The sequence below is a fragment of the Rhinichthys klamathensis genome, unplaced genomic scaffold (genome assembly GCF_029890125.1).
Source record: "Rhinichthys klamathensis goyatoka isolate OS25496 unplaced genomic scaffold, OSU_Roscu_1.1 h1tg000372l_1, whole genome shotgun sequence".
Classification (NCBI taxonomy): Eukaryota; Metazoa; Chordata; class Actinopteri; order Cypriniformes; family Leuciscidae; genus Rhinichthys; species Rhinichthys klamathensis.
This window is the reverse complement of record NW_026606879.1, coordinates 449,762-521,850: the sequence shown is the minus strand read 5'-3', so window position 1 is coordinate 521,850 and position 72,089 is coordinate 449,762. Positions and strand designations below refer to the sequence as shown.

General features: G+C 39.5%; 3 protein-coding genes across 3 annotated transcripts in view; all 3 read right to left on the bottom strand.

The window, feature by feature from the left end:
* Positions 1-32,011: 32,011 nt before the first annotated feature.
* ecrg4b (ECRG4 augurin precursor b) lies at positions 32,012-40,466 on the bottom strand. The gene is made up of 4 exons (XM_056233608.1): positions 40,364-40,466; positions 38,805-38,852; positions 34,808-34,974; positions 32,012-32,305 (listed from the first exon to the last, which is right to left on the bottom strand). The coding sequence occupies exons 1-4, from the start codon at positions 40,431-40,433 to the stop codon at positions 32,156-32,158; spliced, it is 435 nt and encodes a 144-aa protein (XP_056089583.1). The 5' UTR covers positions 40,434-40,466; the 3' UTR covers positions 32,012-32,155.
* A 10,405-nt stretch (positions 40,467-50,871) lies between these two features.
* Positions 50,872-54,125, bottom strand: otos2 (otospiralin 2). Its single transcript, XM_056233611.1, has 4 exons — positions 53,980-54,125; positions 53,751-53,820; positions 51,836-51,853; positions 50,872-51,060 (listed from the first exon to the last, which is right to left on the bottom strand). The coding sequence occupies exons 2-4, from the start codon at positions 53,812-53,814 to the stop codon at positions 50,876-50,878; spliced, it is 267 nt and encodes an 88-aa protein (XP_056089586.1). The 5' UTR covers positions 53,815-53,820; positions 53,980-54,125; the 3' UTR covers positions 50,872-50,875.
* A 4,373-nt stretch (positions 54,126-58,498) lies between these two features.
* nck2b (NCK adaptor protein 2b) overlaps positions 58,499-72,089 on the bottom strand; it is a 90,515-nt gene continuing 76,924 nt past the window's right edge. Inside the window, exons 3-4 of the mRNA XM_056233605.1 lie at positions 61,135-61,874; positions 58,499-59,658 (exon numbers count right to left, since the gene is read on the bottom strand). Of these exons, the coding sequence (XP_056089580.1) occupies positions 59,464-59,658; positions 61,135-61,874 (935 nt within the window). The 3' untranslated portion in view covers positions 58,499-59,463. The remainder of the gene's footprint in view (positions 59,659-61,134; positions 61,875-72,089) is intronic.

The window sequence follows — 72,089 nt, the reverse complement described above, 5'->3', positions numbered from 1 at the left end:
AATGACCTGAGCAGACTTATGATGTCCGTATAACCAACCCCCCTCTTCTCACTGTTAATGTCTGTAACCTTTCATTTGCAATAGTAAAAAGACCTGAGCAGACATTTTGTCCATTGCCTGGGTATAAAATAAAATATGTAGCTTTCTCTGTCTGAATTTACTTGCACAGAGACAACGGTCACACACACAGTTAATAATTATTCATAAATTGTATGGATAGTGACATTATGAACAACAAAAGTGACACTGTATTGAGTGCAGTGCTTATGGCGGAGGGAGTGTAATAAAGTAAACTGCAACAGAATAGTCTGGGGTGGAAAAAGTTAAGAATTGTTTCTGTTTTTTTGTTTTGTTTTTTGCAGTGAACTGTTACTAGTTTTAGTGCAGTGTTGTTGTTATGGTACTGGGGATATAGAGGAGCAAACTGCAACACTGCAGTTTGGGGTGGGTGGGTGAAGGGAGGATTACAATAGATTTTTATTAAGAAACAGAATTTTTTTCAAGTGTGTTGGGGTTTAGACGATTCCTCCTCTTGGACAAAACCTCTCAAGCCTTGGAAAAGATCCTTTCACAAGGAACAGAGGATGCAGGGGAACATAAACAGGCCAGTGCCAGCTGGTATAAATGAGGATACTGATGCTTCTGTTGAGCCCAGACGGGGGAGGATCTTCTGATTCTTGCTGGCTCCATTATACCAGGAAAAAGGAAGAGTCGCAAAAAGCAAACAAATCCAAAAGGGCAATCCAAAACAAAAATCAGTCCAGTCCAGATCCAAAAATCCAAAGCAATCCAAATAATCTTATCTAATTAATAACAACACTATAATAGCTTCTATAATGAATAATAACAATATACTATAAGTATTAACCTGATATAATGTAATAATATACAGCCCTAACACATACTGTATATGACACAATAACGACAATGACAATGAGATTGATCTAACTCTCTGACTCTCTGACACTTCTACACCTGCTTCTACTGCTCCTGGAACACCCAGAAGGTGGCACGAGTTTCGAACCCCCTTTATGCGGAAGCGACACTCAGACCTAACCGATGACGTATTCACACAAACCGAGGCCTCGTTTGTCATTAGTCACGTGATTTTCACTTTAACAACAGAAGCCCAGAGCCATAGAGAGAAAGAGTTGCGACACTCTTTGATGTCGCCGCGACGGCTGTCACGTGGTTCATGTAAGCCCCAATAGTTCCAAAACGTATGCGGGCTGTCATGTTCTTCTATGGACAGACAGCAGCGATTGCATTATTAAACGGTAAATATAAAATAAAACACACACCCAAGTACTTTTTAAGCTGTTATTGCGTTTTGGTAATGTCAGTTTTGCATTTGGGGAGGCAGGGTGACAACTTAGATAAGTTTTAGGCTATATTTTTGGAGGGAAAAGCTTAGTGTTCATGTTCGCATGGGTAGTAATAGCACCGGCTTTAGCGGCTCTAACTTAACTTTTCCATGTCATTCATCTGATGATGGACGTCTCATGATATTCTGGGCTAGGCTATTGATTCCCGTGATCTTGCTTATAAATTCCGATTCAGCCATTAGCCTTCGTGATCACGCAAAGAGGTCTGCAGTGGCGGTCCGTTCAGAACTCCAACCAACATAAAATATAAATAATTACGCTGTGCATGTACAAATGAATGATTTAGGAGGGAAATAGACTGATCCCATAACGTAGAAAGCAACGACTATATACAGCAATGTTTGGTAAATATTCAACCGAAAAAAATTCTTCATAAAATTAAAACGGAGAGATAGTTAATGAGTGAATTAACTATGTTCCTAAATACATATAAGCACATGCATAGCCCTAACCCATTTAAATAAATGAATTGTGTGTGTGTATGTATATAATATTATATATAGGCTATATATATATATATATATATATACACATATAAAATATTATTAAAAATATTATATATTATATACATCAGGTTACCAGTTAGCTAACGTTAGTGAAGTGTTGGTCACGTAAGCTATCGCTGCAATTAACCTATTATCTTCCAAAAAACCTTTACTAAAACTGGCTACATAAAATATAACTACAGACTAGATTCACGAGAGGTCGGCTAATGTGTGTAAAAGTAAAAAAATACAGTAATTTCATTAATTTACCAGCGAACGTACTTCTGAAGCACTGAAAATGAATGGGGTTCAATGGAGAAACTATCAGTGTTTGGAACTATTGGCCGCTCCACGACACGCGTTACTTCCGCATTCCAAAGTTCCTATGGCGGTCTATGGGAGTGTCGTAACTCTTTCTCTCTATGGCTCTGCAGAAGCCTAGAATCGGGGCTTCATCTGGCACGCCCATTTTTTCTCGACACAAGCTCCAACGCCTCGGTTCAAATTTCACATCACTACTTGTTTGAGTTGTTTGAAAGCTTGTATATTTATATTTATTGTATAGCAATAACTACAGATGTCTGAAATTCAAGAATGACCCAGCTAAAACATTTTTATTAAACCCTTTATTTCAACTTCATAGACCACAGTGCTTATTCTGAAAGAGAGTTTATAATGAATCAACAGCCTTGAAAGAATGCATGCACCAACAAAAATGTAAAAAGAAAATACAAGAGCATGAGATTAGAGTTTATATTTAGCCGTTATTCATCTTTTTATGTAATCGTATTTAGTGTTAATGTGTAACAAGTGCCTTAGGAAAAAACACCTGACAGAGTATTTTCTTATAGAAAACATGCTTTTATGAGAACAGATTTTCCAGACTTTTGAATTTGAGGATTTTATTCCTTTATTTATATATATATATATATATGTGTGTGTGAAGACTTCAGATGCAAAAGCCTCTAAAGTTTTTGTTCAATATTAACATTTTTATCATTTCTGAATGGGCTGAGGCTGGGATTTAGTGAATTTGAAGTGAAAGTATTTGATGAACGTATACTATGTGCGGAGAGCATATATATTTTAAATATAATATATATATATATATATTTAAAAAGATATATATATATATATATATATTACTTTTTAAATAAGAAAATAAGCAATAACTAAGCACATAGTTTTGGGTTAAAATGGCACATGAAATTTTTTATATTTTTCACTCTTCTTTTTAATGGTTGAGTTCATGATCTGCTACGGAAAAAGAGTGAGGGCAGAAATATGTTGGCTAATTCAACTGCTTGGGGGATGCAGCTGGGTGCCGCCCCAGAATGTTACGCTCAGTTGGACTGAACACACACACACGGTCCCTCCTGGTGCTTTAAACCAGCAGATAATACGGAGAGCTCAACGCGCTGCAACTGAAGAAAACACATGCAAATAGAAAAACACCCACAAATTCAGAAAACATCTTCATAAGTTTCACAACACATGTGTGCTCCAAATACTCACAACACAACCAAATACAGAAACATGCTGCAAACGTTCACAACATAACCAAATACAGAAACGTGCTGCGAATAGCACAGATCACAACGGAAATATTTCCAGGTGACCCCAAAAAGTGACGAACCCGGCTGGGACATGCTTATTGCTCGTGAGCATCCCTATGCCCTAAACTCCCTTCAAAGGGCAGACAGCAGAGCCCTTGAAGTGGGACTTTGGAGTGAGCAGGTCATTTGTGTGCCATTATGTAGCCGTTTGGAACGCACTTGCTGAAGGGAGCAAAGAAAGACAACGTAATTTCCTCGATGTTCCCATGACAACGCAGCATCAGTCCATCAGCTGAATAGCTGTTATTACCAGAAATATCATTTTAGTTTTCAGCTCATTGTTCTTTTCTAATTTTGTAAATTGTATACAAAGTTGTATGTCCTAAACATGCCATCTCTGTATGTTTTGCAAAAAAAAAAAAATGTAAAAAAATATTTGAGCTGTAAGCACGTCCCAGTCGGGTTCGTCACTTATTTGGGCTCTCCTGTAAACATTTCCGTTGTGGTCTGTGCCATTTGCAGCGCGTTTCTGTATTTGGTTGTGTTGTGAACTTTTGCAGCATGTTTCTGTATTTGGTTGTGTTGTGAGTATTTGAAGCACACGTGTGTTGTGAAACTGATGAAGATGTTTTCTTAATTTGCAGGTGTTTTTCCTTTTTGCATGTGTTTTCTTCAGTTGCGAACATAATGTCCCAATTGAAACATTCTGAAGTGGGGAAAATTATTTGCTGGTACACAGATATTGCTCAATGCACTAAAATAGATACTGTTTGAGTGCTCTTCCAGATTTCCAGATAGAGGAAGGAATAACTTTCCCTGACAGTTTACATAGTTTAAACACTATTGTAAACTATGTAAAAAAAAAGAAAAAAAGTCAGTTTTAAAATTGTTATTAGTAGTTTGCTGTTATAGAAGAGGTCAGTTTCCACAAGGAATCAGTGAACATCAGACACAAACAATACAAGAAACAGTAGCCCTTATTGGCACACAATGGTGGACGGGGGTGTGAGGTGATGGCATGGTGGAAAGCAATTTTGTGGCTGCTTGCTGAGTCTGAGAGATATTATACAACACAGTGATCCATTCAGCTGATCCCCCGCTCCCACATCCACCTCTGTTCCTCCTGCCCCCACGCTAGCACTTTCGGAGCCATCCAACTGCAGGGAGTAGGATGAGCTTTAATTGAGCTTTGCGTCATCTTTTGCCTCTTATTTTCCTCAAAACACTGCCAAGATGCATCCAGCTTGAAGATATTTATGGGTTCTCACTCTTGTTTTGACAGGGTGACTTTGACAAGTCTCACCATGATCATCTGATAGGAATCCACATTGACAATTATAATGGATTACAAATTCTTCCATTTCATCACGGAGTTGTGTCTGGTGATACATTTTTTAGCACTGCTGTAACGAACATGTGCATCGTATAACTTAGCCTGAAGTGAATGTGGCTCTCCCACATGTGCTATATCTCCTCAGGCAAATATTGGTTTGTTAATAAAATATTAGCTTTCAGTGACTGTGTGATAAATTATTTGCATAATTTATAGGCTTCTGTAAATCCAGTGTCCATATTTGAAAATATAAATCAAAGCTCAACTGAGAAAGCAAACATATCCCATTTTTGATCCCAAATGTTGCTTAATTTTGAACAGTATTGTACAGAAGTTTTTCGGCTTCTTTTACCATATCAAAAGAAGAAGCAGTTCATGCAATGTCATTGCATTGTAAGCATGTAGGCCTACTGTACAGTGTGGCTGTTGCATGTAATGTTGTCAAAGATGGAACGCCTCGAAACCGCATACTCATTAGGTACTTAATTCCAATGAGTACATTAAAGAGCGCTAAAAGAGTATGTAATATATAGCCTGAAAGCATGACGTATAAATCAACCGCCATGTTGACGTTTATCGTGTGACCTACAACTTTGTCACAAGCGCAACAACTTAAAATATATGAGCGACAGGTTTAATTCATCTATCTGTAAATATCTTGATATTGATGAAACTTGAAACTTCTTGTTGAAGAAACATCTGCCCATTTATTTTGTGATTAGTATAACCAATACATTCTGGGTTTAAGTTCTTGTATTTTTAACCCTACTAAATGTGACCCACAGTTTTATCCTTAAAAAATATTATTTTTATTACGAAAACCCAAAATCGTTATCTCTTGAATATGTTGTTAATTTCTTTATTTTATATGCAAAAAATTTCATCCACAAGCAAAAGCAGCTTAAATCTACTTTGTTTTCCTCTTTTTCTTGTTGAATTTAACTCTCGTTTCATCCCTCATGCTTATAAATAACAAAAAAAGCATTTGTTTATGCATTATGTTGAATTATTCAAAAATATTTAACCTTGTCATTTTGCTTTTTATCTGTATATATAATCTCATACTATGATGTACGCAAAACCATGATGTTTGTTGTCTGTTTTTTTGTTTGTTTTTTGTCATTATGATTGTTCACTTTTAAAGATACAAACATGGTAACTTTCACTGATCTTATAAGTTCTGCAATAATAATAATAAAAAGATATGAGCGACAGGTGCACTAACACCTCACAACATCACTAACTCGACAACCCTACCAACGGTTTTCCTCAGCGTTTGTAATGTCTGCACAAAGGAGACGTTGTGCAGCTGCTCAAAGATCTCACCTTTGGAGAAGACTGTTGATTTTACACTCAAAAAATTTAAGTATCACTATACTTAAAAAATAAGATTAACTCAGGATAAATTGCGTTGCTAGCCCACCCCAACACTTACGTACAATAATAATGATAAATACTGAGCAATACTTAATTATATTACTTTTTTTTTGTATGCAGTCAAGATGAATACATCTCAATTTTCAGTCAAGTAACGATGCATAATGCATAAATTAGGCTAAAAAAAGAATAATATTGTATTTACTGACAACAATAGGAAAAATGAATAAATGAGTAAAAGAATTAATAAAAGTAACCATCACAATAAATATATAGCCTACATACATATACAAGTCAACAAAACATGAAACAAAGCTTTATTCAAAATTATTGTTCTAACGATCACGTTTATTTACAGGCGGTGAATCCCACATCCTACTGCCATCTCAACACAGCAGTGCTTTATTTGGATGAATCAGCTGACCAACGGGCCCTCCTTCGCATCTCTTTGCCGTGCTCATTGCTGCAGTCAGACTGGAATCTGATTATGGATGGGAAAGGGACATTGAGGCTATCCTTGCCTGAGAGCACCCATCTGCCTTATCACCCCATACAGAAAGCCTGTACAGAACCCTGTGCAGGCTCATTTCAACAGCAAGCACTCCCATGCACAAAGCATAGTAGAGCGAGCCTTTGGCATGCTGAAAACACACTGGTGCTCTATTTTCTTCACGGCCAGAGGTGAGCCGTGCCTTTGTTTCCTGAGGTTGTAGCGTGCTGCGCTGTGCTTCACAATCACGCTCTTCTCAATGGGGACATCGTTGAGCCAGAGGATGAGGAAGACCATGATGACCATGAACAATTTTTTTGTTATAGCTAATGTTTAATGTTAGCTTAATGTTAGTCTCTCTGTTTATTCCAAGGTTTACTGTGGTATCCAAATCAGATGGAGGACCTGCGCCTAGACACGACCACAATGCCTCCCTGAAGTGTCAGCAGAGATTGTCAACTAGACTCTCCCCTGTGAAGGCCTCATCGACACTACAGCCATCGGCACTGATCCTCAACAAACCCGTCTGTTCCGATCCAATCTGACGTCTGACGTCTCACCTATAATGCTACCTGAATCATAATCATACTCTGTTCGTTCGTTGACCAGAGGAGAACTGGCCCCCCGACAGAGCCTGGTTTCTGTAGGGATACGTGGGATACTCCTATTAGTATAAAAACATACAGGGAATATAATTTTAATAACGAACATGATCGGGGATCACCTACAAATTATAAAATTACCCGTAAAGGGAAAAGTTACCAACGGCCTGTTTGGACAGCCGAACACAACCAATTATGATCAGTACTCCATCCAGGTCGGCAAAAATAGATCAATTGTACTATCAATAATCAATCACAAGAATTATAATTAAATATTAATATGTCAATTGTCTAAAATAGATTGATTGTCAGGATAATCTTTAAGGGGATTAATTCATTATTGAATCATCTGCTTGTCCAGCAAAACTGATGATTCGATCTCTATCAAACCTCACAAAAATTATCCTCCTTTATAGACTTTCAAGAGAAGCTCCTCCTCTGGCCACGAGGATTAACTTTCCTGTTCTATAACAATACTATAAGTATCAATAAATTTGTAAAGCACGTAGCTTGATCGCAACATTAAATGGACTTTGAATTGCGCACGAGACAGTCAATCTAATGAATATAATGTATTTAATAAAGGAAAACTACGTATACAGGTGAAACTAAAGTTACACGGAATACATGTATATACAACAGACTAAAGTAACAAAACACTGACAGAGAATGAAAGTGAAAGAAAAAAAGGGAGAGAGTGAGAGAGAGATCCCGAAGGAGAGTGGCAAATTACAGACCGTAAACCCTTGAGAGACAACAAGGAAACAAATCTTAATGCTTTAAAAGCTCGATAAAACGAATACTTGCATATGGTTCTCATATGTTGCTGAACAAGGAAAGCGCGTGTGGTGTGTCGTTCCGTCAGAGCGTCACGTGGTCTGTAGGCTCGGAGCGCTCACTTCAACGAAGGTTTAAAGGTCCTTGACGTAAAGTTACCAAAGAAATAATTCAGGCTAAGTTCATTCCACTCGTCTGTGGAAATGAACAAAGTAGAATACAGTAGAAAACAAAAGACTAAGACTAAAAGGAAAGGACAAACTGGAGACGTCCAACACAAGAAGAGAGCCGAAGAAGAGAGAGTGAGAGAGAGATCCCGAATGAGAGTGGCAAATTACAGACCGTAAACCCTTGAGAGACAACAAGGAAAACACAATCTTAATGCTCTGAAAGCTCGATAAACAATACTTGCACAATTGCTCTTTGTGGTGCTGAGTCGAGAAAACGCGTGTGTGTGTGTGTGTGTGTGTGTGTGTGTGGCGTTCCGTCGGAGCGTCACGTGGTCTGCGGATGGGTCCGAAGCACGCACTTCAACAAAGGTTTAAAGGTCCTCGACGTAAAGTTACCAAAGAAATAATTCAGTTTACGTTCATTTCACTCGTCTGTGGAAATGAACAAAGTAGACTACGAAAAGGAAAAACAAAACTTAACAAAAGAAAACAAAACACTAAGACTAAAAGGAAAGCTTTCAGAGCAACCTGCCCAATGACATTCAACAAAACCTTGGCGGGAAGAATTTCCTTTGTCTCGTCAGGACGGTCATTTGCATGTTTTATGACCACGTCAGAATTTGGTCAGAATCACTCCAAAGATGGTACCACATAGTAAAATCCATTTTATCACAATCTACTACACAGATTCAGCTAAGACAAACCGAGAGGTTTACATCGATACCAAGAAAGATGTGTTTGGCACATACAACAACAGAGATTTATTCCCATAGCTTGAATATAGGCGTTTAGAGTTCAACTAACGCAACTAGAAAGTCATAATTATACTAAAATGAAAACAGAACACATTGGTATATAAGGATGTATTGTACCTTTTCCAGAATTGTTACTTTATAGATTTCAATGAAGGAATGTCTGTTTGTGTGTGTGCGTTTTTGGAGTGAGCTTTTCTTGGCCACCTGGCATTGCTCTGAGGAGATACTGATCTCTTTGAGGCTCGAACCCATGGCTGAGTGTAAACATTTGCATGCCATAAAGGTGGCAATGGCAATTTTAACGCAGACTCGGTGGTGCCAGAAGAGAGAGTTACGGATGAGAGTCAAAGGGTTAAAAGCCTTTTTACATGTAGAATTGAATGAGACCAAACTGACACAGTCCAGATACACTACATTTCTCCCAAGGTTTTTTCTCCATTCTGCCACCTGATGGAGTTTTGGTTCCTTGCCACTGTTGCCTTTGTCGCCTTTGGCTTTTGGCTTGATTAGTTGGGGACATTTAATATCCAACAATACTACTGATCTGCCTGCATTGACACCATTATATGAGAACTAAACTGAGCTGGACGATGAAATCACGGTTTTCTCCAGAGCGGCTATATATATAAATGGACTAAATTAATAACTTTTTACAACAAAAATGAACCATCACTGAACTTACTTAAAGCTGCAGTAGGGAGTTTTGAGAAAACGTTGACTTAGCCTGAAAATTTGAACAAGCACAACTTACAGGTCCCACCCCCTTGCTCTCTGCTGCGCTACAGCCCTCCCTCCACAGCTCGTCCTCCACAGCGGAGCCTGTCGTGAACGCGCAGGCTTGTAAACAGGGCCACCCATAACGGCGGATAAAAAGTTATATGGCACATTCACTAATAGGGACTAAACATCAATAATATGCTTTACATTGACTATGGCCTGTGTTATATTGTTACTTAATTTTACAAAACAATAAATGATGCGATGGCACAAGAATTCTTAGATGCTCACTCTTTTTAATCCAGATCGAACTCACATGTACATCTCACAGTCTCTCTTGTATCTACACTGATCAATCACCCTTCTCTATCTCCCTCTAGTGTTCAGTTCTTGTATTAACAGTTTATGTAGACACAACAGCCAGCCCATACTTTGACTACAAACTTGGTCATCAAATCATTATGTATTTTGCAATAGCCTACATGTAACTTTATAACGTTGCACTCTTTCTATAAGTTATAAATAGCTAGTAAGATAACGTTAATATAACGGTAACTAACGTTACAGTATGTAAGTAATTATTCTAGCGATATATAATGCTAGATAAGGTGTGCTTGTACATTATTTCAGCAACATGACAAGCCAGTGAATTAGCAGGTTTCAATTGTTGCTTAGCAGAGTGCGTGACATTTTATCTACATGTTATGCGGCTAGAGTTTTGACACCGAGTCAATGGGCTCTGTGTAATTCTTTCTTTTTCGCTTGTTTATCGTCATCAGTCTTTTTCCTTTTACCTCTTTGTTTTATGAGCAGGTGTCACTCCAGAATTGGCAGTTTAGGTTGTTTCTCCGTCATAAGCACAGCTGCAGCACGCCGGCATTCTTGAGTTTGAACGACGGCTCGCGCTCCGGCGCTCGCGCTGTGCAAGAGAGGGGTGTGATCAGCGCGTACACGAGCGTGATTGACACTGCTGAGACACTCCTCTCGGCTCTGATTGGTTGTTTCTGACCGGGAGCGTGTATTTCTTGCAAATGGCAAAAGGACCACTAGGAGGAGCCAGAGGAGCTTGATTTTTACACAGATTATCTGTCTCATATTCTACTGTCAGGACATAATGACAGTTTTAGCAAATACATTTTTTCAAAAGTTACCTACAGCAGCTTTAAGCTGGACTATGAAGCTATTTTCTTCTAAATCTGCTGTACAGCAGAAACAATCTTGGTTGCATTATTTTCCTGTTATCACTATAAATCTGCTTTGAAACAATCTATATTGTAAAAAGCACTATATAAATAAAGGTGACTTGATTTATAAATGTATTAGTTTTGTGGTGTAGTGGGTTAAACCACTGAACTGATACGCAGAAGGTTGCTGGTTCGATCTCCACAGCCCCCACCACTAGTGTGTCCTTGAGAAAGTCACTTGAGGCAATAAGGGCAGGTGGAGTGATGGAGGGCCTCATCCATGGCACAATACCATTTCCAGGATGCTACTGTGATGGCTCTCCATCCAGTCTGCTGACATTTCATATCCTACAAAAATGCACAAACACAATACAAAAGCAGTCATTTTAATAGCACAATGTCATTTGATTAGAAGTAACAAAATGATCTTAATATTTTTGTTTCAGGTTTTGCCTTGCCGCCTTGCAAGCCATAGAAAGCTCAGCAGAAAATGCACAGAAATCCAGAATCTGAGAAGTGCTGTAATAGCTTTGTTTTAAATTACAATAATTAAAATAAATCACAACTTAAGATATAGATTTTTTTTATTTATTTCTGTAGTATACTCACTCAAAGCCTTTAATGGCAGCATTCCGCTTCATTAGCTGCTCTACACCGGATAAGCTCACGTGTGCTCATCTGTCCCTATAACGTCCAAAAAAGATTCACGTTTCCTCTGTGATTTATGTGCTCAATAAACACGTGTGTGCTCATCTGTCACCTAACATCCAAACAAGATTGACCTCTATGATTTATGTGCTCAATACTACATTTAGTTGGTGAGGCAGTTGCTGATGTGTTAACTCGCTTTTTATCCAACACAAATGTTCCTCAATTTATTAACAGTACTAATGGACAAATAAAATAGATAACTTATGTTTAGTTACTTTATGTAGATTTGTTTCTTTACATTAGTTACATTCATGTAATGTAAACAGTGTTGACAACAGTGAATTCTACTACATAATAGCACACATACATCACTCAGATTGTCAGGGTTCTGTCACTTCTGTCTAGTCTATTTCTTGGTTTTGTGACAGAGCCCTGACACTCCTGTTTTGGCTTGTATGTGTGCCTTGTTTCATGTACTTTCATGTCATGTTTTGTCTTGTGCTGTGTAGCACTTAGCTTGTGTTTTCACTAGCTGTGTGCTTTTATGTTGTCATGTTTTGTGTGAACACGTGGCTTATGAGTGTTCTCATTGGCTGCGTGTTCATGTCTTGGTTTGTGTGAGCACATGGCTTGTGATTTGTTTTACTGGCCATGTGCTCGTGTTTTTTGTCATGTTTGGTGTGAGCACATGGCTTGTTATGTCTCCTTGTGCCATGTGCTCTCCTGTTGATTGTCTAGCCCCTCCCATCTTGTTACCTGATTATTGATTTATTTGCCCCACCTGTCCTTCCTCGTTGCCTGCTTTGTTTGCTCTCCCTATTTATTCTCCTTGTGGTTTCAGTCCCGTGCTGGTTTGTCATATATACACTCTGTTTCCCTCCTGTGTGCTTCAGTCAAGTCACTCAAGTCTGTCTTGTTTCCCCCCTCGGGGTAGTGATGGGCAGATCAAGGCTTCGTGAAGCAATGAAACAGTTGAATCAAATGGTTCATATTGTTTCGAGGCTTCGAATCAATCCGACACCCGTCTCCACGGTGACACCTAGTGGTCACTTGCTGGTGTTGATCTGAAACAACCTTGACAAGCCATGAATTTTTTTTTGTTTTTTTTTTGTTTTGTACTTTTCTAATATGTGAATCTTGTAACCTATAGGCTCCTCATTGTGCATAATGTTATTTTGGTCCTGCAAAATTAATATTAATAAAATAAATCAAGCCACAATGTCTCACTTTTTTACATATTTTTATTTACTTAGCCTACTTCTTTTTTTACAGATAATTTCTCCAGCCTTTGAAAAAATCCTCTCACAAGGGACACTTGTTGCTGGCATGCAAATATATTTTTTAGCTAATACATACAAATGAGGAAAGATTACTACTCTCTCTTTCCAGTAAGTTAGTGGATCATGAGTTGTGGGCAAATACGCATCGTTGATGTATTTTTTCACTTCCACTGTGGCATCAGCTGTAGCATTGTGTATCATCTGGGTTTGATGATACGAGTATCAAAAAGTTCCCATAAACTGTCCTGTGTTTCTACTGGATGATGTATTGTTGCAGGCGAGCTGCCGATCACAATACACACATCTCACTTTATTTGGGGTTTCTAAATGGAAATGCTCCCACACCACAGATGTACGGCATCTCTTCTGGGGAGCCTCCATTTTATCTATCTATCCAAATCTATCTAGATATGTATCTCTAATCTATCTATGTAATTAGATATGTATAATATGTATCTATAATCTATCAATGTATTTATATTATGTAGCCTATCTTTAATCTATCTGTATCTATCTATCTATTAATCTAGCTGTCTATATATATGAAGTTCCTAAACGTAAGTTAGGGAGGAGCGAGCCCATCCAATCTTTCAATCAACAAACAGAGTATATAAGCAGTCGCTTACCTCTCCCTAGTATCAGCTGTTCCAGTATCCCTCCACCTCCCCAAACTCCACCTTCATCTTAGGTACCTTGCCCTTTAATTAACAGGTCCTACATTTAGCCACTGGGGGGTATATCAGAGCTCGAGTTGAAGCTGCTTCATCGAGCCCCTCTCCAGCGGACAGCAAGCCAAATAAGTTTAACCTAATATCTTAAAGATTTTATGGGCAAACGAACTCGTTAAATATTTATATCTATGTATCTATTAATGTGTCACTATACTCTGTCTCTAGCCTATCAGTCAATGTGTTGTGTACATTTAAGCCTAAATATAACTAAACAAATCGCACTATAAATGTCACTATCACCAAAAATCCGCTATCTCAAAATCAAACTCCTCTCACAAAAACCCACGAGGTCAATATGCGTTGATTTCACTTTTATACAGATGTGCGATTGTGTGGTCTGTTGTTCCCGACCGTGTCAATCAAACGCTGATTCGGCGGATCACACCTGATGAAACACTTAGTGAAACATTTCGAGGCTTTGTTTGGCCATAGTCACGTGACATGGGTGTTTTGAATCACGCTTCGAATCAGTGTTTCGAAACATCTGCGCTTCGGGATCTCGCAAAGCTTCGGAACGACTGTTTCGCGGCAGCCATCCCTACCTCGGGGTAGTTTTTGTTGTCTGTTTTATTTTATTATCATTAAAAGCCCATCAACTCTGCACCTCTGAGTCCTTGCTGCTTTAACCACCACGCCTGACACAGATGTCTATTTCATTTTGTGATGTGCTCATCTGCTGTAGGCCTACCTATGGAAAATTTTCTTGTCAGATGTTAAATAGACATTTTAGTAAGCATTTATAAGATGTAGCCTATATGGTTTATGTAAATCCACTTTGGAGATGTAGGCCTACGTTTGCTTACTGGAGCTCCCTGTACATAATAAAACAAAATCACAAATATACTATACTTATGATGATGTTTGCTTTGCAGGACAGAATATGTCTATGAATCACAAAATAGTCCTTACATGTTATCTCTCAGAGAACAGGTATGAAAGACTACAGATATACAGTACAAATATGTTGTAAATGACCGCCTAAATATATGTGGGTCACTTTAAATTTTTTCATGCAACATTGCGTACCTAAGTTAAAAGGAAGTAGCGTATGGTAGTCAGTAGTCATGTTGCAGCAGAGGGAAGAGCAAATTGTGTTTCTTTCTCCTCATGGGGTGGAGAAGTGTTTTGTTTAATTTTGCTTAGTACCCCTTTGGCAAGCGGAGTGTTAATATTTGTTGGTCGTTGAGCTCTGTTGGTTAATTGATTCAGGTTTTCTTATCCATGTCATGTCCTTTTTTGTGTATATGTGTAACCCCCCCACCCGGGTCCCACTCGACCCGCTCCGAGCGGGCATCGAACCCGGGTCTCCGGCGTGAGAGTCAGGCTCTCTAACAAGGAGGCTAAAGACTGCAGCCTCTAGCATCTGTCGCTAGAGAGCCTTTTGAGATCAGAGGAGTGAGGTTTACTCGCACAGCAACTACTAGCTGGCCTCCGTTACACTCACCCCCCTAAACCTCACTCCCATCCGGGTCACGGCACCTATAGCCGCTTTCCGACCAAGTAGTTACAGGAACTTAGTTATAGGAACTGTCCACTTCTAAACAGTTCTAAGAACTACTCTCCCCCAAACTCGGTTTTGCTGTTTGCGTTCGCACTGGCCAAGTGGCCATAGGAACTGGTAGGAGGGGTAAGGGAGTGACGCAAGCACGGCGGCGGCGGCGCCACATACAACAACAACAAACCAGCGTGGAGGAGGCTATCGGAATGTTCCTGTTCTGCCTTGCCGGGAGCTTAATAACGAGTACGAACGGCGGCGTTTAAAGACTATGCTTGAGTTCTGTACAGAGAAACAAAGAAGACGAAGGCTCCAGCGTAATATGATCTTAAGTAATATAATGGTAGAAGATAGAAGAGCAGAGCCCAGGAGACAAACAAAACGACGGGTAAGTTTAGCAAGCATAGCAATTAGCTGGTTGAATGCGTTATGTTATGAGTTAGCATAGCATACATAGGCGAATTGCAACAGACAGTGAATAAAATGTGTTGACACTGGGCGTGACTTATAAGTTGAACCAATCAACGTAGACCTAGGGAAAGGGAACTAAAAAAGTCCTCGCTCTAGACTAGGTACTGAAAGAGTTATAGGAACTACGGTCTGAGGAACTAAAAAATCCCCAACTTAGTCCGGTCGGAACACGCGAAAAAAAAGGTTATAGGAACGTTAGGTTCTAGGAACTGCAAAAGTCCCTCCGGTCGGAAAGCGGCTAATGTAACCCCTCCACCCGGGTCCTACTCGCCCCGCTCTGTGCGGGCCTCGAACCCGGGTCTCCGGCGTGAGAGTCAGGCGCTCTAACAAGGAGGCTAAAGACTGCAGCCTCTAGCATCTGTCGCTAGAGCGCCTATTGAGATCAGTGGAGTGAGGTTTACTCGCACAGCAACTACTAGCTGGCCTCCGTTACACTCACCCCCTCATGTATATTCAAGTATGCATTTATTTCATTGTGTGTGTGTTTTTTTTTTGTTGTGTATAACCATTGTATTAATTACTTTTGTTATTTCTTTAGTTTCACGGTGCTTCAACGACTTAGTGATGCTTAATGGTGCTAATGATGAGCTAATAAAAGAGAATGCACCCTGTTAGAAACTGTCACGTTTTTTGGAAACCCAGGGGCAGCAACATATGTGCTATCCTCAGGAGAAATGGGATGCATGGTCTGTTGTAGAAATGACTACAGCCTTTGAAGAAATGGTTGTTGCACTGATAGCCACAATTTTCATTACAGCAATTTCTTAACCTGCACTTTTGGTTAAAGGGGTCATATAATGCCATTTTTGTACAAGCTAATATGATTCTTTAGGGTCTAAATTAAAAGTTTGTAATATACTTTAATTAAAAATTCCCATTAGTATTGTAAAAAACCAGTTATTTTATCTGGTCAAAAACAGCTCTGTTTTCAGCACGCCGTTTCAGTGCATATACCTTTAAATGATCATGAGCTTTGCTCACTCTGCCCCTCTGTTCTGTGCGTACACGTTTGTAACACAATAACCATAACGCGTTGTTCATTATAAACGTGGGATTATGAATTATATTGAGAACGTCGTACATAGAAAACATGCCCTAATGTAACCTGAGTGTAAACCTTAGATAATATTAACCTTAGATAAACCTAAGCATAATATTATAAAGAAAAAGCTTAACGTCAATGCAGTAAGACGGTGATATTTAAACTCAGTAGCCAAACACCTTACTGAACATGCAACGCGCGATTGCACGTTAAGCGTTTTATTGGTTTTCTATGGGTGTTCATAATCTGATGTTATCTGTTTACCTCTATAAAGTATGCTTTATTAATAGGGTAGGCCTATATTATTGTGTACTAAATTTGGTGCTTCAATATCACTCTCATTAAGCGTCTTAAATGCGGAAGAACGCTTGATTATGCTGCCGTTGTCTGTTTTAGCAGAATACTGCCATCTAGTGGTAGCAGGTTTTCTCAGACAGTGTGTGGGGATCGTGCAAGGCGAAACCCGCGAAATGAAAGTCTCAAAATCCAAATGAATCAAATAGGATCGACTCAGAAACGAGTCAATGAATGCACGCGTGTCACCTGATCCACAACTGCACATCTTACTTGTTGCATGCACAAATTCTGGCCTACATTAATACAAAATCGAGGTTTTGCATTTTGCACACACAAGTTGTATTGTATTAGTTTAAATGTAGTGACGCACATTTGTGAATTTGTCAAATAGATGGGTAGTTGTGCACACATTAATAATTAGTACCAGGCCTATTCATTTGTAGTTGTTTGTGTGTGGGTTGTGAAATGCTTAAAAACCGCAAAATCCAAATGAATCAAATGAGATCGACAAAGAAAAGACGTCAATGAATGCACGCGTGTCACCTGATCCACACATGCACATCTTCTGTGTTGCATGTGCAAATTATGATACACTAATACAAAGGAAAACATTTGTATTCACAAAAATGTCTCTATGTGTACAAATTGCTTCACATTCATTCAATTTTGAATTTTGCACACGCAAGTTGAAAGGCATGGATAAAACATTTCTGAAACATCTATCAAGTTCATTGATAAGTGTGCTTGCACGTGTTAAACATTTTGATACTATAATCATCCCATAGATTTGAGGCAGGGGAAAACATATAAGGAGATTAAAACAAAAACACTGGATGGATTTTTATCATTATATGATGGTTGTGTACAGGCACTGCCAACACACATTTCAGTACAATCAACTTGAAAAAGTGCATGTACCATTATATGACCCCTTTAAAATAATGTAAAACAAACATTAAAGAACAGTGTGATTGCAATGAAAGTTTCTTTTCTCAGTTTAAGATTGAGTATCTAGTTACATTATACATCTAGTTATGTTATCTCTAACGTCAACAGATGACCCTAACCATAAGCAAGTCACCACCATTTCACCAAAGAAACCAGCAGCCATATCACCCTGTAGCCCCAGACTGGTTGCCCATGAAGCTAAGCAGGGTTGATCCTGGTCAATACCTGGATGGGAGACTAGGTTGCTGCTGGAAGAGGTTTTAGTGAGGCCAGCAGAAGGTGCTCACCCTGTGGTTTTTGTGGGGTCCTAACACCCCTGTATAGTGACTGGGTCACTGTACTGTCAAAAAGCACCGTCCTTCAGATGAGATGTTAAAGGAGCTGTATGTAAGATTGTGGCCAAAACTAGTACTGCAATCACTGTCAAATTACTGTAGAGTGGTGTATCCCTTCCCCCTCCTCCCTGACTCGAGGTTGCCAGATCGGCAGCAGGATCCAGCAGGAACGTGACGAGCTGCAGCTGTGGTAACTAGAGCAGACCTGGCAACCCGGATGCCGCAACACTACTGACTTCGTGATTGGTAGATAGGTGGAGGGTGGAGCATCAGACCAAAACACAACATGACAACATCAACATCAGTTGAGGGCTGCAACTGCACTTTTTAAATGACAATATTTACATTTTACATTTATTCATTTAGCAGACGCTTTTATCCAAAGCGACTTACAAATGAGAACAATAGAAGCAGTTAAACTAACAGTAGGACAACAATACGTAAGTGCTATAACCCCTCTGTTTAATTTTAGTGCAGTTTTTTTTTTTTTTTTTTTTTTATAGAATAGAAGAGAAGAGAAAGTGTTAATTCTACTGAATCAAGTGCTGCCGAAAAAGATATGTCTTCAGCAGTTTCTTGAAAGTGGCTACTGACTCAGAAGCTCTGGTTGAGTTAGACAGATCATTCCACCAACAGGGAATAGCCATGGTAAAGGTCCGAGAAAGAGATTTTGTGCCTCTTTGAGATGGTACCACAAGACGACATTCGCTAGCAGAGCGCAGGTTTCTGGATGGCACATAAGTCTGAAGTAATGAGTTTAGGTAAGAGGGAGCAGTGCCAGTGGTTGTTCTGTAAGCAAACGTCAGTGCCTTGAATTTAATGCGAGCGGCAACTGGCAACCAGTGCAATTGTGTGAGGAGAGGAGTGACGTGTGCTCTCTTCGGCTCATTGAAGACTACTCTGGCTGCAGCATTCTGGATCAATTGTAGAGGTTTGACAGAGCAAGCTGGAAGACCAGCCAGGAGAGCATTACAATAGTCCAGTCTGGATAAAACAAGTGCTTGGACAAGGAGTTGTGTGGTATGCTCTGTAAGGAAGGGCCTGATCCTCCTAATGTTGTGCAAAGCAAACCTGCAGGACCGGGCAGTTCTAGCAATGTGGTCAGCGAATTTCAACTGATCATCAATTACAACCCCAAGGTTCTTAGCTGACCTTGATGGAGTTATGGATGACGAGCCTAGCTGAATGGAGAAGTTGTGATGAAGTGTTGGGTTGGCCGGGACCACAAGTAGCTCTGTCTTCGCAAGGTTTAGTTGAAGGTGGTGGTCCTTCATCCAGCCAGAGATGTCTGTCAGGCAGGCTGAGATACGAGCAGCTACCGTCGGATCGTCAGGCTGGAATGAGAGGTAGAGTTGCGTGTCATCAGCGTAGCAATGATAGTAAAAGCCATGTTTCTGAATCACAGATCCTAGTGATGTCATGTAGATGGAGAAGAGGAGTGGTCCAAGCACTGAGCCCTGAGGCACCCCAGTAGCTAGATGTTGGGTCTTAGACGCCACACCTCTCCACGACACCCTAAAGGACCTACCTGAGAGGTAAGACTCGAACCATTGGAGTGCAGTTCCCGAGATGCCCTTCATCTTTAGGATTGACAGGAGGATCTGGTGGTTAACTGTGTCAAAAGCAGCAGACAGATCCAGCAGGATGAGGACTGAGGATTTGGAAGCTGCTCTTGCCAGTCTCAGAGCTTCAATTACTGAGAGCAGGGCAGTCTCAGTTGAGTGTCCGCTTTTGAAACCAGACTGATTGTCGTCCAAGAGGTTGTTCTGTGTAAGAAAGGAGGAGATCTGGTTGAAAACAACTCGTTCAAGTGTTTTCGCGACAAATGGAAGAAGAGATACCGGTCTGTAACTTGTTAGATGTGCTGGATTTAGATTGGGTTTCTTAAGCAGTGGGGTTACTCGAGCCTGCTTAAAAGCTGTGGGAAAGGTACCAGTGTGAAGAGAGTTGTTTATGATGTGCGTGAGTGTGGGTACAACTGAGGAAGAAATGGCTTGAAGTAGATTAGTGGGGATAGGATCAAGCGGACAGGTAGTAGGGCGATTGGAAAGGAGGAGTTTAGAGACTTCCGCCTCTGAAAGTAGAGAGAAGGAGGGTAGAATGTGTGCGTTTGTTGGTAAAATGTGTGTGTCAGTTTGTGGATTGGTAAATTGGCCGCTGATGGTGGTTGTTTTTTCTATGAAGAATGTGGCAAAATCGTCAGCTGTTAGGGTTGATGAAGGAGGAGGAGGAGGAGGGTTAAGAAGAGAGGAGAAGGTTTTGAAAAGCATGCGAGAGTCAGAAGAATTGATAATTTTGTTGTGATAGTAAGCCATTTTAGCAGTAGAGATATTAGCAGAGAAGGAAGAGAGAAGGGATTGATAAAGACCCAGGTCTGTCGAATCTTTCGATTTGCGCCACTTCCTCTCTGCACCCCTGAGTTTAGTACGATGTTCGCGAAGAATATCAATTAACCAGGGGGCAGAGGGTGTGGCGCGGGCTGGCCTGGAGGAAAGGGGACAGAAGTTGTCCAAGCAGGTGACCTGTGGAGGAGTGTGTGTTGTGTTCTGAGGCAGGTTGAGGTTGAGAGTGAGGAGGAAGTGATCTGAGGTGTGCAGTGGAGTGACCAGTGTTTTGTCCGTAGAGCAGTAGCGCGTGTAGATGAGGTCCAATTGGTTACCTGATTTGTGAGTACCCACAGTAGATACTCGTTTGAGGTCGAATGATGCAAGCAGGGTGTGGAAATCAGCAGCCTGAGGTTTTTCTAGGTGGATGTTGAAGTCTCCAAGAATTACAAGAGGAGTACCATCTTCTGGGAAGGATGAGAGTAGCACATCAAGCTCCTCCAAAAAACTGCCAAGTTGACCTGGGGGACGATATACAACTACAAAATGGATTTTTATAGGACTAGTGATGGTAATTGAATGTGATTCAAATGAGCTGTTGTCAAATAGAGGTGGTAAAGGATCAAATTTCCAGTCATTTGAGATGAGCAGACCAGTATCCAATATCCTGGCCAGACTACTGTTGTCAGTGATATAAGTATTTGAAATGTACATGATTTCTTAATGTCTAGTGACATTTCAGGGCCATTTTATGATTAATTGAAATACATTTCTTACATACAGCTCCTTTAAACCGAGGTCCTGACTCTCTGTGGTCATTAAAAATCCCATGGCACTTCTCGTAAAATAGTTGGGGTGTAAAATTCTCTCTACTGGTCCTTATCAATCATGGCCTCCTCATAATCCCCATCAACTCAACTGGCGCAATCTCTCTCTCTCTCTGTCTCTCTCTCTCTCCTCTCCACCTATAGCTGGTGAGTGGTGAGCGCACTGGCACCGTTATACTGTGGTTGATGTGATGTCGCATCATCCAGGTATATGCTGCACACTGGTGGATGTTGAGGGGAGACCCCCTGATATGATTATAAAGCGCTTTGGGTGTACAGAAATACACAGTAAAAGTGATATATAAATACATATTCATTCATTCATTCAAATAGCAAACAAGACGCGTATGCATACATCCACATCACTATGGCGGCAACACTCACAATTACAGCCTTTGAGCCTTAGCCATTTTTGTATTAATTAATGCTATAACAACATTCATTCTTCAACACTCTCTCTAGTGCAGTGGATCTCAACCTTTTTGACTTCAAGGGCCTTGTTTAGGCCCCCTTGTGGGCCCCGCTCCCTGGTTGACAACCACTAGTGTCCAAATTAAGCTTATATTATAGATATATATGATTTAAAAAATTCACTCTGTAGTCCAGCGTAATTGTAAATCTGGGTAGAGGTTCACTTCACTATTTGTACATTTATTGCACTTACGATTAATCAAACCTGACACCAAACAATTCAAGTGCATATTAATAATGTATGTGCCCTGTTGCATAAATGATTACAAGAAATTATACAAAAAAATACAGAAATATTTTCTGCATCTGTAATTTTTGATTTTGTAAGCCTAATGGTTCCATCACATTATCATTGGCTCATGCATTTTAATGCAGAGTTGGTGTGAATATAATAAATGGTCCCACAGTGAACAACTGTCCCTTACAGCTTGCATCTGAATGTGTGCTTAAATATATTTTAGGCATATAACCTACTTCATTAACTTCATATTGACACTTTTAATCTCTTTAAACATCAAACAATTTACAGTACATCTAATCTACACTCCCCAATAAAGTTTTATATATATATTATATATATATATATAGTATACACAAGTGAATTGTAAACTCAGTGTCCCTATCAACCTCTTGTTCTTGATGTATGGTGACCTTGAGGGATTTGAAAGGCGCCTTAAATAAAATGCATTATTATTATTTTTAATAATCAACCTGAATTCACCCTATACACAATGCTTTAATAATAAGCCATTTTAAATAATAATCCATTGTAGTGTTTCTTTGAAGTATCCAATTACTACTCTAGTCAAAAAGGACAAAGAAATGAGAGGAAAACAATAAAATCCTATTGCAAATGTTCACATGGTGCATTTACTGTAACATAACAAATGCATGTGTGGTGAAGTGGCGCTTTAAGCATGACTCCGCCCCATGTATATTTACAGAGCCTTATTTAGAGTATATAAAGGGCAGCCCCAGAGTAGCGGGATATTGCGTCATCATTGTGTCACCTGGGCGTCATGGTTGCCGGTGCTCGACAGCTCTGAGTGTGAGCTGGTGTCTGTTCGGAGGTACTGATCGTACCGCTCGAGAGGGTGTTTCCTCTGCATCATTGCTGTAGTTCCAGTTTAGGAGCGATCGTACGTAGAACACGGCGTGCTGTGAGTGACTGCTGCCCTTCTGCTTGTAAATGGTATGAGAGAATGGTCTGCCGGATGTTTGAACGGAAGTCCCGCTGATCGGCCGTGAAAGTGGCCGGTTGATCGCAACACTGATTAGCCTTGACGCTGCTGTTTTGCTTGGGTGTTTTTTTTTGCTTTTTCATATTGTAATATTTGGTTTCTATTTGGAGAGTAATTGATTATTCGTTTTTTGTGTGTTCTTTTGTTTTTATTTTATTAAGTGACAGTACATTCTTTTCATGTTTATTTTGTGTTAATTGTTTTTGGCTGGCAACCTTAACAATTAATGCTGTTTTTTGTATCAATTGGTTTTCTTTCTTTTCTTTCTAGGAGCAGGGGTGACCCAAAAGTGGGCAGGCTAGCCATCCTGTGCATGGTGAATGGAAACTCCTTTTAAGAGTGCGGTGTAGGGTTTCTTGCAGTGGATTTCACTGGAGTGTGTGCTTTGGAAGTTTTGGGGCACGGTGTACTTATTGTGGGCTGATTCGAAGCCCACCGCTCAGCCTGCCCAGCTAATGGTGCGCCCCAGCTCCATGACGAGAGCCTGCATTTGTTCCCTTGTCGGACCTAGTTGCTCATATACAAATTAGCTCAAATATAAATCAGTGGCCTGGTTTTCCATATCAACTATTTTGCTGACCCTAGTGGTATTTTAAACTATTTATGATCATTGAATAAAGAGACTTTTCTGTAATCACGTCTCAGTGTTTTGTGATTGTGGGAAGGAGAACGAACTTGTGTGCCCTTTTATGGGTTTTTTTCCCCAGCTGGTTAAATGCTGGGGTGGCGTAGTCGTCATTAATTAGAGCTCTGTATGGGAGAGCGCAGCCCATCCTATATCGCTAAAAAAGAGCCACTTGCTACACATGCGTCAATTCACATATTCAATAGACCCGTCCATTGTAGCACAAATGCGCATCATTTTGTGCCTGCAATTTAATTCTGTAATGTAAAGCACAAATATGTTTCACACAAATGTAGGAATGTGTTTTGGCAGCTTGTTTATTTGAATTATAAAGTACTTCTTTGTATTTGTAGAAGGAAGGAAGGCCTTCTTCAGCAGATCAATCCCTGAATTGCATACATGCGAATCACAACAGTGTCATGAACGTGAGGCTAAAGCACTTTTTGTAAGGTGCTCTAAATAAAAAAATGAGCCTTAATAAATGGCTTAAATGTAATTATAAATGTGCCTTGAAAAATTTACAGACATTCACCTTTACATTTGAGGATACTTTTCAGACTTGATATCTTTGGGCTAATATAAAAAATCATTGATATTTGAGACTTTCTCAATATATTATATATTTGATGCATTGACAGTAGGCCTGTATGCCTGATGATGTTGACAAAGCAGATCTATCGAGACTCAAAAGTGCCCTCAAATTATGTATATGTGTCAAATATAATATCTCCCAAAAGTGAGTACACCCCTCACATTTCAGCAAATATTTTAGTATATCTTCTCAAGGGACAATACTATAGAAATGAAACTTGGATAGATTTTAGAGTAGTCAGTGTGCTGCTTGTATAGCAGTATATTTACTATCCTCTGAAAATAACTCAACATACAGTCATTATTGTCCAAATAGCTGGCAACAAAAGTGAGTACACCCTAAGTGAACATGTCAAAACTGTGTCCAAAGTGTCAATATTTTGTGTGAGCACCATTGTTATCTAGCACTGCCTTAATCCTCCTAGGCATGGATTTCACCAGAGCTGCACAGGTTGTTGCTGGGATCCTCTTCCAATCCGCCATAATGACATCACGGAGCTGCTGGATGTTAGACACATGGCACCTCTCCAGCTTGAGGAGGCCCCACAGGTGCTCAATAGGGTTCATGTCTGGAGACATACTTGGCCACTCCATCACCTTCACCTTCAGCTTCCTCAGCAAGGTAGTTGTCATCTTGGCGGTGTGTTTGGGGTCGTTATCATGCCGGTCGGCCCAGTTTCTGAAGGGAGGGCATCATGTTCTGCTTCAGAATGTTGCAGTGCATGTTGGATTCCATGTTTCCCGCAATGAAGCGCAGCTCCCCAGTGCCAGCAGCACTCATGCAGGCCCACACCATGATGCTACCACAAGACACAATGTTCTTGGTACTCCTTACCAGGGCTTCGCCACACATTCTGGACACCACCTGAGCCAAACAAGTTTATCTTAGTCTCATCAGGCCACAGGACATGGTTCCAGTAATTCATGCTCTTGGACAGGTTGCTTTCAGTAAACTGTTTGTGGGCTTTCTTGTGAGCCAGCCAGAGGCATCCTTCTGGGACGACGGCCATGCAAACCGACTTGTTGCAGTGTGTGGCGTATGATCTGAGCACTGACAAGCTGATCTTCCGCTTCTGCAACCTCTAAAGCAATGCTGACAGCACTCATGTGTCTGTTTTTTTAAGCCAGCTTCTGCACCTGACGCACAGCACGAGGACTCAACTTCTTTGATTTGACCCTTGCGAGGTCTGTTCCAAGTGGAACCCATCTTCAGGGTGTTACCAATCTTCTTATAGCCTAGGCCATCTTTGTGGAGAGCAACAATTCTAATTCTCAAATCCTTAGAGAGTTCTTTGCTATGAGGTGCCATGTTGAACATCCAGTGGTCAGTTTGAGAAAATTGTACTCAAAGCACAAATTTTAACTGCTCTAATACAAGATACACAAATTTGTATGGTCCTGTCAAGCAGACAAAAACATGAAAATGATGAATAGGACATGTGGCTTTGCATGGTTAAATGACAGCTATCACTTAGAGTGTACTCACTTTTGTTGCCAGCTATTTTGACAATAATGGCTGTATGTTGAGTTATTTTCAGAGAATAGTAAATATATACTGCTATACAAGCAGCACATTGACTACTCTAAAATATATACAAGTTTAATTTCTATAGTACTGTCCCTTGAGAAGATAACTGTTTGCTGAAATGTGAGGGGTGTACTCACTTTCGTGAAATATTGTATACACACAAACTCCTGGGGGGGGGGGGGGGGGGAGGGGGGGAATGGGGGTTGAATGGGCCATGGCAAAAATGGCACAAAAAAACAAAAGTTCAAAACAAAAACATTAGTTGTCTTTTAATGGTCTTAACCATTTTAATCTCAAATCCCTGGTCAGGAAATTATCAAGAATTGCATGAATACTGTAGATAAAGTAATACAGAATAGCCTTCCCCAACATGCAGACAGCTTTTTACAGAAGAAAGAGTCAGTGCTGTCCCACTCAATGTTAATGGCTTCAAAAAGTTCATAAGCAGTTGAAAAATGCTCCCAGTTAGTTTGAGTTTAATGTGAGAGCAAATATTCACTATAGGGTTCAAATCTGGACTCTGACCAGGCCAAAACATGAGCCTGATGGACTTGTTCTCAAGCCGCTTCTTGTTTGTCTTTGCAATTTGAGCTGGAGCATTTTGTTGAAAAATAACATCTGATCATTCCTCTTTAGATAACAGCTTTTCATTTGTGGGAAGCAAGCCAATCTGCAATAGTCTGTACTCCAAAGCATTAAAATACTTTTCACAGTGAAGTAGCTCAATAGCAGCTGAAAAGGCTCCCCACAGAATGACACCTGGAGAGGCATTTATATTTCTCACCAGATTTTTGAAGACACCAATCTAGAGCATCACCATGCAACTCTGATTTCATTGTGATTCATCACTCCACACACAATTTCCCATAATCTGCCAAAAACTTCATTTTGTCCTTTTCTGGGACAACAATGGGTTTTTATTTTTTGGTCGGGAAGTTCGGTCTGGACTCGATCCATTGAGGAGTAATTATGATCGGTTCAGAATTAGTCGGGCCAATCAAATTGCCGGGGCGGATGATGGACAGATGATCTGCAGTTACGTAATCATCACGTTATCAAAGAGCGCTTGGGTTGAACTGGTTTCCCTCAAAGATGACTGCAGCTGGAGAATTGAGATGTATAGATCCCGCTATTGCGTCTGTTGTAAAAGAAATCGACAGCGCATTCATTTTAAAAGATGAACAGAGAACTGCAATCAAGGTATTTGTCCATCGGAAAGATGTGTTTGCCGTCCTTCCTACGGGATTCGGCAAAAGTTTACTATATCAGCTGGCTCCGATGGTCGCTAAGAAGATGGGACGCAATGAAAACCCTGTGGTCGTTGTGGTTTCTCCTTTGGTCGCACTCATGGAGGACCAAGTAAAAGAAGCAACACTCATTATTTTTCTACTTCTTCCAGCGTGCGTGCAGTTGAGGTCTGTTGACAATTTGCATAGCTCATAAAAAAAAAACACTTACTGCGTTGCTCTGATTGGTTAGGTCTATCCAATTGAGTGCAGAGGTTTTTTTTTTTTCTGGTTCGGTTAAGACGCCCCATAATCAAAGCCCTATGGAGCAGTATCAGACTCACATTCTGACTAGAATATGAGTATGACGAAGACAGGCTAGGTTTTTAAAGTGCATTTGCTAAAATATTTTAATTTCCAGTAGTTTCCTGACCAATAATTTGGCATTAAAAAACGACTGTCTTTTGGTATTAAAAAACTATTGTCAGGATTTACTCAAGGCGTGGACCTTATTGCATATGCATTTGTTGGAATTTCCCTTTCAGACGCAAAATTTATGGGAGGAGATTAGTTAAATGAATCACGCAAGGTGATTTACTAAGGTTAGCACTAGTCAATTTACTGATATTTGCACCATTATTTACCGCCCCCAAAAAAGCACGTCTTAAACCAGATGCTAATTTGTATTGCTCTTGGTAGATTACGTTGGTCATTATGAAAAATAATCTGGCTGCGTCTGCATTTGTATATATATACATATAAAATACAGACGCAGCCAGATTATTTTTCATAATGACCAACGTAATTTTTATACAGTATATATACACACACTAAGAATTTTTTTTTTTTTTTGAATAATGTGTCCAATATCCTGCCAGAAAATTACCAGTACTTTTTTTCTGTCAAGTTTATGGACATGTCCTTCACAATGTTAAACTACATAAAGAGAAAGAAATAAAGAGTGTAGCTTAACCCGGATCTACCACAGAGCAACATTTATCAATAGCCTATATGTTTAAGAAACAACTCTTTAATTTTGTTATTGATATCACAATGACATTCTGACATTTCCAACATTGTCAATATGAAACTCAATGATAAATATCAGATCACTGCTTACTCCATCAAAAAACTCCTATGGGAAAAACCTATAGATGACCTTGTCTCTAAATGGGCACAAATCGCTAAAGCTATGTTCTAAAAAATATTTATACTTCCCAGAAGAGTTGTCGCACCAAATCGAGGAGCAACATCAGTATTAATTACTCGTACGTCTGTTTTCAGGCCTTCCCGCTTCGCTCTCTCCAACCACAGCTTTTCTAATATTAACATGAGTCCTGAAGCTCTTGCCCTGACAAAACTATTTATTTTCCAGTAATTTCTTCTGAGCTTTTCTCTTTTGTATTGTGTCTCATCTCTATTTCTGCAGTCTTTCTTCAGTTCAAATCACCCTCTTGATCGTTCTCTCTCCTCCACCGTAATACGCCCCATAATGCTGATTGGCTGACACGTTTGTTGTTGGTGTCTGACTAACATCCAAACAGCATATTTCAAAAACTACTGACCCCACCTTTAAGAGATAGTTATTCTATAAGAATATCCTGTAAGTTTCAAAACTAAAAACTTCCTTGTTATTCCGAAAACAGCTTTTATTGAAACCAAGGCTAGACAACACGATCTCAAAAGTGGTGACTTATGACGTCATAGGGCAGCGAAAGACCGCCTTTGCAGAAGAATATCAACGCCTACGTCTACATCACCACGTCGTTGGCAGCGTCGTGAGCGTTAGTGAATTGTGACATGAGAACGAGTAAAGATCGACACAGGATCAATAATACCATTACTTTCCAAAAGATCCTATCAACAACAATGTGAATGTCTCAGCAGTGTCAGCAGTGCATTTGTTTGTATTCAGTGCATTTCACTGTTGATTATTTGGTAGTTGCAATTTTGATGCAGGCTTTGCAAACAGATTTTTACGATATGGATCTGCCAGCAACGCCACAAACATCTAAGTAACCATGTTTATTCTAATGCCTGATCTGTGGTCAGTGATTTCTGTTGTGTAATTATTCAAGTTCAGATATATTATCTTTCTTTTCAAAATCGTTTAGCTACCCTCACAATTTAACATATCTTTAACATATCTAACATATCAAAAACAACGTTTTTGCAAAGTAGAGTGGAAAAATATTCCCAAGTCAAGTTATGCCAAGCTGATGAGACACATGCCAAAACAGAAAGATTCCTGTAATAAAATCAAAGGCTGCTTCAACTATTCAACAAGTATTAGTTCAAGGGTTTGCACCATTATGCAGTTAATCATTCCAGGTTTTTTATTTTATTGAGTGAAAAGGTAGATTTTTTAAACCCACTGTACCAAAATTATATCAATATAAAGGAACAAACACAGGGGGAATTCATTAAAGCATATTGTATAATTTAATGCTTTTCTTTGTCAATGTCATACACAACTTTTTCCTGGCTCCAGAGACTCCTCTCACCCTGGGTGTCAGATATTCCTCTGATCTCAGGATGTGAGAAGAGGCAAGAAGTGCTTTAAAATTAAACCAGACCACAGGATCTCTTACTTTATCCAGTTGGATGTTGCATTCTGCAGAGAATAGTGTGATGCAGTTCAGACAGCTGTAGGAGATTGCAAGCTGTTGTCTCAGTTTCATTAATGAAGCTCTCAGTTTCATTAATGTCTTCAGGAGCATTTGAGCAGATCAGACATGCCGTGGGTGTCAGTCGACAGTAATTGTTTCCAGCACAATGCAGAGAACACTAATGAGCCATGTCGGCTATCACTGCCCTTAAGCTGTTATCAATTGTCTGCGATCATTGTTACACTGTCGAAGGTTAGCAAAGCCTGACCTACGCTATGCAAAAGACCACAGTTCTGTCATACTGTCGGACTATAAAGGTAAGAATGAAATGGTCTCTTCTTTACTCCAATTGCCGCATTTTAGCGGTGCTAACCCCACTTCTAAATTACAAGTATGAAACATTCCTTTACCTAGGGTTAAAAGTGGGCTTTAGAACAATAACCCAGGGTTATGTGCAGTGTAAAAAGGCCCTTGTGAAACGTTCCTTTACATTTTGGGGTTTAGTATAGCAGTAAGCTGGGGTTTTTATTGAAGAACAGAATTGAGAAGAATACCAAGTGAAATGAAGACATTCAATAAGGGAAAGATGAATGTTGAACATGATAAAAAAAGAGTACATAACAGAGTAATGCTTCACTTCTGGATATAATAAATACCACCTAAGCAGTATTTTTGTTTGAAATATTGTCTATAGCATTAGAAAAGGTTTTCCACAGGTGTGTTTGATCTTCAAACGTACTGGTATTATATAACAAATCTCTCAGTGCTAAAGATAGAAACCTACAGTATTAGTTTACAGAGCTGGACATAAATGAGAGATTGTGAAGCAATAACATCAGGATGATGGCTAAACCACAGCTCTGATCCACTGTAGTCTTGCTCTTCACCCCTGCACGCTCAGACAGACATGTGCTTTCACCACACAAACACTGTTTATTGTTCATTTATACACAGTGATAAAGCACTGAAAGACCTAATCACTCTCTCATTATACTATGTTGTAGGCTATATGCATTTACCAGGAAAATTACTGCAATGACAGATGTGACCGCTCACAGATAACATGTTTACATAAAAGGCGAGAACATTCAGTATTATGCTACAAATTCATTTAGCCTGCTTTTTATCATTGGTCATGTCTGCTCTTTGCTCTGGTGTAATAAATACAATCTGTGAGAAACATTAATGCAGAGTCACCATCTGCCGTATGGAAAATGTAATCGTAAATAAAGTCATTCTCTTGCTTGAAACATCTGTACAGCATTTCCCCTGTTTAATGTGCTCGTTTGTGGTAAAGGTTAAAATCCAGATTTGTTTTTTAAAAAAGTCCAGTTTCAGACTTAGGCATAACCCCCAGAAGGAACCCTGTTTGTTTCTGTGTCTCTGCCCTGACAGACTTAAACCATGGGCCTTGATTTTTACCCTCGAGTTACATACCAACCAGACATCAACAAATCTGAACAACAATAACTTTCAAAAGCCCCGTAAGCTTTTCAGCTTACAAAACTAAATAAATATGGCATTTTCTTGGTTATTCCCCTTGATCGTAATACATTAGACATTTTCCACCAGCACAGTATTTTCTGACCAGTGTACCAGGTGAGTTTACATATGAATTCTGATACACAGTCATACGGCACTGAGATAATTTTTTTTGTATCCCTTTCCAATTTTAATGTTTGTACATTCCAGCCAAGCTGCATTAGTAGGGGAAAAATGACTATGTAAGTGAGTCATTGAATCATCCAATGAACCTATTTGATCACAAAACAGATAGAAGGATGGAAACCTCACTATTTTGTGTTGCTCAATTGTAGATTCTGCTTTGACATTGTTTGGACATATTTTTGCTGATGGAGCAAAAACTGACAAAGTAATTGGTATTTTGTAAAAAATCTGATTTACGCAATACTAACTATTTGTTTATTTAACTTTTGCATTAAAAAAATCACATTCACTCACAATTGTGCTGCTGGTCCCAGTATTTGCATGGCTGTGAATTACCACAGTATTTGGAACACCACTCTTCCATGTAATATTTAAAATGCATTTTTTGTCTGGTTTAAAAAAATTAAGAACATGCTATAAGAATTCTGAAAACCTCTTTTGACTAACTGAATCCAGGAGTCTACAGTCCTCTATTCATTGGTAGTTTGTAAAGGAGGTTTATATTGGCCTCAGCCTCAGATGTTGCAGCCTTTGTATGAATCGAGTTATGAAATCATTATGTCTGTAAATCTGAGTCCATTCATGTTGCTGTTAAATGAGTCATGTTTATCTGTATTCAACTGATATCCTTTTTTTTTTGTACATGCTTACCCAAGTATGTTGGCTGTCACCTCATTGAAGTTTTATTCAAGATGTAGCCACTTCAAACTTCCATTATATTTACAATACAGTCAGGATGTAATGCAATCACAGCATGCAAACAAGAAAAAAAAACTTGTATTCAATGTGCATTAATTCAACGCAATTGCATATTCCCAATCACTTGATTTAAAAAAAAATTGCACATCATATACGGGACATTAGGTTGTGTAGTATGTACATTGCCTTAGACTAGAGCACCAGTCTACCAATAGTCTCCAATTCTCACAGCGAATGTAAGGTTCAAGATAGTTGATAAGGTGGTTTAATAGTAATCGTAATTGACATTGGCCCCGTGTCTGTAGGAGCCAGGGTCCTGTTGGCTCATAGGTGCATTCTCATCATGATGATGCTGCCGGCCCTGGTCATTTGATCTGGCCTGGTCCATCCAATAGGAAAGATCAGTCTCAAGTCTCTGGAAATACATAAATGTTGAATGAGAGCGGATATTGCACTGTATGGGAAAAGATTTAGGTTACATTTGGGTTTTGTTTTTTGCGCAGACACAACAGAGATGGACAGCAAATGAATGAGTACACATTGCAGACCAGGCTCACACTAAAAGTGTCACAACTAAACATGTCAGGAGCACATGCACTTACAGTGACATGGCACCACAGCTCAGGGGCCGTATTCACAAAGAATTGTATCTTACCACTAGGAGTACTCCTAAATCGCACTAAAATATTTTAGCTAGGAGTTTTCTCTTAAAAGTTATTCACAGCGCCTTTCAGACCTACTCTTAGTAAGGAAAAATGACAACTCCTAAACTAAGAGTGAGTCTTCGTTGCTATGGATGACGTCACTTCTCATGCACGAGCTTCCTCGCAATCATCACGGTGATTGGTTGATGACAGGGCCATCATGCGGAGCATAACACAGACGCAACAAATCATGGAATTACGACATCTAAATATGTCTGTGTCCTACACAAAATAATAATAGTAATGTCATCGAAATGCATATATAATGACATGTTTGTGCAGGCCCCAGTGAAGTGTAATTCTAAAAAGGCAGAGAGAGAGAAAAGTCGTGAATTAAAATAAATTAAATCAAGGTAGCCTAATACCCTAATGAAAACCTCCACTTGCCTAATAATGAAAAACAACACTTGCATTAACACTTGCTTGGTTAATTGACATCCTATTAGCCTAAATAGACTACTTAAAGCAAGGAAATGTTGCTCTTATTGATGTAATGTAATAGTTGAATGACAGTGGTTTATGAAGTCGCCAAAACGTAAAAGAAAGCCCAACTGGACGCAGGATCAGTTACTGCTGCTGGCCGAGTCGGTGCAAAAAAAAAAAAAAAAAAAAAAAAAATAATAAAAGTGAAATTCGGCACTGGGATATCAAGCAAAACTAAGCGTGAGAATGGGAGAGTATTTGTTTGCAGATCAATGCCGCATTCCCGCTTGTGTCGCGGACCCCGGACGACTGCGAGAGGCGGTGGTGTGCGCTACGATCCTTTGTGAATAGGTCTTTGTGAGTTAGGAGTCCTCTCGACTTCTTTTAAGCTGTCCCAGACTTAGGTGCTACTTTTAGGGCTAAAATGCTTCGTGAATTACTCTTAGTGAAAAAAATTAGGAGGCCTAAAGTTAGGAGTGACACGCCCATTATTTTTAGGAGTTGCTCCTAAATTCGCCAGTTAGGAGCTACTTTTAGCCTTAAAATTCTTTGTGAATACGGCCCCTGGTTATATATATATATATATATATATATATAGGGACAGTTCACCTATTGAATCATTTACAGTACTCATCCAACTCATGACCTTCTTTCTTGCATGGAACACAAAAGGAGAAATATTGGAAAAAAATTGCAAAGATTGTGGACTGGAGCTTCAAAAAGGACACAAAAGCACCATAAACATATGATAAAAGTAGTCAACATGACTTAAAGTGCTCCTATTATCAATTTTTGTTATTACCTTTCATGTAGCATGCAATTTAGCTGTTTGTGAATGTAAAAGGTCCTCAAAGTTTCAAAGATCAAAGTGCACAGATCTAAATGTCTAATTTGGAGTCGTTGTCTCCTAAAAGAAATAACCGATTATGAACTGCCTGAAATTGAAGTCGTCAGTAATTTCAGTCTTACTTCCTCCATGAACCTATGGAGGGTTGTAACAAATGTGCATAACAACAATCTATGGTCTTCATTGGCTTCCAGCGAAACATTATATAGGCCTACTTTGACCCACCCTCAAAAGTTAGTTCTGGAGCTGAGGCCTGGAAGAGTTTGGTGCATGCTGTTGACATGCCTAGAAGATGCTGTTTTCTGCATTTTGCATGCACTTCCAAAGGATGAGGACTTGGGCTCGAATTGATATGGTAAAACTCATAACGCATAACGTCACCATTTTCACAAATTCATGTTTTTGTAGTTAACACTAAGATGATAAAGGTATCGTTTTCAAAAACTTGCAGAAAACTTGTAAATGAATGGCCAAAACAAATAAAAAAGTTTTCAGTTTTTAGTTGAAAACTGTTGTGTAAATGGCCCCTCAGAAAAAAAACAAGTAAATTATTAAAAAATGTGTGGTTAGGCCACCAACATGAATGTTCGGCATGAATAGTCAATCAGTTTATCACTGAAAGTCATCCGTTTAGTTAGTGTTATAGTTTGCATCAATAGTCAACGACGCTCCACTAATCACACAGTGCAGTGTTCAAAGCACACTAGGTTTATCTGAGACATCACCCTGTTCTCATTATAACTATATTTAGGCTCAGCTTCATTTGAAATTTGCTGATAATTACTTGACATCCAGTGGTTATATCAAAAAAATATTCAGTGTGAATATTTAATGTACTTCGATTCTCTTCGAGATAAAACGATGAGGCAGACTGCATTTGATAGTGTTATGACAATTGACATAAGCTATTTGACATCATTTGTGTGATTACTGTTTTACTTACTGCCTCATCATAGCCCATGTTCATGAATTGCTGGATCCACTGCTGGACGTCGGGACGGCTTCGGTCCCACACGTTTCTCTTAGTCCTGTGAAGAGCTGACAGAAACTGTTTAGCCTTGGACTGCGACACTGCGATCTGTGCTTTAGGCTTGGCTTCCAGCTCCTTTGCTGTGTGAAGAGAACAGGAAACATTCAAGGCCAGAGTCAGAGGCACGTCCTGATTTTGCTGACATGTTACTGGGTCAACATAATTTTTTTTATCCTGGAACAACATTCCAGTCCGAAAATGTAATCATAACCATATCCCTACCCCTAAACCTAACCCTATTCATAAGTTATCCCTAAAATAAGAGGGAAATGATAGGTGAATAACACTGATATTGAAGCACCTATCCCTGGCTGTAAGCCTAAGCTTGATATAAACTGTAAACTTTCCTTCAAATCTTGATTGGAATGCTGATCCAGGAACATGTTGCACTTGGTGGTTCTGTGAGACGGAGACTTCAAGTCTTGTTGTACTATTTAAACAGACCAGGAGTTTTTAAACGCTTAGTTCAACCAAAAATGAAAATGAAAAATTTGCTGTCATCAATTACTCACTCACATGTCGTTCTAAACCTGTCAGACTTTCGTTCATCTTCATGACACAAATGAAGATATTTTAAATGAAATCTGAGATATTTATGTTCCTCCATTGAAAGTAAATTCACCCAAAACTCACACTTCAAAACGTTCACAAAGAGATTGTAAAATAAATCCACATGAATCGAGCAGTTTAATCCAAGTTTTCTGAATAGACACAATCACTTACATACACATTAATCACATATAAACATTGATCAGCGAGTACATAGAGCACTCAAATTTGGTAAACAGAAGCTCAAGCATGCTTGCTTGATGTGCGACAACTAATGAGGTTCATTCTCGTATGTCACACCATATTAGAGCTTCCGCAAGAACCAATGAAATTCTCACGTGTCAACCAAGTACAGTTGAGTTTCCATTTACCATATACAAGTACTCTATGTATGTTCACTGATCAGTGTTTCTATGTAAATAAAAGCCTAATTTAATCGGTTTATCATATGCAGGATCCACGTCTCTTCAGAAACCACTTGATTCATATGGATTTATTTTACAATCTCTTTATGAACGCTTTGAACCGTTTTTGAGTTTTGAGTGAATTGACTTTCAGTTGGGGAATCAGAAATCTCTCAGATTTCATTAAAATATCTTCATCCGTGTTTCAAAGATGAACAAAAGGAATGACATGAGGGTAAGTGATGACAGAATTTAAATTTTTGGGTGAACTATCCTTTTAACCCTATAATGCATAAAGGGGGTCAAACTGAGTCAGCATGCTGTGATTTTTTTATATTTTATCTACGACAACATTATTTGATTGATATTCCATGAATTCTTTTTAAAAAAAAAGTTTTTTCTGACCCTCATCAATGTCATTTTCAGATTTCTTGGTCATAGGAGGGGGGTATATATATATATATATATATATACACTCACCGGCCACTTTATTAGGTACACCTGTCCAACTGCTCGTTAACACTTAATTTCTAAGCAGCCAATCACATGGCGGCAACTCAGTGCATTTAGGCATGTAGACATGGTCAAGACAATCTCCTGCAGTTCAAACCGAGCATCAGTATGGGGAAGAAAGTTGATTTGAGTGACTTTGAACGTGGCATGATTGTTGGTGCCAGAAGGGCTGGTCTGAGTATTTCAGAAACTGCTAATCTACTGGGATTTTCACGCACAACCATCTCTAGGGTTTACAGAGAATGGTCCGAAAAAGAAAAAACATCCAGTGAGCGGCAGTTCTGTGGGCGGAAATGCCTTGTTGATGCCAGAGGTCAGAGGAGAATGGCCAGACTGGTTCGAGCTGATAGAAGGGCAACAGTGACTGAAATAACCACTCGTTACAACCGAGGTATGCAGCAAAGCATTTGTGAAGCCACAACACGCACAACCTTGAGGCGGATGGGCTACAACAGGAGAAGACTCCACCGGGTACCACTCATCTCCACTACAAATAGGAAAAAGAGGCTACAATTTGCAAGAGCTCACCAAAATTGAACAGTTGAAGACTGGAAAAATGTTGCCTGGTCTGATGAGTCTCGATTTCTGTTGAGACATTCAGATGTTAGAGTCAGAATTTGGCGTAAACAGAATGAGAACATGGAACCATCATGCCTTGTTACCACTGTGCAGGCTGGTGGTGGTGGTGTAATGGTGTGGGGGATGTTTTCCTGGCACACTTTAGGCCCCTTAGTGCCAATTGGGCATCGTTTAAATGCCACGGCCTACCTGAGCATTGTTTCTGACCATGTCCATCCCTTTATGGCCACCATGTACCCATCCTCTGATGGCTACTTCCACCATGTCACAAAGCTCTAATCATTTCAAATTGGTTTCTTGAACATGACAATGAGTTCACTGTACTAAAATGGCCTCCACAGTCACCAGATCTCAACCCAATAGAGCATCTTTGGGATGTGGTGGAACGGGAGATTCGCATCATGGATGTGCAGCCGACAAATCTGCGGCAACTGTGTGATGCCATCATGTCAATATGGACCAAACTCCCTGAGGAATGCTTCCAGCACCTTGTTGAATCTATGCCACGAAGAATTGAGGCAGTTCTGAAGGCAAAAGGGGGTCCAACCCGTTACTAGCATGGGGTACCTAATAAAGTGGCCGGTGAGTGTATATATATGTATATATTTTTTTTTTATCACAACCCCAAGGCAGTCAAATTGATCAATATTTTGAGTCAGCAAAGTATTTTGGGATACATTTTTTGTCAAAAATAATATTTATTTTCTTAGGATTAGGTAAAAAATCTCTTGTAATTTTTTTTTTGCTCTGAGCCAAGAAATTGCCTCAGACACCAACCCCGTGTCTGAATACATATATCTCACTGCTATATAGGTGAAAAGAATCATGTAAAATGAATAGTATGTCTGAATATACATTATTAATACCACAGCAGGCAAATAATAAGTATCCGTATGACCTACTACTTCTGCCATGAGTCACATCCAATGGACACTTTACTATCCATAGACCATGGGAGAGGAGTTGTGAATGGCTGAGAAATTACACAACTCACTCTATAGCTCACATGACAAAGCTAACAGTAACATATATAGTAACATACCCAACTGCATTCATACTACACACATTCATGCAATATTTCAATATTTCACATTCAATATTTATATGTGGTTTCAGATGCAGTAGATGAGAAAGGTCACAAGGACAGCTGAAGGCCCAAATAAAGGAAGAGGTGCAAACTACATAAAATACAACTACATTTTAAAAAGAATAAATTATATATTTTGTAATGCATATATAGCCTACAAGGAAAGTGGAAAAATTAACATGTTTGATATATTAAAACATTTGTGCATCATCAATTATTTTTAATAATACGACACATATTTACCTACAAGAAAACCATTAATTCCAATGCGGGTCTTTTTGACCCCCTTTATGCATTCATGTAGTTTTTTTTTTTTTTTGGTTCATGCATTCTAAAAGAGCAGGCCCCAGATCACTTTAAAAAAAGAAACGTGTGTTTTAAGCACAGAGGATGATGACAGCCTAAAGCGACAGCACCCCTGCCCAATTATCTTGCTCTGACGATGACACTTAGAGACTCTGACCTGATCTACAGCCCAAAGCTTCCGCACCTCCATGTTATAAATATCAGCGATGCCTTTAGTTTATAATCATCCATGTTATCTTCCCTTGGAACATATCAGCCATCAATCTCTGTCAGTTTTGGAGGTCAGAAGCTGATTTATGGACAAGTGTGAAGAAATTGATGGAGAAAAAGGCATCAGGAGGGCATCAGGCTATAATTAAAGATTTATGGGAAAGGACTAAGGATTTACTAGGTGGAATATGCTGGTAGAATGAGAGAGTTAATAAACCATATATCATTAAAATGTTTAAAATGGATTCTGATATTATCATACCATCTTGTTTCATGAGGATCCTGTGAAGTCTTCTCTCGGATGAACCACCTAAAAAAGCAAACAATGTTGTTTAAATATGTTGAAATAGATTGATTTATATCATAAACGTAGGCCCAATATTTAATAAGACTGTAAGTAATTCCATAAATGGTGTCATCCTATATACCTCATACCACATCTGTCTGTCTCTCTTTACATTCTTTACAAACACCGCAAAATAACAGTAGAGTTATCTGTAATATCAATATCAGTTGTGTCAGCTTAAAATATATTGACACCCATATGGAAATCATAGTTGACTGAACCTTACTGCATTCTTTTTAGATTTTCTTTATAATTATGCTTTAAAACTGTCTCTGTGTCAGAGACCATAAGTTTTAGAGGAAGTCAACAAACTTTGGGATGGTCCCAAATGTTCCCCACTATTCAGGTGAACACAAACAAATCCTACAAAGAATAAAAGTTGTCAAATTAAATGGCTTCAAAATTTTGGGGCGTTGCCCACAATGACTAACTAATAAAAAAAAAACATATATCTTCAGAAGTCCAAGCTTCAAAACACTTAATACATACTGTAAACCAGCGGTGCCCAATCCTGTTCCTGGAAATCTACCTTCCTGAAAGGTTCAGCTGGATCTGAATTCTGCGAGTATGTAGATCTCCAGGAACAGGGATTGAGCTACACTGCTGTAAACAACAGGACATTCTAGGCCAAATTCTTCCTATAGGGGGCACTGAAATTTACCATGCATATTCTTGTTCAAGTGGTTACTTTACCTAATATTATCAAACAGACAAAGGAACAAAAATAAAGGGGGGAAAATGAGCCAATCAAAGTTCAACAGACAATACATTCATTTTTGACTGGCCAATGAAACAACTGAAACAATCTGAAATCAGAAACACGCCAAATTTCATACATTTGTTGTGCAAGGGGTGCTATATCAAAGATGTGCAACTGTGATTTAGAAAGTTCAAATGACCAAACGATCAAGTACAGCATTTACAACATCTGAATTTCATCTATATGAAAATTTTGCAATTTTGGTTCTCCACACATGCTTGACCCCTGATAATTGCAGCTTGTCGCTATATTAATGTTTATGTTTCCAGATTCCCTTTTTATACAATGTAGAGTTGACATGTTACAAAAGGAATATTTTTCAATTTTTGAAAATTTAAATAGAAAATGTATTTTAAATAACATAGGCCTACTGTAAAATATGTTATGTTATGCTCAATTAAATGTTGTTGTAAAGGTAATTGTAAATATGTTTAAAAAATGAAATATGTTCAGTTCTAAAATGCAATGCAATTGATCCATATTCTTGCTAAATGAAACTCATGGGACACCATGGGGCATGGTTAATCATGCATTGTAAAACGAGATTGAGTTCAAAGTCTAACATTTTTCCATGCCTTTGCATTTTGTCACATTTCACAAAACCTGTTTACAAGGCTTGTAAGTTCACTATACACCCTCATTAACTAAAGAAGTCACTTCTGAAATGTGGTGTCTGAAAGCCCAAACGCACTATGGAAAGCCTTAAATGACATACCTGAGGGTGAGCAGACAGACAGGATGCTTATGAGAAGGACGGCTTGCACACCGAGGCTGTGGAGTGACATGCTGTTGTTCTATCAGATGTGGCTGCACTGTGTGGTGTGGAAGGATTTGGTCTCTGGTGAGATGAACAACGAGGCACCATCCTGGATGAACAGGCAAACATTCCTACAGGCGACCTGTTAGCTCTTGTGGAGGAATGTCTGCAGGAAGCCAACAGAAAGCCCCCTACCTCTACAAACCACAGTGTGCATGATGTTTTATTGCTTGTACCGGTTGATTCAAGGTCTCAAGTTTTTAAGTAAACTAAATTTTGGTAACACTTTACAATAAGGTTTATTAGTTAACATTAGTTAACTATCTTAGTTAGCATGAAATAAGAATGAACAATACTTCCTCAGCATTTATTAATAGATAATATTAATTTCAGCATTTACTAATACGTTATTAAAATCAAAGGTTGTATTAGTTAACATCAGTTAATGCACTGTGAACTAACATGAACAAACAATGAACAGCTTTATTTAGAATAACTAAAATTAACAAAGATTAATACATACTGTAACAAATGTTTTGCTCATTGTTAGTTCATATTAGTTAATGCATTATGTTCACTAATGAACCTATTTGTAAAGTGTTACCTCATTTTGTATCAGCTTTGTGATCGTGAGGATTCACTAACATCTTATTTTACAGTGTCATTGTTACACATGTGACATGTAAAAAACATTGAAGCAATTAACCCTAATCCCATGTTGTTAATTACTATTACTCAGTACTTAAATGTAATAACTATAACAAGGACACCTTTAAATGGGTAACACTTTATTTTACAGTGTCCTTACATGTACATGTTACATGTACTTACCATTGTAATAACAGTAAATTATGCATAATTACATGCAACTAACCCTCAAACAATTCCTAATCCTGCCCTAAACCTATATAGTAAGTACATGTAGTTAATTAGAATTACTCAGTACTTAAATATATAATCACACTGTAACAATAACACCTTAAAATAAAGTGTAACCATAGTGTAACCAAGGATTTTAATCAAAGTTAGTCTTCTTGCTGTAAGAATGATTAGCATGCAGTAAACAGTATTACTTATTAATATCTAACAGGAATATTCAGCAATCACTTTTTTCTAAATTGCCCATTACAGCAAACAGGTTATTGAATATTTATTTAATGCTATCAGTCTAGTAATCCTATTTTATGCTCACTTTCCTGTTTTTTTAGGGGGTACATTTAGGGGCAAAAGCAGCAAAACAACTTGGGAGGGAGACAGATGTTTCTTCAGATGCAATAAACATCATCTTTTTCTTTCTAACTCAATTTCCTGCCACAGCTTTGAAGTCCCTGCACACTGTAGGACATCAGGCTTATGGCTATTTCACAAATGTACCGCAGTAGCTTCCTGGTTGTATGTGTATGCCTGGGAACCTGAAAAGCATAACCAACTCTTGACAGAGTCAGAACCAGAGTTCTCATGTAGCACAATACATCAAATGTTAGCCATTTAATAAAGTTATATTCCCCTCCTTTATCAAATTATGATGTCTAAGTGAGTTAATGAATCAGATTTTCTCATCTTAATTAGTGCAAAATGGTCAAAAGTTTGGAATAATTTGTTTATATATATATACACTCACCTAAAGGATTATTAGGAACACCATACTAGTGTTTGACCCCCTTTCGCCTTAATTCTACGTGGCATTGATTCAACAAGGTGCTGAAAGCATTCTTTAGAAATGTTGGCCCATATTGATAGGATAGCATCTTGCAGTTGATGGAGATTTGTGGGATGCACATCCAGGGCACAAAGGTCCCGTTCCACCACATCCCAAAGATGCTCTATTGGGTTGAGATCTGGTGACTGTGGGGGCCATTTTAGTACAGTGAACTCATTGTCATATTCAAGAAACCAATTTGAAATGATTCGAGCTTTGTGACATGATGCATTATCCTGCTGGAAGTAGCCATCAGAGGATGGGTACATGGTGGCCATAAAGGGATGGACATGGTCAGAAATAATGCTCAGGTAGGCCGTGGCATTTAAACGATGCCCAATTGGCACTAAGGGGCCTAACGTGTGCCAAGAAAACATCCCCCACACCATTACACCACCACCACCAGCCTGCACAGTGGTAACAAGGCATGATGGATCCATGTTCTCATTCTGTTTACGCCAAATTCTGGCTCTACCATCTGAATGTCTCAACAGAAATCGAGACTCATCAGACCAGGCAACATTTTTCCAGTCTTCAACTGTCCAATTTTGGTGAGCTCTTGCAAATTGTAGCCTCTTTTTCCGATTTGTAGTGGAGATGAGTGGTACCTGGTGGGGTCTTCTGCTGTTGTAGCCCATCCGCCTCAAGGTTGTGTGTGTTGTGGCTTCACAAATGCTTTGCTGCATACCTCGGTTGCAACGAGTGGTTATTTCAGTCAAAGTTGCTCTTCTATCAGCTTGAATCAGTCGGCCCATTCTCCTCTGACCTCTAGCATCAACAAGGCATTTTCGCCCACAGGACTGCCGCATACTGGATGTTTTTCCCTTTTCACACCATTCTTTGTAAACCCTAGAAATGGTTGTGCGTGAAAATACCAGTAACTGAGCAGATTATGAAATACTCAGACCGGCCCGTCTGGCACCAACAACCATGCCACGCTCAAAATTGCTTAAATCACCTTTCTTTCCCATTCTGACATTCAGTTTGGAGTTCAGGAGATTGTCTTGACCAGGACCAAACCCCTAAATGCATTGAAGCAACTGCCATGTGATTGGTTGATTAGATAATTGCATTAATGAGAAATTGAACAGGTGTTCCTAATAATCCTTTAGGTGAGTGTATATACATATACATATTGTCACGGTGTGGATTTTGTGTTTTGTTCCTTGTTCTTGTCTGTCATGTGATTCCCTGTTTGTCATGTTATCCTGCCATGTGTCTTGTTTCATGTTCAGCTGTTCCCCGTTTTGATTAGTCTCCCCATGTGTTTCTAATTAACCACGCCCCCTTGTTATCTTGTTTAGCTTGTTTGTCTGTGTATTTAAACCCCTGTGTTTCAGTTGTTGGCTGTCGGTTGTTGAAGTTGTTTGCTGTTCTTGTCCCTGTCCTGAGTTCCATTGGATTACCTGTTTGTTTGATTAAAGTGCTTGCATTTGGATTCTCTCTCCGCTTCTTCCTTGCTGCATCATCACAGAACAACCGACCAACAGAAGACTTCGCCACTTCAGATCCAGCAGTATCAAAAATGAATCCAGTAGCACAAATTATGCGCCTCCGTCAGGGAGACCGGCCCATTGAGGATTACGTGAGAGACTTTATTGAACTTTCAAACGTAACTCCAATGGATTCGTTGTGCCTCATGATTTTCTTTAGAGGGGGACTATCTGAGCCACTCGGGTCAGCCATGCCACGGCGGAGGCTCAGGAACCAACACCGGCATAGGAAAAGCCACCGGCCCAGGAACAGCCATCGGCTCAGGAACAGACACTGGATCCAGCTCAGGAACTGGAACAGACACAGGCTCGGCGGCCATCTTGTCCGGAGACACAGGCTCGTTGACGGCCATCTTGTCCGGAGACACAGGCTCGGTGACGGCCATCTTGTCCGGAGACACAGGCTCAGTGACGGCCATCCTGTCAGGAAACTCTGGAATGGACGGGACCAGCATCTTGTGAAACTCTGGGCTGGACAGAACCAGCGGCGAAGAGGGCGCTTGAGCTGGGCAGGACCAGCGGCGAGGAGGACTGAGCGCTGGGCAGGACCAGTGGTGAAGAGGGCCTTGAGCTGGGCAGGACCAGCGGCGAGGAGGACTGAGCGCTGGGCAGGACCAGTGGTGAAGAGGGCCTTGAGCTGGGCAGGACCAGCGGCGAGGAGGACTGAGCGCTGGGCAGGACCAGTGGTGAAGAGGGCCTTGAGCTGGGCAGGACCAGCGGTGAAGAGGGCCTTGGCTCTGGTTCTGCGGGTATAACGCTCACAGACTCCTGCTTGGCGGGCATAACGCTCTCAGACTCAGGCACGGCTGGACTGGTGTGAGGTGCAGGCTCTGGAACGGCAGACATGACTTGAACAGTCTCTGGCTGGACGGTCTCTGGCTGGGCAGACGTGACGTGGACGGTCTCTGGCTGGACGGTCTCTGGCTGGACGGTCTCTGGCTGGACGGTCTCTGGCTGGACGGTCTCTGGCTGGACGGTCTCTGGCTGGACGGTCTCTGGCTGGACGGTCTCTGGCTGGACGGTCTCTGGCTGAGCTCCACGTCACGTCTGCACAGCCAGAGACCGTCCACGTCACGTCTGCCCAGCCAGAGACCGTCCAGCCAGAGACCGTCCAGCCAGAGACCGTCCAGCCAGAGACCGTCCAGCCAGAGACCGTCCAGCCAGAGACCGTCCAGCCAGAGACCGTCCAGCCAGAGACCGTCACGTCTGCCCAGCCAGAGACTGATCACGCCACGCATGCGCCGCCTGAGCCCTCAGTGACTGCAACACTGGCCATTATGGCCACAGCCATGTGGTGTGTGTGGGCTACGCACACACTTGAGTCGGTGTCCGCTGATCCTGCGCCAGAGCCCGCTGATCCTGCGCCAGAGCCCGCTGATCCTGCGCCGGTGTCTGTTCCTGCTGGTGACCCCATGGCTGCCCCTAAGAAAATTTTGGGGGGGGGGGGGCAGTAGGACCCTGGATGGGACTGTGAAGGCCGCACCGCCATGGCCGGCCGAAGGGTCTTCACCGCCGTGGCCGCCCGAAGGGTCTTCACCGCCGTGGCCGCCCGAAGGGTCTTCACCGCCGTGGCCGCCCGAGGGGTCTTCTCCGCCCTGGCCGCCCGAGGGGTCTTCACCGCCCTGGCCGCCCGAGGGGTCTTCACCGCCCTGGCCGCCCGAGGAGTCGTCTCCGCCCTGGCCGCCCGATGGACTGTCACCGCCCTGGCCGCCTGAACTGCCTTGCCCCCTGCACAGACTTGACCCTCCTTCCCTCCCCCAAGACCACCTCCGCTTCACCACCCTCCTGAACTATTTTATTTTGGTTTTTTTTTGTTTTGTTTTTTTTTGTACTAAGGGGCGTCGGGAGCCGCCCATAGGGGAGGGGCTATGTCACGGTGTGGGTTTTGTGTTTTGTTCCTTGTTCTTGTCTGTCATGTGATTCCCTGTTTGTCATGTTATCCTGCCATGTGTCTTGTTTCATGTTCAGCTGTTCCCCGTTTTGATTAGTCTCCCCATGTGTTTCTAATTAACCACGCCCCCTTGTCATCTTGTTTAGCTTGTTTGTCTGTGTATTTAAACCCCTGTGTTTCAGTTGTTGGCTGTCGGTTGTTGAAGTTGTTTGCTGTTCTTGTCCCTGTCCTGAGTTCCATTGGATTACCTGTTTGTTTGATTAAAGTGCTTGCATTTGGATTCTCTCTCCGCTTCTTCCTTGCTGCATCATCACACATATACATATACATACAGTATAATAAGAAATGCCGGTAACACTTTTTTCGATGGTCCACTTCTACTAACTACACTGAAAAAAATTATTAACGCAACACTTTTGTTTTTGCCCCCATTTTTCATGAGCTGAACTCAAAGATCTAAGACTTCTTTCTATGTAGGCCTACACAAAAGGCCTATTTCTCTCAAATATTGTTCACAAATCTGTGTTAAGCCTTGTTCACACTACAGGAGTTTTAAAATCCTAACCGATTTTGAAATCTGGTTGCAGCTCACACTTATGGAGAATCTTTGCAGATTTTCTTCCCTCAAATCTTAAACATGCTCACACTACAAGATTTGAAAATCGCGGCGCATCACACACTACACAATGTTATTAAGATTATCGTGCCAGAGGAAGCGGCTCACGTGATCTCACGCAGCAGATCGGAAGCAGAGAAGTGGATGTAAACAAAATATCTGTCCCTCAAATCAAGTCATATTCGTGAAAAGGTTGCCGTGAAAGGAAAGAGATTTTTTTTTTTTTAATCATATTTTTAACATTTAAGGTTAGGCTATTTCTAATTGCGTCAGCTCTGGTCAATACAATGAAAAAATGCCATTGATCTCTATGAAGTGAAGCATCAGCTTTGCATTGCCCATGCGCCACATTGCTGCTCAGCTGAGCCTTGTAAAGTGGAGCTCAAAGTTAAAACTAAATATTAAAATAATTAACAGCTTGTTTCATTACATCTATCTTTGAATGAATCTGCATTTTTTTACATTTCCTTGAATGAACAGTTTAAAGAGACACTTCACCCATTTGCATTAAGCTTTCCAATGTTAGAAACCCAGTCATACTATTGAATGGTCGTGCAACACTCTCTCATTTTCCCCTGAGACGAGAGAAATCCACTATTTACCTTTTTCACTTCCTCCTACAATGACGCAAAAATCGTCATTTTACGTCATTGTAGGAGGAAGTTTAAGAGGGGGGGATTTCTGTAAAGACTACAGCACTAGTTCCCACCCTTTCAAACCCGACCCATAGGGGGTTGGATCTAATGCGCTAACAGAGCTATCACAGATCAGTGGGTGGGACTTCACTTGCAAATACTGAAATCAATATCAGCCATCTTATTTATAAGCTAAGCTAACAAGCGCTGTGGAGATAGGAAGTTACGACAAACATAACATAAAACCAGGCCTGTTCCTTTTATGCCTCCGCTCCTCCGTGAGATGAGACCGCTGCGTCTCACAGGTGTCATTCATTATCACTCACGCCACCGGCCTCGCGCCGTCCTCTTACGTCCCTCGCCCTCGTCCTGCTCGCCACAGCCAACTAACTAGACATTTTGTGTCAAATGAATTTCAAACTCTTTTGGCAGCTAGCCTTGTAGACGGAAGAGTGATTTCTTTTCTCTGATGTTTGCGCTGTTCTGGATTAGTGGGAGTGGCTTGCGGAGCTGTGCAATGTGGTGCATTGTGGGAGTTGTTGTCTTACATACAAATGCGCCCAAAAGTTATTTTCTGTCTTTTCTCGGTCAAGAGGGCACCAAATTCAAAATTTCTTTTACATTTCGACTACATATATGACCCACTTTCAATAAAGATTAATGTTGAAATGGGTGAAGTGACCCTTTAATGACTCACTCAAAGACAGTCCCTTGCCGCCTAGTGGCGTAACAATGTAACTGGACTGAGCGACAGCCTGTCTATAACATGCAGTGACGAGCAATGCCGAGTGGTAAAATATCAGCAGAAAGCCTTTAGTAAAGTGAGATTCGAGGATCGAAACTAACTGTTATATAACAATGGCCTAAAAAGCTTATTGTCTGTTATTATATTATGTGGACCCTTATTTTGACATTGTATCTTCTGTTTACTCCACTTCGTTTCAATGCGCTTTTTAGTTTCGGTTTCATTACTGAACATGTAGACCTACTCGTCTTCGTGCCTGCTGACCACAGCGTAACACTTATTTATTTAGCAATAAATAAATAAATGAAGATAATACCGCATATCGCGCTCAAAATTACAACAATGGAAATTCCTTCAACATGACAGCCCTACTTGTTTCTTATTGGCTAGACAGTACTGACGTACCAGTAATCACAATCTTGCTCATCCCGATAAATATCAAACATGTTTAATATGATCGGGGCGAGCCCGATTTGTGTGAGAGCAGATCGGGAGGTGCAAGATTCGATCTGTGAAAGCCTCACATTACCAGATAATCTGCGCCGAACATCGGAACCGATCAAGGTAATCAACAAGATTTTTTCTCCGATTCTCTTGAGGGGAAAATCGGGCATAAATCGACCTAAAACTCCTGTAGTGTGAGCCAGGCATTAGTAAGCACTCCTCCTTTGCCAAGATAGTCCATCCACCTCACAGGTGTAGCATATCAAGATGCTGATTAGACAGCATAATTATTGCACAGGTGTGCCTTAGGCTGGCCACAATAAAAGCCCACTCTAAAATGTGCAGTTTTACTGAATTGGGGGGGTCCGTGGGTGTCCGGGGGGGATCTCTGTGCATTCAAAATGCCATCAATAAAATGCACCTGTGTTCGTTGTCCATAACATACGCCTCCCCATACCATAACCCCACCGCCACCATGGGCCACTCGATCCACAACGTTGACATCAGCAAACCGCTCGCTCACCCACACTACGCCATACACGCTGTCTGCCATCTACCCTGTACAGTGAAAACCGGGATTCATACATGAAGAGAACAACACTCCAAAGTGCCAGACGCCATCGAATGTGTGCATTTGCCCACTCAAGTCGGTTAAGACGACAAAATGCAGTCAGGTCGAGACCCCGATGAGGACGACGAGCATGCATTTTCCCTGAGACGGTTTCTGACAGTTTGTGCAGAAATTCTTTGGTTATGCAAACCGATTGTTGCAGCAGCTGTCCGGGTGGCTGGTCTCAGATGATCTTGGAGGTGAAGATGCTGGATGTGGAGGTCCTGGGCTACACGTGGTCTGCGGTTGTGAGGCCGGTTGGATGTACTGCCAAATTCTCTGAAACTCCTTTGGAGACGGCTTATGGTAGAGAAATGAACTTTCAATTCACAGGCAACAGCTCTGGCGGACATTCCTGCAGTCAGCATGAATTAATGTGTTTGGGATGCTCTGGATCAGCGTATACGACAGCGTGTTCCAGGCCCTGCTAATATCCAGCAACTTCGCACAGCCATTGAAGAGGAGTGGACCAACATTCCACAGGCCACAATCAACAACCTTTTTTTTTTTTTTTTTCAGGGGGGTCCCCCTGAAAAATAAATACAGTCTTGGTGAGCAGAAGAGACATGTGCCCCACTTGGAAGCATTAGAGCTGGTAACACTTTACAATAAGTCTAACAATAACGAAATAACAAGGAACAAAACATTTAATTTTAATTGATATACTAATACGTGCATTTTTTTTTTTACATTTAAAATGTAAAATAACAATGTTTAAAATATAAATTCAAAAATTTAACATTAGATTAATAAATGCTGTAAAACATTCATCTAGATCCAAATGCTGTAATAAAATGTTGTTTATTGTTTATTAATCATACCTAATGCACTAACAGCTGAATGCACTAAATGCTGCCAACTTTTGAACCTTACTGTCAAATCTTTTGAAATTAAGTATATTTTCTAAAAGAAAATTAAACTTAAAGAAAATCACTGAAAAATGTGTTTTTCATGATATGAGTTTATATGTCCTTGTATTTGTGTAAACGCTTACACTTATACTGATAGTATCCATCATAGTATACTGGAGTTATTCTGCTGCAGTCAAACACATAAGAACATGTTCCTGCATGTACTTGTCCTGAGGGAGATGACCCTTGTTCAGAGGGTCATCTCTTAACACCTGGACTGCATTCCCACCTGATAACAGAACACCTGCCTGCTCTGTTGTGCTGCTGAAGAATGGCTATTTGCCCTGCTGCTATTACTGTGTGTATGCATTTACATTTAATTTATAGCAAGAACAAATGCAGTGTACATGTATTTTAAAGTGCCCCTATTATGCTTTTTTTGCACATTGCCTATTGTGTTGTGTGTAATATAGCTGTATATATATACAGTGTGTGTATATATAGATGTTTGTGAATGTAAAAAAAATTTAAAGTGCACGATAAATGGAGTTATTGTCTCCCAAAAGAAAAAAGCACGTCTGAACTGCCTGAAACGAGTCATCAGTAATCCCAGTCTTACTTCCTGCATGAACTTAGGTTGGTAACACATTTGCACAATGACAGCCAATGGCCTTCACTGGCTGCCCATGTACTTTGACCCGCCCTCAAACACTGTTGTAGCTGACGCCTGGAAGAGTTTGGTGTGTGTTGTTGACATGTTGAGAAGAAGCCGTATGTTTCTGTGCCGTATCTAATTGATACGGGAGAACTGACGCTATTTGTATCACTGTCTATACAAGTGCTGAAGAATCCTCTGGAGCTGAAATTCAGATGGGTTTTCATTTTTGTTAAGCGGTAACCCAATCATAACAGACTGGGTCATCTGACTAATCAGCACAAAGCTCTCGGTAAGGAAGGGTTTATAGGGACCGGATCCTTTATTGAATCGTTTTAGACATTTAGAAAAGAGGTGATGTTGCACTGTATATTATGAGGAAATTGTGTTTTTTGACCTGGGATGCATGTAAACCTATTGTAGGAGACCTCCAAAACAAAATTAGGGCACTTTAAAATAGCATAATAGGGGAAAATACCACAGTGTGGATGATGTTTGGGTTAGGAGTGGTTTGATTGCTTGTACCAGTTGTTCAAGGATTTAAAATAGCATATGGGCACCTTAAATAAGAAGCAGGACAAATATCTATTTTTTCCAAACAATAATAAATAAATAAAAAACAGTTTGTGAACAGAACACTTTTACTTGATTTGGATGCTGTTACATAACAGGTTTTATGCAACATAAAAATAAAAATAAAAACTTTCTCAGGGTATCTTGCCCTGGCTCAAATCAAGTCTAGCTGAATAATAAAGGTTGTTTGTCTCTTTTTCCAAGAGCCGTGCCATAATGAACGGGGCAAATGGTCTAATAACACACACTCAGATGGCGTTATTCTTCTGGAGCGGGAGGGTCGTAACCCAGGCGGCTGGCAGAAGGAAAGTGAGCCCAGAAAGTTCTGGCCAATTCCTCGATCTTGTCATAACCACCATGAGAACGCAGCTCTTCAATCCAGCCGAAAAAGTCTGAAGAAGTCATTGCCCAGTTAGGAACACTCCTTTTTTCCCTTGATTCAGCTGTGAGCCAAGAGAGAAGGCAAAGAGGTCAATAAAGAGCGATACAAGAACAGATCCGTATACAGAACATCAATGGTTTACTAGGTGTACGGGGTAAAAGGCCTTTCAACTTTCAGAAAAGATCACAGCACTTTCCTAAACATCTTTTTGTTTGTATGCACTGTGATGGGTCCTGAATCACGAGGCTATAATGTGCGATGACAAAAGGCTTATTTTGAGTTAATTGGATCTAATTTGTAATAATATTCAAAATGCTGCAAATTTATCTAGGCCATTATAATTATCACACATACAAAAAATCATTCAATGAGTTCACTAGATTTTCAGTAGCTGTGGAATAAAAAGACCTTGGGTTTAAAGCCGCATTCACTGTTTAGTTGGCAGAAAAAGATGATTCAGAATACCAATTAATTGCTCTTCATAAAATATGAAATATGCTGTGAAAGATGTGCAAAGTGATGCACACTGGGATTCATTTGTGTAACATGCATCTACTACCATTTCTACTCCAATATTTACACAGGTCATTTATTAAAATACAGAAATATGGACCCTTGATGTGATAAACGGACCCTCATGCTGCCTTTATTTTACATAATAAAATATATTTTTTTATATAAACATGCTATTTAACATTTCTTTTTGCAGAAATTATATGGCTTATATTATAATTATATACATTTTTCATACTTTCCCCCCCAATTGTTTTAGGACCCATTGCACCTTACAGTACAGGTAACTAATTAAATAGTTTATAAGGTGATTTAAAACTCACCTTGGTTTTCCTCTGCCCCTGTAAGGCAAACAAACAGAGGGACATTGAATATATATATATATATATATATACACACCAAAAAGAAGGTATAGATGCAACTCTTTTAAGGCAAGAATGTGTATGTGTGAAGCAATAATAGAATGTGGCTGACTGCTGACAGATCTGGTAGGAAAGCAGACAGCAATGTGACTTTTAAATTACTGCACTGATCTTAATTTAAGACTAATCATTCCAATGATGCTCAACCCCGTTTTTAGTAAATCTGAAGAAAAGACCGAACAAGGTCTTTGAGACTAAATTTCAGTTCATGCATATATGGTGCAAATACCTTGAGAGCTTCTCATGGTCTTGATTTAATGGCAAGACGGTCACATTATTTATAAGCTCCCATAGTCCCATTCATATGTTATCCTTGTCTGTCACAGCTTCTATGTTCACAGCAGCCGACTGGTAAACTCGCGCACACACTCACTCTCAGGTAAAAAGAAGCAGAGCTGTCTGATTCCATAAGCAGTCCCGTGTATGAAGGGACAGTTGAGCTTTTGTCTGTTCTCAATCTCAATGTTCTGCCAATGTTCTTTCAGCATGTTTGACAAAGCCAGCATATTTCAGCTAAACAAGTACGTCAGACCTGATAGCCTTTAGCTGTTTTCATGTCATTTACGCAATTCTGCCATTCTTGTCTACCTCACAACAGATTCAAATGAGAAAAATATTGAAATGAGCATAAAGGCTCCAACTTGAGTGCTAAAACAAAATTTCAGGAACACTTTCTATTATATCTTTTAATAATGCATTACAAGGGCTATTCTTCTTGCATAATGCAAACATGCCTTATTATATGTTGTGTAATATGTTGTATCTCTTATAATATGTATAATTTCATGAAAAATGTATGATAATGTTATAATGCATTATAATACTTACAGCTCTTTATTTTACAGTCCTGTTCTGCATGCACTGTGTACAACTATAATAGGCAGTAACCCTAAACCTAACCCATATTAAGTCCTTTCTTGTGTAAATACACTCCAAGTGAACATACAGTAATAAAAAAATTGTGGTTATAACTTTTAAGTACTATAATGCATTATAACTGAATTAAACCACACCATGTTTGTTCATCTGACTGAGCTTGTTTTCTCTCAAGTTTTACCCCCCTTTTTTTTCTCTTTTCTCCATTTCTGTCTCCGATGGAGTTTGAGTTCCTTGCCTCTGTTGCCTTTTGGCTTGCTTAGTTGGGGATATCTAATATTTAGCAATTTTACAGAATTTTATCATAAGCCTAAATATCGTGATACAAAAATTTCTCTACAAAATTATAATGCACACTGCAGCCATGTTTTACGTCAGATTTATGATGAATACAGATGAAGACTTTTTTCCACTATACACTACCATTCAAAGGATTTAAAAGAAATTAATAACTGTATTCTTCAGCAAGAATGTATTAAACTGTTCAAAGGTGACAGGAAAGCCTTTTATATTGTTATTCCATTTCAAATTAATGTCCTTTTGAGCTGTTTATTCATCAAAGAATCCTGGGGGGAAAACGGTATCACGGTTTCCAAAGCAAGACTAAGACCGCAAGCAGATGTCTTTAACATTGATGGTTATCAGAAATGTTTCTTGAGCAGCAAATCACCATATTATAATGATTTCTGAAGGATCGTGTGAAACTGAAGACTAATGATGCAGAAAATTCAGCTTTGCAATCACAGGAATAAATTATATTTGAAAATATATTAAAATTAAAAATATATATTTTAAATTGGAATATTTCACGATTGTACTGTTTTCACTGGGTTTTTGTCAAATCAATGCAGTATTGGTGAGGAAAAAAATTCAAATAAAAAGGGATCACAATGACCCCACACTTTTGAATGTACAAAATCTAAGTGTCAGGTTTTCTTACCTGTGAGAGAGAGCAGTCCAAGCCAAACCACACAAAGGAAGAATGAGAAATACAGACGAAACATGGTCACCTAAAAGTAGCATAGCAACACACTCAATATAAGGCTCTACAGTCAATTTTCTATTTTCAAACTTCAAAGAGATTCTAACATAAAACACAAAAAAATGATTGCATTCAAGGAACCACAGAAATGATTCTTACATCAGTGTGTCTGCATGCCTAAGATTACCTGCAGCAGCTGTTCCTGGATCCAACTGTGGTGTCATGGAGCCCAGACCTTTAAGTAGAACCCAAGTCAGGGCTGGAACGGTCTTGTTTACCTTTCACATGGACCTGTCATATGTCATACCCTTCATTTCTTTGCTCGTTCACTCTAGCTCTTTGTTTGCAGGGGATTCTCACACTTTTCTCCACAGCTGAAAGAATCCCTTGTTCAAGTAGCAGCCTCATGGTCCACAAATTCTAGCTTTTCTCTGAGTTTCCACCTCTCCTTTTTAGAATACTGTAGTTGTCTGTATGTGTCATAGTTTAAAAGAACTATGACACAAATGCGAGTTTTTATCTCACTTTATTTCATGCAATTGCAACTTTCTTACTTGTAAGTCTCCCTTTTTTCACTGAATTGTGAGATATAAACTCACAATTGAGAGAAAAGGTCAGGATTGTAAGACAAAAAGTCACAATCACCTTTTGTATTTTTTATTCAGTGGCGGAAACAAGCTTCCACAAACCTCTGGCCTGTGAAGCAGACTCAAACCATAAGTTATAGGTTCTCTCCCATTAGGTATATGCAAAGTAAATGAAACTGGGAGTGTGTTATAAACTGACATAAAACAGTAATTACTTAATAAAAATAAAATAAAGAAAATATTCTGCATGTTTCTAAAGTTTTCAACATGTGGCTAATTTGCTGACAGACAAAACAATGAATTCAGAACATTCCAAAAAGTCGCCAAGATGAATCTGTTATTACCCAGGGGGCAAAACACCTGTTTTTTTTAGGAAATCAGACAATCAATAGGGCTGCTGTAAAAGGTTGACATATAAAAATGAAATCTATGATGTCGGAGCATCACAACCTGGGTGGATAACCCAGTCAACAAGCTGCTGGAAACTTGTAATTAGGGTCAAAACAGGATCATCCAAATCCTCCTCGCCTTCAGTGGAAGCTAGAGAGGATGATGAAGGTGCCACATCCAAATCAGGATCTGACTCTCCTGAGTCTGTGGTGTCAGAGGGAGAAGACAATACATCCTGCAGCTTGCTGGAGGGGTCAGGCTGCATAATCATCTCTAAAACTTCACTACAAGTCAAGCCCTTTCTCATGTTGCTTGCTGCTCTTCTCACCATCAAATGACCAGCTATGGCAAGCCGTTTTAACTTTTATTCATTTCCAGGATATGAATACTTGATATCAACAATTCAATTTTCACTAGTTAAAATTATAATTATTGATATCAGTAATAATATTTCTACTAGTAACAATGGCAATTTTTGATATCAGGAATTACATTTTCACTAGTAACAATGCTAATTCTTGACATCAACATTTACATTTTCACTAGTTAAAATGATCATTCTTGATATCAACAATTGAATTGCAACTAGTTAAAACTATAATTCTTGATATCTGTAATTGTATTTTCACTAGTGAAATGTCACCATAGGCTGCCATTCAAAATCAATTCTTGATATCAAGAATTTATTTCTTACTAGTTGAAATTCCAATTTCACATATCAGAAATACAATTCTTACTAGTAAAAACCTTTATTTTTGATATCAAGAATTAAATTGTCACTAGTTGAAATGTCTATTCTTGATATCAACAATTGAATTGCTACTAGTAACAATGTTCATTTTTGATATCAATAATTCAATTTTCACTAGTGACAATGTTAATTTCTGATATCATGAATGTGATTGTTACTAGTAAGAAAGCCATTTTAGATATCTGAAATAATATTGATATCAGAAATACATTTTCAGATATCAAAATTGAAAATTTTTACTAGTAGCAATTCAGTTGTTGATATCAAGAATAGACATTTAGACTAGTGATAATTTAATTATTGATATCAGGAATTCGCATTTTTACTAGTAACAATGTAATTATTGATATCAAAAATTATATTTCTACTAGTAAGAAATCAATTCTTGATATCAACAATTGATTTTGAATGGCAGTCTATGGTGACATTTCACTAGTGAAAATACAATTGTTGATATCAAGAATTACATTTTTGATATCAACAATTCAATTGTTGATATCAAGAATTGAATTGTTGATATCAAGAATTCAATTGTTGATATCAACAATTGAATTGTTGATATCAAAAATGTAATTGTTGATATCAAAAAATGTAATTGTTGATATCAAAAATGTAATTGTTGATATCAACAATTCATATCCTGGAAATGAATAAAAGTTAAAACGGCTTGCCATAGACCAGCAGGCTTGCATGCAAGTGTTTAAATCCACTTGCTTTGTTTTCGTTTAGTCTGCACTTCTCACCATCAAAAGGCAGCAGATGCATAAATACACTTACTTGTTTTTGTTTACTCTAGTTCTGAGAGCTGAGGTGCATATTTTGATTTTCTCAGACGCATCAAGGTGAGTTCTCTCTCTCTCTCTCTCTCTCTCTCTCTCTCTCTCTCTCTCTCTCTCTCTCTCTCTCTCTCTCTCTCTCTCTCTCTCTCTCTCTCTCTCTCTCTCTCTCTCTCTCTCTCTCTCTCTCTCTCTCTCTCTCTCTCTCTCTCTCTCTCTCTCTCACACACACACACACACACTGTAATATGCTATTAAACTCCATATAACTCCATGTAAAAGCCAGAAACTAAGCTTTTTTTTGCACAGGCCTATTTAAAGGGTTAATGGTGCCACCTGGTTATCAACAGTAAGAAGTAAAAATTTGACCTCTTCCCAACAGGGAAAACCACCAACAATTAAAAATGCATGATTATATGGTGTCATGGCTTTGCAATCAAAAAATGTGGTTATAATGGAAGTCAATGGGGCAAAAACAGCCACGAACAGTAAATGAGGGAGAAAAAGTTCAAATCTGATGCTGCACAAAAACTAGCAATGCATCAAAACCAATTGTTCTTTCTAATCTTTGACATGTCCAAAACTGTGATAAAAGGTAAAAACAAATCCAGTCCACAAGCACATTTTATATTGAAAATAAGTCATTTTGTGTGTTTTTTTTCCCAAATCAGTGACATCATTTATGAATTTGGCAATTAAAGAGTTAAAATCCTGATAAAAAAAAAAAAAAAAAACATTTAGTAGTTTTGATCAGGACTGAGGTTGATTAAACTGCTGTAAAAATGTATCAGATAAATATTTTTAAGTAGTGGCTGTTTTCAGCCACGAACATAACGAAAGGGTAGTGAATTTGAACAATGCACAAGGGTTAACTCTTACATTCTACATGTACAATCAAGGCATCAGATGAACGATTCTACCACTCTTTTGAAAGGTGTGCTCAGTTTGTTTCTAGCATAAAGTATCAGGGAGATATGGCTCAGGATTCATGAATATAGTTAAACCTTTTTAGCATGTTTGGGTGATTCCGGGGAGTTAAAGCAGAATTTGATGTACTATTGTTTTGACCCGAATTACAAGTTTCCAGCAGTTTGTTGACCGGGTTGTCCACCCAGGTTGTGATGCTAACACCTCATTCATTTTTATATGACAACCTTTTACAGCAGCTGCTAAACTCCCTTTGCCCCCTATATTATGGCTCTGCAATGATATAATACTTCAGCGCCCTCCAGTGACCAGTATGTCTAAACACAAAGACATACCTCTTTGGAGGCTACACTCAATTATGCTACTAAATTGCAGTAGTACTGTGCACAATATGCAAATAATATTCAGTATGTAGGCCTACAGTATAGCGGATGTATACAACAGGATGGCCTACAACAACAGAGCACATAGCACTGACTGGAGTATCCCACAATGCAACGCACTGACTCGACTTGACTTTAAAATTCAAGTGTCACAAACAGACTTATATCATAGGCCTATGTCTATGGTCACAAACCCCAAGAACTTTATTTTATTCCACGTGCTCTTTTAAAGCTGCAGTCCGTAACTTTTGGCGCTCTAGTGGTTAATAAACAGAACTGGATGCGTCTTGCGGAAGAACATTGTAGCCGGAGGAACTACTTCTCTCTGTTTATGTCTATGACTACGAGTCACGCAGGTATATTTCTATGGACACTCCTAAAAGTGATTGTTTTTTTTTCAGAATTATTTGATTAGTTAAAATTTTAAACGAACAACATTTATCTGAAATTGAAATCTTTTGTAACATAAGTTTTACTGTCCCTTTTGATACGGGTCGTACCACTGCGGAATAGCCCAGTAATCAGAACCACTGTTTTCATCATCGTTAATAAGAAATGATCTTGAGCACCAAAAAAGCACCATTGAACACTGGAATGGCTACTAAAAATGTGTTTATAGGAATAAATTACATTTTAAAAAAAGTGTGTGTGAGTGTGTGTATATATATATATATATATATATATATAATATATATATATATATATATATATATATATCAGTTATTAAAATTGTAATTTTTGCAGTTACAGTACTGTTTTTACTGTATTTTTTATCAAATAAATGCAGCCTTGGTGAGCATGAAACTTTTTAAAACAGTAAATAAGATTGTATACTGACCCCAAACTGTTCAATGATAGTGTATGCAACAAGAAACAATACAAATCACACAGGTTTGTTAATACTCTTGCAAAGTGTTTAATTAAACAACAGTATTTAAATGTTTTGCACAGCTATCATGGATGTGGAGCGGACTACACTGTCCACTGTCCATCTCTGCAGCTTTTTTCTTTCCTTAAATAAACATGGTTTAAATAACAATGCTCAGTAACATTCAGACGTACCATATTTTATAAAAGTTTGGAAAGTAAATGAAGAACAGACTCATTTGTAAATAGACCAAACCATTCTTGTTGAATGGTGCCCTTTCGAAATGGAAACGAACAGATTTGCTGTAATAAGGTCTATGCCAACACTTTGATATTGATACAGATGTGTGAATCTGAATGAGGTGGATATAGTTCTCTTATATATCAAATTAGCGGTGCTTGAATGTGAAGGTGGCACATTTGGTTAAGCATCTACAAAACATTCATCTTATAAAGACCCTCCTGTTGGCATTTCTCAGTTCATCCAGCAGGAGGCGACTGTCACCAACTCTCTCTTTGGCAACTCCTATGTACATACAGTTTCCTGTAATTCCTCTGTGTCTGTATCCTTGCACTTGTCCCGTGACAACCTTGAATATTGTGCTGCCAAAATAGTCTCAGGCTGTATCAGATGAAGGCCACATCTGTTGGCTTTCATGTAGTGTGAACAGAAATTGAGCTGTCGGTCAAAAGGCAATGGGCAAGTGCTTACATTATCACTTGGAAAAGGCGATATTCATTTTCGTGAACCACTCCAGGTGAAAAGATCATCAGTTAAAGTAACATGGAGACACAGGGACAGAAAGGATACGTCGCATCATTACTCTAAATCAACAGTAAAGTTAATTCCTGTGATTTTCCAGTGGGTTGGTGTTCGGCAAGTCCCCTGTTTGCTGGTGAGAAACGAGCGTCAGGTAGGAGTTGCAGATCACTTGGCTCAGTGTGAGGTTAGATCTGGTCTGGTTGTAAGGCTCATTTGTGTGTGGAAGGTCACTGGAGGGGTTTGATCAGGTAAAGCTTTTCTCCATGTTCGCTAGTGAAAATGGGAGCTTTCTTGTAGTGCTCTAACAGTTCATCCATAGAATTGAAGCGGCGTTGACCGATACAGTAAACTCCATTCGACAACTGCACCTTGAAGTGTTTGTTCTTCCCCACTGCTTTCAGAGACACTGAGAAATCACTTGGCTAGAGAGAAAGAAACAGAACAGTCATTAGCGAGCTTCAGCCTACAGATGGCGCCATCAGCCCTAGATTCCGAGTTTGAAAACAACTGCTCTATATAGACAAGCACTTTCATTTCAGTGACCTTTGTGTCCACGTTTAAGAAATGTACTTTAAATGTCAAGCTTTTAAAAATGTACTCTGCTTGTTTTGAAAAACTTGACATTTTAGAGCTATTAAACTTGAAAATGGTAAAGTAAAAAGTAACATTTTCTTTACACATTGAAGACATGTGAATGTTCACACTTCAATCATTAATTTGAACTAAAATTAATTTAAGTTTTTTTTTTAAACAAATATCAATTAATTTAAGTTTTTAGAGAGTCGCACCACATGACATTTTACAACCTGAACTAACCTCGCCTAGTCATAAAGTCAAATTATCTCATATTTTAAGAGACTTTCTTACCTTGACACACATGGTGCTTTCACAACATATTGCAATTATCATAATTACTAACTGACAACCTGGGTGTTTTTACTCTGAGCTGTGCATGTCCTCTGACTCAGAATTATGCATTTCTATGGCAAGACGATTAATGCCAAAATTAATCTGCGTAATTTGAGTAACCAAAAGACAAAACCACAATACAATTAATTTCGAGTTGGTAATTTTAGTGCTTCACCTTAACGGACCTATTATACTTTTTTACATGTTCAACTTTCTAGGTTGAATACATAGAGAATACATATAATAACTTTATATGTAATGTTGCTGTTTGAGCATGTTGGCAAAGTTCCAAAGCACTTCCAAAGTTACTCCAAAAGCAGTTTTTCTCTATATTAATAAGTATAATAAGTTTCTGAACTCCCTGAAAATCCTCAATTATAGTCTTGTTTTCTTCCAGGAACGTACGTCACAATATTCCTCATTTAAATAATTCCCCGCCATGGCATACGCATAATATTGGGGACGAGGCCTGGTTGAGTCGTGTTAGTAGTGTATTGTTGCCATGTCCAAGAGACGAGTTTTTTTTTTTCCACCCCAGATCTGGCGTGACATTTCCGAAACACTCTTGAAGCGGTTGATCAATCACAACACACTGATCCAGTCAACCAATCAGAGCACATTGTGCTTTTCGGAAGGATGGACTTCATAGACACCGGAACTAAACCGAGTGTTACTGACAGACTGGGAAGAGAGGTGCTGCAACAATGTAAAATATGTGGGGAAAAAAAGTGTTTTTTGAACATTCAAGCATGAAAACTTATTCTAGTAGACCCCAAAAACAAGTTATAAATGCACTTGGTTTTTCATCTAATATTTATATTCGTAAGAAAAATGTTTCAATAGTTTTAGTGTTAGATAATGAGAATAACCCTGCAAATGACACCATGGACACAAATAACTGCACAGCACTCAAGTGACTATTCACAGCTATTGACAGCAATTATCTGGTCACTGCATTTTGATTAGATCCAGATAAATACTCAACTCACAGAGGACTCGCTGTCTCGCACGAGGAAGTCTCCCTCCACCCCCCTCTCGTTCAGCGCACACTCGGCCTGGTGCCGTGTCACGTTGCCATAGTACCAGTCCATTCCGCCAAATTTCCCTGTGTGGGAGGGCCCCGTGTGGGAGGGCCCCGTGTGGCTGTTCTGCTGGGAATGGGAGCCCGAGGCCGTCGATAACGGACCATCGTTGAGCACAACCACATAGTTCTTTGGCACCAGACCCACCTGCCCACGGCAGTTCTTACACCTCCACCATTCTGGGTCGTTCTCTGGCTTCTCCAGCACCTCCATCGTCTCACCCTTCTCAAAGTTCAGCTCCTCCTCCGTGACGGAACTGAAGGGGTAGAGCGTCTGGACAGTGTGAAGGACTCTGGGACCCTGACCGTTACTGAGGCCCGGCTGTGAGGAGAAGACAGCGGGAAAGTCGGCCGAAGTGTCCTCCACCTCCTCCTCCACTTGGACGTAGTTGGAGGGGAACCAGCCCATTTGACCGTTATAGCTGCCCCTCCACCAGCCGTCACTGCATTTCTCCATGACCATCAGCCGCACCCCCTTCACCAGGCTGAGCTCATCCTCCCGTTCCGCGTTGTAGGCAAACTTCACTGTGGCTGGAGTGTTCAGGTCGTATATTCGTTCAGCCCCGCCACCATTAGAGGAGTACTCATCCGTGCTGGGAGTTGGAGAGGCTTCCCGTGTGCTCGTTTTGCGTTTCGTTTTCCCCAGGCCTGAGAAAGAGAAAGATGGGTATTAGACATCAGACACAGTAATTATGTAAAACTCGAGCCTCTGAGCGCTGCTAATTAGAAGTAGAAGAGAAAGTTCAGGGATATTGATTAGCGCTGCAAAATCATCAATACTAATCATTTCCTGCTGAAAGAATACATGTGATATAATCACTGCAGCCAACCACATTTCCTCCTAGTGTCTTCTACATTCTTACACCTCATCCATCACATTTTATGTTGCTCCCAACCAGGCAAACTTAAAGGGATAGTTCACCCAAAAATGAAAATTAGCCCATGATTTACTCACACTCAAGTCATCCTAGGTGTATATGGCATTCTTATTCCAAATGAATACAATCGGAGTTAAATAAAAGAAATGTCCTGGCTCTTCCAAGCTTTATAATGGCAGTGAATGACTGTTTCCATTTTGAAGTCCATCCCAGTGCATCTATCCATGATTAAAGTGCTCCAAATGGCTGCAGGGGGTTAATAAAGGCCTTCTGAAGTGAAGCGATGTGTTTGTGTAAGAAAAATATCCATATTTAAATAGGGCTGGGCAAAAAAATCGATTTTTCGATTAATCGTTTTTTAAAATGTGGTCGATTCAAAATCGATTCTCAACGGCCACGAATCGATTTTTTCCATATTCAGGGCTCGCGGTGCTGCGTCTTCTCTCTCTGCACAAGGCAAGCGTCAAGCGCTGCAGGCGTCGATACACACTCGTGTTTAGGAGTCGGGACCATAGACAGTATAAGAAGGGTCGGGACATGATTCACTTGCACAATCGGGCCAGCATTGCATCGTAACTAACGTTTATCATTTTCACGACTTTTTTAAGTTTTACCAGTTTAAACATTCAAGAAATTTTAAACTATCCTGTGCTCGCGCACTCGCGCATGTTTTTCATTGCGTGCACATACAGTAAAGCCTAAGTCCGCCTCACAAACAGCTCGCCAGTAACAAAAGTTCTTTTTCGTGGATTATATCGCTTTAACAGTTTAAAACACGCAAAATGATGTCAAAACTCTGGTCTTGGTGAGTAACCTTGTAAAGACAGTCGGTTATGTCTTAAATAAGCATAAAACACGTGTGACAGACAGTATAATGAAACAGTAATGGATCGCGTGCACTAGTTCTTAAAGTGAACGCAGCCATATGTGTCTGTCATTAATTTTGTTGTCAAAACAACATAATATAGCATTAATTGTAAGGAATCAGAATTAATAGCCTATGTATTTAATTCAGTCAGGACTAAAAGACTATCAAGTGTTATTTTACATTGGATTACTTTATTCAGTTTCTGTAGTATTTCGGACCTACCCAAAAACTTTTCTTTTTATGTCTCTTTATTTGTGTCTTTAGACCTATTCTATTGTATTTATTTGTGCTACTTTTTTCAATTTAATTCAAAGATTGAAATCAAGCTTCCATGTGTTGCATAAACTCTTAACAAAAAAAATACCCCATTGTAAAAACAAACATTTAGGTGAGATCAATGTAATAAAAAATTGTCTAAAAAATGATAACTGATATTTAGACTGAGATTTGTATTACATCTATATTCATTATAGTCGAATCGAGAATCGAAATCGAATCGAGAATCGAAATCGAATCGAACTGTGAGCTTGTGAATCGAAATCGAATCAAATTTGAATATCTGAATCGATACCCAGCCCTATATTTAAAACATTATAAAGTAAAATATCTAGCTTCCGGCCAAATGAACATATGGATTTGACTTAAGCACAACTTACGCGAGTAATGCGACGTACTGCTGATATTTACGCTACGTCATGGCATCACAAGTTGCACTTTAGGAGCAAGTAGACTGCGTATGGCCAGAATTTTACTTACTTTGAAAAGGTTGAAATCATCCCTTAAAACTCATTATTTTACGGAAGCATTTGGATAAAGGTGATATTGGTGGTTTTTAATGAGATGTATCTTATGGTTTTCTCTGTCTTTTTTTTTTTTTTTTTTTTGTGCCAAATACTCTGTATTATTGCCTCTTTTATGTCTTTTCTTAATTCTGCTTGTGTAAAGTGCTCTGAGAATTAACTTTTAAAAGCGCTATATAAAATAAAGTTATTATTATTATTACTTTGTAACGTGTTAAATATGGATATTTTTCTTACAAAAATGCATCGCTACGCTTCAGAAGGCCTTTATTGGAGGCCTGAAAGGCCTGAAAGAAGAATGTCATATACACCTAGGATGACTTGAGGGTGAGTAAATCATGGGCTAATTTTCACCTTTGGGTGAACTATCCCTTTAAACCATGCTTTTCTAAAGATCCAGAGCCTCGCAATACATTTTCAAATATGAAACGCTTGCACAAATGCCTCTGCTACGCAGAGCCGTACCTCTTATTTGGGCATTGTGAATACTGTGAACGGGCAGTGAAATGAATGTGCGATGTGATACAGATCTCAGTGTTGCTGCTTATCAGAGTATAAACATAACAATCAAACCAAACAAGAGGCATGTTGACCCATCACTTAAAATAGACTCAGTCGTGTATAGTAAAGAAATACACATTTACATGTGCACAACACATTAACACACAACCACAAACATATACCCAGCAGTTTCCTTCCTGTAGCAGATGATCCATGCACCCGGTTTCACACTGACACGCTCATCTCACTGTTGCTTTCCCTACTCGGTAAACAACACACAAACGCACTCACTCAACCTCCAACCCTAAACTCCTCCCTCTTTCTCAATACACACCTGCAGAGAATACAAAATGACAATAACTTCCTCTATATACTATGAAAGAATAGGAGGAGAGAGAGAGAAAGAGTGCAGGTGTTCATGTGTCCGCTCAACTGACGAGAGAGTGGGGGTGACCTACTTTTAGGAGCAAAAAGCAGCATGATATACTATGTGTGTATATTTAGGTGTGTGTTGTGAGACAGGGATGCCACGAATGATGGTTTACATTCACACATGGCGCGTTTACATTCAAATGAGGAGGATTGTGTCTGCATTTCTAATGACTGGAGCAACTGTGTATGTCAGGGGTGTTTTTCCCTTCAGAACTGATGTTAAATGTAATTTAACCCTTTATAGGAAAGGAAATGATATATTCCATTAGGAGACATATGGATCAATGACACCAGCAATTAAAAATCATTGATATTTTTGATTAAAAAAAATGACAGGGTGATACAAATGTCCTGATATCATAATGAATAAAAAGCCTAAATAGAAATATGAAATTCTTGAAAAGAAACCCTTAAAGGGATTGTTCACCCAAAAATAAAAATTCTGGCATCACTCTGTCGTGTCGTTCCAAGCCATAAGACTTATTTTGGCATCCATTACCAGAAAGAAGTCTGTTGTTTCAAAGGAAGTTCAAGATAAGACATTTTGATTAAATGTTTGCATTTTTAAAGGTTTTCCCCATAGTTGAAAATGGTGTAGTGTAAATTGCCCATTAAAAATTAAACATATGCTTTTGTTCACAATAAGATAAATAACATGCATTTAGAAAATAAGTAGTGTGATTTTTCATTCCATGACAGTAGTTTGGCATAATTTTTCATTATTTCTTTTTTTAAAAAAAAGCAGTGGTGTGGTGGTAAGCAATGTGCAATAATATGCTATAAAAACCTACAACAGCAAGTTTTATCATATTTAAAAAATCCTGAAGTCCATCATGGCTGTGTGCCAAGGTCAATACGCCTCCTAAATATTAGATAATTTTCCCTTTTTTATCACCAATAACAAACAGGAAGAGAAGTAGAACAAGACCAGAAGGAAGCAGACATCTCTCAAAGGACACATCATTTTGTCCCTCAGGTATGATGAACCCAAAGCTTCATTAAAGGAGTGATGTTCTCTATTAGCATACTGTGACATGAGAAAGTGCTGGCTTAAAAAAAAAAAAAAGAGTGGGAATCCTCTAAAGACCGAAGCTCAGAGGCTTTAAGGTCAATTTTTTCCATGGAAACAGTTTCTCAGGACAGCAGGATGCAACTCTAACAGCTGGATTTTGAAGTCACACTAAAGCAGGGCTCCAGACTAACATTTGGTGGCACCAGTACCTGATTTGGTAGCAATGGGTACCAATTTTTAATTATAAAAGGTAATTTAATCATAAAATCACTATTATTTACCATTAATAAGTGCAGTAACAAATAATATCACATGCTTATTTCTTGGAAATGCACATTTGACAGTAAAGCACTGAGCTTGAGTTGAGATGCAGATAAAATGAACTTTTATCAACAAAAGTAACATAAAACAATTAAATGTAGTGAAATGATTCATGTAAAAACATTTTACTATTTCTGCCACAATACCATGGTTACAGTTAGCGTAGCTACATTAAATCCATGGTGAATGTTGGTGATTTGTGGACTGAAAAGCCTTCTACAACGTATTCGTTCATGGCACAATATTTCTCCTGGTTTCCACGGCAGCGCCGTTTGATCTGATAGGGTTTGTAACAGAGAATTCTGCACCAAATTTTAAATCTTCTCACTAGATCTCACAGTGATGTTTTTAATAATGCAGGCGAATTTAAACGCTTCCCCACTGGACCTCCCAGCTAACAGTGATGCATGGTCAAGATAGGCCAAGAGTACCGGTAACCCTGTTCTGAACTAGCGCTGCGCTGTCTAATATCAGAGCTGATAAACTGACAAACATGAAGTGGTTTAATTCTGCTTTCGTTTCATTTGCCATTTGATGTTTTTCATATGCAACAGAAATGGCAGCTCTTATCAGTTGGGGAAGGTCACGTGCGACCTCTAACAAAATTTAGTTGCAACGGCAAGAAAAAAAGGTTCTGGAGCCCTGTTAAAGCCAGTGTGAAACATCTTAGTTGGAGGCCTTAAGCACATTTTCGCGCAAATTCATCTAAAAGCGCCAAATTTGGCACAGATGTAGCTCAGGTTATACCAAAATGATTTAGCTAGGGCGCCGGAGCCAGCGACCCTCGGGGCCAAGATGGCCGCCAAATCCAATATGGCCGCTGCCCGAAAAGGGTTCCGGCTATAACTTTTGAACCACATGAGTTACAAATACAAACTTGATATGTTTTTCAGCTTAATTGATCATTAGAAACACATAGGAATGTTTATATTTATGACCCAGTATATATGGACCCCTTGATCCTCCAATTCCAATATGGCCGCTGTCCAAAAAAGCAGTTTGGGCTTAGGATGGGGCCTTATTACGCCCCATTGTTAGCATAAATTCATCTACAAGCATCAAATTTGGCACAGATATAGCTGAGGGCATACTGAAATGATTTAGCCAGGGCGCAAAAGCTAATGGTCCCTGAGACCAAGATGGCGACCAAATCCAATATGGCCTCAGCCTGAAAGGGATTCGGCTATAGCTTTTGAGCCAGATGAGATACAAATACAAACTTGATGTCTATTTTACCTTTTTTGACCATGGGAAACTTATAGGAATACTTACATTTATGATTGGGTATATCAGGACCCCCAAAATTCCCAAAATTCAATATACTCGCTGTCTGAAAAAGGGTTTTGGCTACAAATTTTGAACCAAATTCGCTAAAAATGAGGATGTGGTGTCTATTTTATGTTTATTGACCACAGGAAGTCAGTTGGCATATTTATATTTATGCTTGTGTAATCCTGGAACCTGTATTCTTTTCAAGACTGTGGTTGAAAATCCTTTTTTACCACAACTTTGAAGGTTATTCTCAATGTTGATTCATTTCCTTATAAAAGTGAAATGCTTTTCAGTGTACCACAGGTAAATACATTTCAAAGTGTAATCATATAAGAAAGAATAAGACATAATTATTATTGCAAGGCAATATTTATATTATGTCAAATTGTTAAAAGAATAAAATAGTCAATTTGTCCAAAACTCTTAAATGTTTGTTTAGCATAACAAAAGAAACAGCAATAACATAAAAAACAGTGAATTCTCATGGTCTCTCTCATGAATTATCATTATCACTCACAATCACCGGATCTCTCATCGTCTCCACCATCATTGTTTGTACAAGCACCCTCATATAGAAGTGCAACAAACTTTGGCTTTACAGCACTTACAGTGCCCTCTACATGCTGTCTTGCAGCCACAGTGGAGGAGAATGGTGCAGGCTTTACTGGCGTCTCCGAGATTAGTCCAGTAAGGTTCCCAAGTCTTGCTCGTAGAGTCCCGATACCATCCCCATGCATTGAACTATGGGATAACTTGCTGGACAGTGGTTGCCTGATTCTAGTAGAAGCTGGCCTGCAGCAGTGCTCTTTTGATGTGCTGAATCAGTGCAGTTGCCTCCCAAGCTGCCCTTGCACTCTTTTTCCCATGGCCCAGGAAGGCTGAGGTTGATAACCCAAGATATTATAGAAAGAGAAGTGGCTGATTCGCTCACACACTCGGCCTCACAGAGCTCTGGATCGGCTTTGCAGGTGGAAAAAACTATAGGGACATTCCTGCTCATGAAATCAGCAAGGATCTTGGTCCCCAGAAGTCACTGGCCTTACCACTCTTCCACACTTTAACAGGCTGTGACACAACCTCAGTCTTCCTGGGCCATGGGAAAAAGAGTGCATTGGCAGCTTGGGAGGCAACACCAGATCTCACAGAATCCCTGGTTACCCTCACCTTGAAACCTTAACAGATCAACAATGACGTCCATGTCCAAAGACTGGAGTATATGGTCGTCATCATGTACAGCAGATGAAGCTACACATCACCTTTTCTCAAATGGTACCAAGTCTCTCGAGAACCTGTCTCAGAATTCAGCACATCAAAAGAGCACTGCTGCAGGCCAGCTTCTACTGGAATCAGGCAACCGCTGTCCAGCAAGATATCCCAGAGTTCAATACATGGGGATGGTATCGGGACTCTACGAACAAGACTTGGGAACCTTACTGGACTAATCTCGGAGACGCCAGTAAAGCCTGCACCATTCTCCTCCACTGTGGCTGCAAGACAGCATGTAGAGGGCACTGTAAGTGCTGTAAACCCAGAGTTCATTGACTATTTTAACAATTTGACATAATATAAATATTGCCTTGCAATAATAATTGTGTCTTATTCTTTCGTATATGATTACACTTTGAAATGTATTCACCTTTGGTACACTGAAAAGCATTTCACTTTTATAAGAAAATGAATCAACATTGAGAATAACCTTCAAAGTTGTGGTAAAAAAGGATTTTCAACCACAGTCTTGAAAAGAATACAGGTTCCAGACTTACACAAGCATAAATATAAATATGCAAACTGACTGTGGTCAATAAACATAAAATAGACACTACATCCTCATTTGTAGAGCATTTGGTTAAAAATTTGTAGCCAAAACCCTTTTTCGGACAGGGGCCGTATTGAGCTTAGGGAATTTGGGGGTCCTGACTTACATTTATACCCAATCATAAATGTAAGTATTCCTATGGGTTTCCCATGGTCAAAAAAAGGTAAAATAGACATCAAGTTTGTATTTGTGTATCATCTGGCTCAAAAGCTATAGCCGAATCCCTTTCAGGCGGAGGCCATATTGGATTTGGCCGCCATCTTGGTCTCAGGGACCATTGGCTTGGGCACCCTGGCTAAATCATTTCAGTATGCCCTCAGCTACATCTGTGCCTAATTTGGTGCTTGTAGATGAATTTGCGCTAACATTGGGGCGTAAGGCCCCATACTAAAGCCCAAACTGCTTTTTTGGACAGCGGCCATATTGGAATTGGAGGATCAAGGGGTCCATATATACTGGGTCATAAATATAAACATTCCTATGTGTTTCCTATGATCAATTAGGCTGAAAAACATATCAAGTTTGTATTTGTAACTCATGTGGTTCAAAAGTTATAGCCGGAACCCTTTTCGGGCAGCGGCCATATTGGATTTGGCCGCCATCTTGGTCTCAGGGACCATTGGCTTGGGCGCCCTGGCTAAATCATTTCAGTATGTCCTCAGCTACATCTGTGCCAAATTTAGTGCTTGTAGATTAATTTGCGCTAACAATGGGGTGCGCCCATTTTGAAGCCCAAACTGCTTTTTTGAACAGCGGCCATATTGGAATGGGAGGATCAAGGGGTCCATATATACTGGGTCATAAATATAAACATTCCTATGTGTTTCCCATGATCAATTAAGCTGAAAAACATATCAAGTTTGTATTTGTAACTCTTTTGGTTCAAAAGTTATAGCCGGAACCCTTTTCGGGCAGCGGCCATATTGGATTTGGCGGCCATCTTGGCCCCGAGGGTCGCTGGCTCCGGCTCCCTAGCTAAATCAGTTCGGTATGACCTGAGCTACATCTGTGCCAAATTTGGCGCTTTTAGATGAATTTGCGCGAAATGACCTATTTATGTGCTTAAGGCCCCCAACTATCTATGGTTTCACTGATTTATGTGAGACAAAACTCTCAAATACATACTTAATCGAGACTGAACTTGGAAATTAGGCAAGGTGTTGTTTCAGTTAAACCAAGTGTCAAGCGTGTTGGCGAACAGTCATGGTAACAACCATTAGTCTGTCTGTTTAGGGTTGGTTGGGGAGATTGAGTCATTGTGCTGTGGTTTATAGGCAAACAGATGATCAAGTCTTTCATTCATAGGCCCTTCTGTGATTTCATTGGCTACAATACATTCAAATTCGAAAGAAGAGGATGTCTTGTTTTCTCAACTCACACAACACCCGGCAGATTTTTCCAAACAAGTGAATTTACTCACAATTAGCCACACCGATGGCTGATGAATTATTCTATATTGTTCTACAAATCTGGCACCATTTGTTAAGACAGTGTGTAGTGAAAGAGAGGCAATCTGTCAATCCATCAATCAAACCTCTCTTGCAACAGAGGAGAACAAGGGTGGGAAAATTAACCTTCACCGCAGGCTGCTTTCACAATACTTTTAACTGTGATGATCTTTATGACAACATGCACTATACAGTATTTCATAAAGAATGTGCATGAAACATTAGAGCTTATCCAAATATACTAAAATTAATGCATTTGTCATGTGTTCAGCAAGTATGCGAGACACTTTAAAGGTACAATATGTAAGAATTTTGTAATAAAATATCCAAAAATCACTTGCACAGTGTGATATATTTCCTGCAGTTGTGTACTTACAATATCCCAAAAGTCTCCAAAGATTTTTTATTTCAGAGAAATTCCCATTTTAAATAAGTGGCCGTCCCGGAAAAAAATGTCGCCTGTCAATGACGCAATATCCGCGCTATCTTCGGTTTCCGCTCATTCTGCCATAGCCATGACGTAACCATGGCGACAGACGTGGACAACTGCGTAGTGCGTAACGTTTAGCTGCACGCAGTTCGTTTCTTTCAAACAGACCATGGCAAGCCATGGACCATGCCAAGGGGAACTAAAATGAGGATCAATATCAGCGTGGCGTTTTTGAGATGCCGAGAGCTCCACGTCCGCGACTAACTTGGACTTGACAGAGCTTCATGAGTCACGACTTGACAGCTTTATTAGACAGGTGAGCAAATGTACATAAAACAAATCAATGTTATATAACGTTAGCTCAACATGATGAAATGTTAGAATGTGGTCAGTATGTTATTCTAATGTTGATCTAGCTTACTGCTAGTTTCGTATAGCAAACAAACTAACACGTAGTAAAACATAACTTTCAACACACATTTAAATGCCGTTTAGTGTGAAAGTGTAACGTTAGACCAAGTGAAGCAGCGCTGCATTACCTCACAAATTCGTCTAATAAACTGTGTGAGTAATCCAGCACTTGCGGGCAGTTCGGTAGAATTAAATGTCCTTATTCCTTTATATCCGCGGGACTCGCGTGTGATATCTGTCTCTTTAGCAATCCCGACCTGCTTCATACCACTGTAATGTTAAAAAACATGAATGTTTGCACTCATCCATAAACATTATTAGATCCATCAGCTTGACAGCAAGTCCCATCATTCAGCTCATCACTGCATCATAAACCTACGCCTTTGTTATTGTTGGAAACTGCACCCTCTTGTGGCGAAAAAATCGTACATATTGTGCCTTTAAAACCAATGAATAATGGGTTTCATAGAATCTGTGTAACAAGAAGTTCATGGTCAATATGCAGTATGGCACATAATGCCAGACAGTTATCTTAAAGCAATAGTTAAAAAATATCTATTTATTTACCCCCATTTTGTTTTTATGATTATGAACACAAAAAAGTAATTTAGCAGAATCTCTTTTACATATAATGTTGACCACAAGGCCCCTATTGTCCACAACAATGTAGACTA

Coding starts and splice junctions, on each gene's coding strand:
- ecrg4b (XM_056233608.1), bottom strand. CDS start 40,433: ATGTCACTCCACAGCCTCGGTGTGCAAGCCGTCCTTCTCATAAGCATC. Junction 34,975..38,804: donor GATCCTCATGAAACAAGATG/GTATGATAATAT, acceptor CTCTTCACACAG/CAAAGGAGCTGGAAGCCAAG. Junction 32,306..34,807: donor ACATGGGCTATGATGAGGCA/GTAAGTAAAACA, acceptor ATGTATTTCCAG/AGACTTGAGACTGATCTTTC.
- otos2 (XM_056233611.1), bottom strand. CDS start 53,814: ATGTTTCGTCTGTATTTCTCATTCTTCCTTTGTGTGGTTTGGCTTGGA.